This window comes from Citrus sinensis, chromosome 2 (assembly GCF_022201045.2).
Source record: "Citrus sinensis cultivar Valencia sweet orange chromosome 2, DVS_A1.0, whole genome shotgun sequence".
NCBI lineage: Eukaryota > Viridiplantae > Streptophyta > Magnoliopsida > Sapindales > Rutaceae > Citrus > Citrus sinensis.
Window position 1 is genome coordinate 1,817,475 of NC_068557.1, and position 51,316 is coordinate 1,868,790.

At 38.3% G+C, this 51,316-nt stretch overlaps 2 protein-coding genes across 19 annotated transcripts; both read right to left on the minus strand.

Annotated features, from left to right (window-relative positions):
* Window positions 1-6,524: 6,524 nt before the first annotated feature.
* LOC102616669 (uncharacterized) lies at window positions 6,525-26,155 on the minus strand. 18 transcript variants are annotated; one of them, XM_052434495.1, is made up of 7 exons: window positions 25,825-26,155; window positions 24,714-25,724; window positions 23,927-24,016; window positions 23,413-23,475; window positions 22,866-23,248; window positions 22,520-22,668; window positions 9,543-22,235 (listed from the first exon to the last, which is right to left on the minus strand). In XM_052434495.1, the coding sequence occupies exon 7, from the start codon at window positions 19,133-19,135 to the stop codon at window positions 18,113-18,115; it is 1,023 nt and encodes a 340-aa protein (XP_052290455.1). In that variant the 5' UTR covers window positions 19,136-22,235; window positions 22,520-22,668; window positions 22,866-23,248; window positions 23,413-23,475; window positions 23,927-24,016; window positions 24,714-25,724; window positions 25,825-26,155; the 3' UTR covers window positions 9,543-18,112. The 18 variants fall into 18 exon arrangements, 14 of the variants coding, with proteins under 14 accessions (XP_052290455.1, XP_052290454.1, XP_052290443.1 ...); XM_052434494.1 differs by having other exon boundaries at window positions 23,927-24,013; window positions 25,825-26,154; XM_052434483.1 differs by having other exon boundaries at window positions 23,413-23,847; window positions 25,825-26,154.
* A 15,604-nt stretch (window positions 26,156-41,759) lies between these two features.
* On the minus strand, window positions 41,760-43,323 carry LOC127900038 (uncharacterized). The gene is made up of 4 exons (XM_052434410.1): window positions 42,357-43,323; window positions 42,176-42,271; window positions 41,949-42,077; window positions 41,760-41,834 (listed from the first exon to the last, which is right to left on the minus strand). The coding sequence occupies exons 1-4, from the start codon at window positions 42,810-42,812 to the stop codon at window positions 41,760-41,762; spliced, it is 756 nt and encodes a 251-aa protein (XP_052290370.1). The 5' UTR covers window positions 42,813-43,323.
* Window positions 43,324-51,316: the final 7,993 nt, after the last annotated feature.

The following is a 51,316-nucleotide window of genomic DNA, read 5'->3' on the forward strand; positions in this document are numbered from 1 at the left end:
CTTACAGGAAATTTGCATCGCGGATGACGTGCTCGTGGACGAGCAGGATATTTCTGCTCCTGTTCCCCCGCGCACCAGGCTTTTACGGAACACACCGGTTCGCAGAACTCTGCCATCAGATATCTGCTCACCATGCCTGGTCTCGTCGACGTATTTCTCCCAAACACCGGTCCCCCAGTTTCTGGTGTTGGGTAATGTAGTGGACCAGCAGTAGAAACTCGTTAGTACTCGCTCGCGTGGGATTGGAAAAGGCTGCCAAGAATCACGTCGCATTTAATTGCGGACGAGGTGACGTGGCAGAAATCTCCCCCTCCATTTGAATTTCAAACCGACGGTTATGAGACCCTCGGGATTCAGCGCTGTTAAATGCTGGCAACCCAAGAGTCCGTCCTCATTAGGAAAACCAAATCCTCTCTGTTAATTATTAACAAATTAATAAAAATGTTTTTTGATTACTTTCTTGTGTTGTAATTATGAATTAATTTTCGTTTGAGAATCTGCTTGTCTTTGTCTAGACGAGCAGGTTCCGGCTTTGCTCATGGTTTTGCCACACGCCTTTGAAGATTCTTCAATGTCTGGGATTCGGCTCGCCTTCGCGCGGTCGAGTAGATCCTGGCACGCTTGGCATCTGTCTCGCCATAAAACAGGCTTTGAGACTTGGTGAGCCTCTGCATGCCTCAGGAATTTCTTCGAATGCTTTGGAGTCTGCTCGCCTTCTCGTGGTCGAGCAGATCCTGGCATGCTTGGCTTCTGTCTCGCCATAAGACAGGCTTTGAGACTTTGTCGAGCCTTTGCATGCCTTGGATTCTTCGAGGATTGGGATTCTGCTCGCCTTCTCGTGGCTGAGCAGATCCCGGCATGCTTGGCTTCTGTTTCGCCATAAGACAGGCTTTGAGACTTGGTGAGCCTTTGCATGCCTCAGGAATTTCTTCGAATGCTTTGGAGTCTGCTCGCCTTCTCGTGGTCGAGCAGATCCTGGCATGCTTGGCTTCTGTCTCGCCATAAGACAGGCTTTGAGACTTTGTCGAGCCTTTGCATGCCTTGGATTTTTCGAGGGTTGGGGTTCTGCTCGCCTTCTCGTGGCCGTGCAGAACCTCGCATGCTTGGCTTCTGTCTCGCCATAAGACAGGCTTTGAGACTTGGTGAGCCTTTGCATGCCTCAGGAATTTCTTCTAATGCTTTGGAGTCTGCTCGCCTTCTCGTGGTCGAGCAGATCCTGGCATGCTTGGCTTCTGTCTCGCCATAAGACAGGCTTTGAGACTTTGTCGAGCCTTTGCATGCCTTGTGTTCTTCGAGGATTGGGATTCTGCTCGCCTTCTCGTGGCCGAGCAGATCCTGGCATGCTTGGCTTCTGTCTCGCCATAAGACAGGCTTTGAGACTTTGATGAGCCTTTGCATGCCTTTGATTCTTCAAGGATTGGGATGCTGCTCGCCTTCTCGTGGCCGAGCAGATCCTGGCATGCTTGGCTTCTGTCTCGCCATAAGACAGGCTTTGAGACTTTGACGAGCCTTTGCATGCCTTTGATTCTTCAAGGATTGGGATGCTGCTCGCCTTCTCGTGGCCGAGCAGATCCTGGCATGCTTGGCTTCTGTCTCGCCATAAGACAGGCTTTGAGACTTTATCGAGCCTTTGCATGCCTTGATTCTTCGAGGATTGGGATGCTGCTCGCCTTCTCGTGGCCGAGCAGATCCTGGCATGCTTGGCTTCTGTCTCGCCATAAGACAGGCTTTGAGACTTTGATGAGCCTTTGCATGCCTTTGATTCTTCAAGGATTGGGATGCTGCTCGCCTTCTCGTGGCCGAGCAGATCCTGGCATGCTTGGCTTCTGTCTCGCCATAAGACAGGCTTTGAGACTTTGACGAGCCTTTGCATGCCTTTGATTCTTCAAGGATTGGGATGCTGCTCGCCTTCTCGTGGCCGAGCAGATCCTAGCATGCTTGGCTTCTGTCTCGCCATAAGACAGGCTTTGAGACTTTGTCGAGCCTTTGCATGCCTTTGATTCTTCAAGGATTGGGATGCTGCTCGTCTTCTCGTGGCCGAGCAAATCCTGGCATGCTTGGCTTCTGTCTCGCCATAAGACAGGCTTTGAGACTTTGACGAGCCTTTGCATGCCTTTGATTCTTCAAGGATTGGGATGCTGCTCGCCTTCTCGTGGCCGAGCAGATCCTGGCATGCTTGGCTTCTGTCTCGCCATAAGACAGGCTTTGAGACTTTGTCGAGCCTTTGCATGCCTTGATTCTTCGAGGATTGGGATGCTGCTCGCCTTCTCGTGGCCGAGCAGATCCTGGCATGCTTGGCTTCTGTCTCGCCATAAGACAGGCTTTGAGACTTTGATGAGCCTTTGCATGCCTTTGATTCTTCAAGGATTGGGATGCTGCTCGCCTTCTCGTGGCCGAGCAGATCCTGGCATGCTTGGCTTCTGTCTCGCCATAAGACAGGCTTTGAGACTTTGACGAGCCTTTGCATGCCTTTGATTCTTCAAGGATTGGGATGCTGCTCGCCTTCTCGTGGCCGAGCAGATCCTGGCATGCTTGGCTTCTGTCTCGCCATAAGACAGGCTTTGAGACTTTTTCGAGCCTTTGCATGCCTTTGATTCTTCAAGGATTGGGATGCTGCTCGTCTTCTCGTGGCCGAGCAGATCCTGGCATGCTTGGCTTCTGTCTCGCCATAAGACAGGCTTTGAGACTTTGACGAGCCTTTGCATGCCTTTGATTCTTCAAGGATTGGGATGCTGCTCGCCTTCTCGTGGCCGAGCAGATCCTGGCATGCTTGGCTTCTGTCTCGCCATAAGACAGGCTTTGAGACTTTGTCGAGCCTTTGCATGCCTTGATTCTTCGAGGATTGGGATGCTGCTCGCCTTCTCGTGGCCGAGCAGATCCTGGCATGCTTGGCTTCTGTCTCGCCATAAGACAGGCTTTGAGACTTTGATGAGCCTTTGCATGCCTTTGATTCTTCAATGATTGGGATGCTGCTCGCCTTCTCGTGGCCGAGCAGATCCTGGCATGCTTGGCTTCTGTCTCGCCATAAGACAGGCTTTGAGATTTTGACGAGCCTTTGCATGCCTTGGGTTCTTCGAGGATTGGGATTCTGCTCGCCTTCTCGTGGCCGAGCAGATCCTGGCATGCTTGGCTTCTGTCTCGCCATAAAACAGGCTTTGAGACTTTGATGAGCCTTTGCATGCCTCAGGAATTTCTTCGAAGATTGGGATTCTGCTCGCCTTCTCGTGGCCGAGCAGATCCTGGCATGCTTGGCTTCTGTCTCGCCATAAGACAGGCTTTGAGACTTTGTCGAGCCTTTGCATGCCTTGATTCTTCGAGGATTGGGATGCTGCTCGCCTTCTCGTGGCCGAGCAGATCCTGGCATGCTTGGCTTCTGTCTCGCCATAAGACAGGCTTTGAGACTTTGATGAGCCTTTGCATGCCTTTGATTCTTCAATGATTGGGATGCTGCTCGCCTTCTCGTGGCCGAGCAGATCCTGGCATGCTTGGCTTCTGTCTCGCCATAAGACAGGCTTTGAGATTTTGACGAGCCTTTGCATGCCTTGGGTTCTTCGAGGATTGGGATTCTGCTCGCCTTCTCGTGGCCGAGCAGATCCTGGCATGCTTGGCTTCTGTCTCGCCATAAAACAGGCTTTGAGACTTTGATGAGCCTTTGCATGCCTCAGGAATTTCTTCGAAGATTGGGATTCTGCTCGCCTTCTCGTGGCCGAGCAGATCCTGGCATGCTTGGCTTCTGTCTCGCCATAAGACAGGCTTTGAGACTTTGGTGAGCCTTTGCATGCCTTATTAGTAAACCTTGATTGGCTTCTCAACGCTAGCCTAGCTCTCTTTTCTTAAATTATTCTCATATTGAGCACAATCAATTTAATGAATATCAGATATCCTTATCTCACATAGCAGAATTCAGAGAAATAATTAAATTTTCATATAAAAAACTGCTTGTAAATCAAAATATAACTTCTGACCTGTTCCGATTCCTACAAATGTGTGCCTTCGATGTGCTCTTATTTGAGGTGTTTTCTTGAAATCCTTAAATATGGATTTGCTCTGCAAATTGATCAACTGGGATTGTGCTCTAGGTTTAGATCTTGGCTCCTGGGCAGCATTCTCTCAAGCACATATGTAGTATATGTAGTGTAATCAGCAATAAACTCACTTTTGAACTTTCATATCCCTTGAGACGATTTAACGAACAGCTCCTGATTGAATTTTAACAATTCTGCCTCAACTTGTAATGAACCGAGTTTCATACCAGAATTGTCTAAATACTTTCCTTTATATCTTTACAGGTAAGCATTCCATCCAGCCTTGATTGGTTTTCGTGTTTGAGCCAGCTGTTCAATCGGTGCATGATAATATTCTGCCTTTGGCTTGGCCAGATGAAAAATCGGTAGAGACAAGAAGATTTTGTACCGAGTCCCCATAGACGGCGCCAAAATGATGATGCAGGGATCTGAGATCTGACCAACTTATCCAGATTTTGGCATCAACAATATATTCAATTTTTGTGGGTTAAAAAGAAAAAATCTTAGCGACCGTGAACAAATACAGTGAATAACGAAGATTATGAGAGAAAAAACCATAATTTTTTTATTTAATTTAATTATATAGTCTTGTCTATTATAGTAACTTTCTATTTAGACATTTTAGTAACTAAAATAAATTTATCAAATATTAAGCTTAATGAGTACTTTAATAGATTTAAATAGTCTCATTCATATTAAAACTGATTTTAAATTAAAAAAAAAATTAAAAGCTAAGTAGGGGCTATGGCATTGCCTCTCTCTCTGTATATAAAGATAATGCTATACACTTATTTAATTTAGATACTTAATCGGAATATTCACGAATGTGTCACCTTCCAAGGAAAGTAACATTAGCCGTGGTGAAATGATGAGGTCCAAATCTAAGTGCCGTCATGTCCTCAACCTCCTCAAATTACGCGATACATGCTATTTCACGACATGAAGAAAAGAATCTTTTCAGTATATCACACCTACACTTGTTTAATTTAAAGCTAAATTAATTAGCTATGAAGTTCAAAGAACAATTTGATTTTCTCTTTCTTTTGCAGGAGTGGAGGTCGACTCAGCAGCTGTCAAGTGCACCGCTGTTACGGCATTTATGTGGTGATGAGTTTTGTTGGAAGACAAAAAAGATCACACCATAGCTTACGAATCCAAGGGGAAACATCATTTTTAGCAGGTTCTAGGATCTAAAAATAAGGCAATTTTTCCTTTTATATACAAAATCTATATTTCTAAATGATCTATCAAACAACTGTATTTATGTAATCATTAAACTTTAATTATTAATCTAACATAATATTTTTGTGTCATGATATCTCATAAGGTTTAAATTTATGATATTTACTCGTGAGGGATGTCCAAAAATTATTGAGTTTCACTTGAAAATACTGAATTACTAGTCGGTTTATGTTCTAGAATGTGTTACGGTACCATCGCTTTAACATAGCTGGAACCTTGTATCTTGAACAAAATATAAAACAATCGGCGCTAAGTCATTGATTCGTCTTTGAAACGTTGCTACTCTTAGTAAGCAAAGCTTATAATTTGAGACCAACGTTGTAAAGCGCGCTAAACAAATCAATTCAAGACCGCAATTAAAGTTTTTAGTAAACATTAACTGGTATATTTTAAAATTATATTAATATAATTTTTCACTTATAAAATAATAAATCTATTATATCTTTAATAATTTTATTAAAATTATTATTTAAAATTTATATTTATTATATATTATTAATTTTTATTTTATAATAACAATTTTTTTCCACGACAGTTATAATTTAAAAGATACAACACTTCAGTCTTAAACATACCTTCGGTTAGCGGGGTGGCTTTTGGTATAAGCGAACAAGACAGTTGCCTAAGACCTCATATTTAAAAAGGCCTTATTTTTTTAGTATTTCCTTAATAATTCTCTAATTAATAAAAAAAATTTAATACATATTTTAAGAAATCAAAAAGTTTATTAGATATATCTCTATTCTTAATTATCCTACAATTAAGAATTATTTTTTTATAAAAAAATTATATTTGGGAACCTTAATTTTAAAGAAATATAATTAATAATATTCTTTAACCATTAGTTCATTCATTTTCAATTATTCAATGTTAGAATCTTTAACTTTTAATATTTCTTTTTAATTTCTATTAAAAACCTTATAATCTCAAGAATTAGTAAATAAATAAAAAATTCTTATTCTATTCTCTACAAAGAAAATTATTATATTCATTGGTTCATTTTAAATAATTAATTTTTTAAAATATAAAGTCTATTTTTATTTTTGAACATCAATTCATCATTTTAAATTTTTATATTCTATCATTCTAAATATTATGTTTGAAAATAATAATATTTTTATTTTTTTTGTTTTTTTAACAATTTTAATGAAATAAAAAAATCTATCTTGACTATTTTTTAGGTTTTATTTTAAAATTTTTTTATTATTGTTGAAATTCAAGAATTAAAGATCGAATAAATTTTAATCTTTTTTATATATCTTTAAGTATTAAAATTACAAAATAAATAGAGGCCTCATAAAAAAATTTCACGTAAACCCCTCGATATCTAAATCCGGCCCTGTCGCTAAGCCACGTGTGTATATAGCTAGCCGACCTCTCACAGCTGCCACCTGTCAGGATTACTCAACAAAACAATTTCTCTGTCAACTCAGTTTCTCTCTAGCTTTCCTTCAAACCAAACAAAGAAAAACGAACAGTGTAACCTTAGTTATCTCAAAATGGCCTCAACAAACAAAATTGTTTTGATCTCTGTTATCTCATTTTGGCTCATTTTTTCGTTTCAGCTAGCCGGCTGTTCTCGACCCGGTACGTATTTTCTTCTTTTGTTTTTTGGTTAATTCTTTTTCTTTCAATTTATTTTTATTTTTTTCTTACTGGATTCATTTACTTACGCTCTCTATTCAGATTTCGGTGTCGGAGGGGACATAAGCATTGGTGCACAAGCACAGGTAACCCAACGCAACGGCACCGTTTGCTTTTATTGTTTTTGTTTGTAACGTATTGCGAACGAGTAACGAATCCCGAATGAATCGGCAGCGGCGCATGTTGTTAAGCTAAATTATTATAATCTCTCTTCTTCATTTTTATTTTCACATTATTTATCCATTTCTTCATTCTTTTCTTCTTCATTTATGAACTTTTACCCATCACTATTTTATCCTAAACTCTTAAACTTCTTATTTTTTTTATTTTTAGTGGCTGTTTTCTCCCTTAATATTTCATGTGTCTAGAGCAATACTCTTAAATAATTTAAATAAACAACCAATAATAAAATTACATATTTATAACAAATAAAAATTCAAGAAACTGCTACAGCTCTTGCATGGGTTTCTTGATTTTCTTGTATAGAAGAAAGTTTACTAACTGGGAAGAAAATTCATTATCCAATTGAAAGAAATTGAAAGTGATGAAATTAGATGGTGCAAATCTAGAGGAATTCGACCAGCAATAAGCTTTTATCCAAATGTATTAAAAATTCATTAAAACTTTGTTCCATTAATAGAGATGTAAATGAGGAAAAATATATTCTTTTTTTTTGGGGGGGGGGGGGGGGGGGGGCTCCTTAGCAACTGTGAACACAGTACAGTGAATAACGAAGATTATGAGAGGAAAACCGTAATTTTTTTTATTAGTGTTGTCTATTATAATAACTATCTGTGTGGACATTGGACTTAATGAGTATTTCGGTGGTTCAAATAATCTCATTCATATTAAAATTGGTTTAAAATTTTGCAAAAGGTAAGTAGGGGCTATGGCACTCTTTCTCTCTATATATGATATACACACACACACAAATAATATTGCATGCTTATTTAGTTTTGGATAGCTAATTGGGATACTCACAGATATGTCACCACTAATTTAGTATCATGTGCATGGTATTAATTGATACATAGGATGCCACATTAATAAATATCTCCATTTAGTATCTAAATTCGAAAGAAAGTAAGGATAACATTAGCCATGGTGAAATGATAAGCTCCAAATCTAAGTGCCGCATACATTGCTTCAACCTGCTCAAATTACGCGACACATGCTTTTTCAAGGAGTAATGATACAGCCACAAACTCTTATACAAATTTATTTTGTACAAACTGATGTGCCATGATAAGATTGGTTGAATTAAATATCACTTGGCCCACATGATTTGTTTTTATTAATTTATATTTTCATTCAACCAATGAATTAATGCCACGTCAGTTTGTACAAAATAAATTTGTACAAGAGTTTGTAGCTGTATCATTACTCTTTTTCAAGACATGAAATAAAGAATCTCGCACAGTACATCCCACCTACACCTACCCTTGTTTAAATTAAAAATAAATTAATTAGCTATAGAGTTCAAAGAGCAATTTGATTCTCTCTTTCTTTTGCACGAGTGCGGGTCGACTCGACGAGCTGTCACGAGTACCACCGTAGCTTACGAATCCAAGGGGAAACATCATTATTAGCACGGTTCTAGCCTTCTAGGATTTAAAAATAAGGCAATTTTTCCTTTTTTTTTTTCTTTTTTTTTTTGTTTAAACCATTCGATTTCCGGCGACCGCATTGGGCCCCAACTAATTCAGATTCGGGGTGTAGTCACAGTTAAGGCTCTTTACCCCTCCCAAATGGTGTGTTTAGTGAGGATCGAACCCGAGAGCTCTTCCCACTTACCCAGCCTGCGCCGCCAACTGAGCCACAACCGTTTGGTCAATTTTTCCTTATTTTGATATCAAAGGAAAGATTATTTTAAATTTTTATAAAGAGTTTGAATTTAGGAAGGATTGTACTAGGCTCCATAAATATTTTTATGAAAATTTAAATTCTTACACTCATTATTTTAAGTGTAAGAATTCTTCTACTGGTCATTAGTATCTCCTTTGAGTATCTAAATTCAAAAGAAAGAAAGGATGACATCAGCCAGGGTGAAGTGATAAGCTCCAAATCAGGCGCCGTCTGATCTTCATCTTCAAGAGGATTCTGATCCATTTCAAGACATGAAGTAAAGAATCTCGCGCAGTATATCCCACCCACCCTTGTTTAAATTAAAAATAAATTAATTAGCTATAGAGTTCAAAGAGCAATTTGAGTCTCTCTTTCTTTTGCACGAATGCGGGTCGACTCGACGAGCTGTTAATACAGTCTGTAACGTAGCCTTGTCCTTTTATTAAAATTAGTAAAGAAAAGAGGTGTAGATATTTAGAGTATCGTCTCTTTGATCCCTGTGAAATCCAGTTGCCGTCTCTCAAACACTCAACGAAACAATTTCTCTCAGCTCTCTTGCCTCCAATGGCCCTAACAAACAAAATTGTTTTGATGTCTGTATTTTGGCTCATTATTTCGCTACAGCTAGCCGGCTGTACTCGACCCAGTATGTATTTTCTTGTTTTGTTTTTGGTTAATTCTTTTTCTTTCAATTTATTTTTATGTTTTTCTTACTGGATTAATTTACGCTTCTCTTTTCTCTAATCAGGTTGTGGTGTCGGAGGGGACTCACAGGTAAGGCAGCCGTTTCCTTTTTTTTTTTTTTTGGGTTAAAATATCAGTCTATCTTGGTGTATAATGAATATCGCCGTACGGTGGTTCTAACGGTGCAAATGGCGACGGTAACGATTGGAAATCGTTGTCTCGTATGGCTGTAAAGGTCGTCACGAGACTTTAACCATCTGACGATACTCCTCGAAGGCCATGCTCCTCGATCGAACTTCAAAATTATAATAAAATATTAATACATTAACCAAATAATATATGTATACCTGTTCAAACTTTGATTTAATCTATAGCTCGTCCTAGAGTTAAGTTATCCTAGAATCTTCAAGACACTTTCCCTTGTTCCTTTGACTGTAATAATAAGCTTCTGTTAGTTCTCCTGCCAATCTTTCTTCATTGAGGCGTTTCATCAACCAGTATGATATTTCTAACTTCTCTAAGAAAAATATGATTGATTTGTGTCCCCGTATATGAAATTCAATTTCACTCCAGTCTTTTCAAAGCAAAACATCACCCTAGGGATATTAGGATCTGGGTTATGAATTGTATGGTTTGTTTGTGGCCTCTGGGGTGCGTGAGTTTGGGTTGTTTGGAAACTAGAAAGAAAGGTGGATTTTTTCTGAAGTTTGAGTTCGTTTATAGAGAGAGATGTGCAGAGTTTGATTTCAATTGGAAGGGTTCGGATAGGGGGTGGGGTGTTGAATTTGGAGTTGTTTGAATGTAGTCTATTTTGAGTTTGATTACAGAGAGAGACGTGCAGAGTTGTTTGTTGTCTTGGCTGAATTGGAAACCCAAAATGTATTTGCATTTCAATGGTTTGTGGGTGGGTGAGTTATTTTTTAGGTGCTTATAGTTTCCTATACATCTCTCATTTTCTTTCTTTCTTTATTTATCTTTCTGTGTTTTGGAATTTACAGGACTTTGAGAAAGGAAGCAACTCAGGAGGAGCAGCTGTTGTGGGTGGTAGACCAGTGGCATCGGGCCCTAACCGGTTCCACCATCACTTTGCCATTCGCGCCGCTAGTCCTCCTCCTGCCCCTGAATCTGAACCTTGAGTTGAGCACTCTGTCTTGCCTAGCTGGGCCATCTGTCATATATCTGTTAGTATTTGTCTTGAACGTGTTTATGTATTTGCATTTCAATGGCTTTGTCATTCCCACTCCTCCTCCCCCTGCCTCTGAGTCCGAACCTTGAGCACTCTGCCTTGCTTTGACACTTGGCTCTAGCTAAGTTATCTATCATCTCTCTATTAGTATTTGTCTTGTTCATTTGTTATGCTTTTACAATTTCATGTTAAGTGTTGAGTGCATGAAGAACACCAGGTCGGCCATGCAACTAGTTCCATCCAAGAACGGATTGCTTCATCTCTTATATACGAGCAGAGCATGTGGGCAAGCATGAGCCGATCAGAGGAGAGAACAACCAGGGAAACATACCGACCAGAAATATATGCCGAGCCAATACTCATCCCCAGGAAAGCGGGAACACGATCCCACAAAACCGCGGTAGTTGCGTTTCTCCCAGAACGGTTGAAGGACACGCGAGATCCACGTTTGCCCACAATCTAACAGTTAGAGTCCCATGAGGGGCTACCACCACCCGAAAAAGGAGGAATCAGGGGCAAACGGAAAACGTGGGACAAAGGGCGGCTATAAAAGAGAAAGACATCGAAGAAGATAGGGAGAGAAAAAAGGGAGAGAGGGGAAACGCTGCCAAATTGCAACCAGGCCATTTCCTTACAAATTTCCTGAAATCATATTACACTGTTTTCCCGTAAACACCTTGTGCTAACTTAGGCATCGGAGGGTTTACGCCGGCAAAACCACCGGCGTCTCTGATCCGTTTTTGGTGAACGCAGGTCTAGCGAGGGAAAAGAAGGTGATTCCAGCCTGAGTGGTTCGAGCAACAGTCAATAACGTAAACGTTGGTGAAAGAATCTGGTCGGTCTAAGGACGAGCAGATTTCAGCATCAACATTTTGGCGCCGTCTGTGGGGAGCTGGATAAAAAGCTACCACCGAATTAGGAAGTACCGGAGAAACAGCGAACGGTTAAACATGGATGTGACGAGGAAGGACGCTCTGAGGGAGGATAACGAAGCTGGGGAGACAATCACTCTTCGGGAAATTGCAAATGAAGCCCGAGAGAGGATGACGCAAGATAGACTGGAGCGGATGGAGAAACAAATGGAGACTCTTGCGGCCGTATTGTTTGAGCTGAGGGACGAGCGGAGAAGAGATTGCGAAACCCCCGTGGGAAGAGATGGAGTTGGAGCAGAACCCAGCCTCCGGGGGCGTAGAGTCGGGGAAATCCCCCCGTACGGAGACCAACCTAACGGGGTGCATCCCCACCGAAGTACTGGTCGGGTCCCAGGGGAACACGTTGATGAAGGGAGAGACCAACCTCGCCCCGGACGGACACTGGAAATAAATGGCCGAGGGGCCAGTGTTGATGAAGGAGAGCTCAGACAGCGATTGCAGAACGCCGAGCAGGAGCGAGACCAGATAGCTGCACGTGATCCTGATCGTGCTGTAGAATTGGAGGGGGAGGTGCGCAGATTGGCGCAGGTGATAGAGGAGATGCAGGGCAAGAGAAAGCCCCCGAGCTGGAGGATAATGCTAGATGAAGAATCTCCGTTGTCAACGGAGATCATGAGTACCATAATCCCAAAGGATTTCCGCTTCCCCGACCTCAAATACTCCGGGCGAAGTGACCCGTTGGTACACATTGAGCGTTTCAACGACATGACGGGTGTGCAGGGGCTGACACCAGCTCAGAGATGTAGGGTGCTCCCGTTGACCCTAGAGGGACGAGCCCGAGAATGGTACCGCAAGCTGCCCCGAGGAGGAATAAAGGGGTATGAGCAGATATGCCAGGAGTTGGCCGAGCAGTTTCGGGGGGCAGTGGCCCCAGAGGATGACATGATGGAATTGATGGGGATGAGACAGGAGGAGCACGAGTCCCTGCGAGATTTTATAAAGCGATACCACCGAGTCGTACTTGATTTGGGAGCTTTCAATCACCCGCAGGCGTTGAAGGGTTTAAAGGAGGGTGTGAGGATAGGCCGGCTATGGTATAACCTGAGAAGCCCCCTGGTGCAGAATTATTCAGCAGGATATGAGCAGGCAAAGAGAGATATCGAAATAGAGGAAGAAAAATCGGCAAAGATAAAGAGTGAACAGCTGGAGGAGCTAAGACGAAAGGAAAGGAGAACTCCCAATGGGAGCAGGTCGGGAAAGCGAGCTGGGGAACCCTCAGAAAGGGGCGGAACATCAGCTAGATCCCGCCCTTACCCCATAGCTACAAGATCACAACAGTTCCAGCACAATCGGGCTCAGCCTCCACGTCTCCCATTCCCAGATCGGCAGCGAGAATTCCGGCAGATAGCTGCCGACCCCTATCATAACACTCCCAGAGCATCACATGCAACCAATCCCAGGGCCAGACGACCAGATCAGTTAGCAACTATGCCAGCCCGAGATGACGTTCATGATAGCCGAGCCGTTCAGCTGGTAGACCAGAGCTTGACATATAGACAACACACTCCACTAAAGATCTCCATGGAGGAATTGTATGAGAGGATTGAGGGACGAGGCCTGCTATACCCCCCGGCCCCAATAACAAAACCAACTCACCGACGGGATAAGAGCAGATTCTGCAAGTTCCACGACACTCACGGTCACACTATCAACCAATGCCGTGACCTGAAGACTCAGGTGGAGGATTTAGTGAGGAACCGATACTTGGACGAGTATGTAGATGGAATATCCCCTGCCACGGAATCACAGTACACACGGGATGAAGGAGTTGAGAGGAGTTTAGAACGTGAGCAGCCGACCGTCCGTGTGATAGCAGGAGGGCCAACATTGGCCGGAGATTCGAACAGGGCGCGGAAGAACTATGGGAGATACGCCCTGACTAGCAAAGAAGTGCTTTTCAATTTGCCAGCAGCCAAGAGGGCAAAAGTACGGCAAGTTCCTATTATGTGGACAGAGAATGACGAAGAGGGCATTTTGTACCCTCACGAGGATGCACTGGTAATTAAAGCGTTGGTGGCCAGTACAGAATTACGGCGAATACTGGTAGATACGGGCAGCTCAGTAGACATTCTGTTTAAGTCGGCCTTAGATGATATGGGGATTTCAGACTTAAAGCTGGAGCGAACGAATACATCCTTGAAGGGATTTGGAGGGGGACGGTTAACTCCCATGGGGGTCATTGAACTCCCGATTACTGTGGGGACAAAGCCATTTGAAAGAACGATGATGCTGGACTTTGTAGTGGTAGAGGAAAGAAGTCCTTATCAGATGATATTGGGGAGACCATTCATGAGGATAAGCCAATGCGTAATATCCACGCATTATCTGGCGCTGAAGTACCGAATAAATGGAGTTGTGGGTGTAGTGAAGGGCGACCAGAGAATGGCCAGGAGCTGTTATGCTACAGCGGCCAAGGAAACGCTGCAGGTGACCTCTCTGGATAATCGAGGGGATTCAAAAAATGGCCGCCAGGAACCTGTTGAGAAGCTGAAGGAAGTTGTTGTAAGCAGGAGCGACCCTAGCAAAGTGGTTAAGGTCGGATCAGAATTAGGCGAAGCAATAAAAGGCGAGCTGGTGAAGTGTCTACAGTCCCATGCGGACATATTTGCCTGGTCTCATGAGGATATGCCAGGTATTGACCGCGGGATAGCTTGTCACAAGCTGGCGGTCAAAAGAGGGGCAAGGCCGGTGAGGCAGAAAAGGAGGTGCTTCAACCACGAAAGGTACGAGGCCATAAATGCCGAGGTGGAAAAGCTACTGAAAGCAGGATTTATAAGGGAAGCTAAGTACCCGGAGTGGATTTCCAATGTGGTACTGGTAAAGAAGGCCAATGGGAAGTGGAGAATGTGTGTAGACTTCACGGACCTCAATAAGGCATGCCCGAAGGACAGCTTCCCCCTGCCGAAAATAGATCAGCTGGTGGACTCAACCGCGGGTCATAGTCTGCTCAGTTTCATGGATGCCTTCTCCGGATACAACCAGATACCCATGAACGAGCAGGATGAGGAAAGCACCACCTTTATAACTAACATGGGTTTATTTTGTTACAGGGTGATGCCCTTTGGCCTGAAAAATGCAGGAGCTACCTATCAAAGGTTGGTGAACAAGGTCTTCAAACCATTGATCGGTCGCACTATGGAAGTATATGTGGACGATATGATCACCAAGTCAAGAGAACCGAGGGATCATGTGAAGCACTTGGAAGAGACTTTCGAATTGCTGAGGAGGTACAAAATGAAGCTGAACCCGGAGAAATGTGCATTTGGGGTCAGCTCGGGCAAATTCTTGGGATACCTGGTGAGCCATCGAGGTATTGAGGCCAACCCGGAGAAGATACGGGCGGTGATAGAAATGAGGTCCCCACGAACAGTTAAGGAGGTGCAGAGCCTTACGGGGAAGCTGGCAGCATTGAACCGATTCATTTCACGAGCCACTGATAAGTGCCACCCTTTCTTCCAAATCATAAAGAAAGGAAAGAAGATGGAATGGACACCAGAATGCGAGGAGGCATTTGGACAGTTGAAGGAATACCTAGCCCGCGTCCCGTTACTATCAACTCCGAGAGAGGGTGACCAGCTGCTTTTGTACTTAGCAATCTCCAAGCGGGCTACCAGCTCGGTCTTAGTGAGGGAGGAAGAAGGGAAGCAACACCCGGTATACTACACGAGCAAGGCCCTGGTGGACGCAGAAACCCGATATCCACCAATGGAGAAGTGGGCGTTGGCTCTGATAACAGCAGCACGTAAACTCCGACCATACTTCCAAGCCCACCAGATCGTTGTAATGACCGACCAGCCACTTCGGCAAGTACTCCAAAAACCAGATGCGTCTGGTCGGTTAGTAAAATGGTCCGTGGAGCTGAGCGAATTTGACCTGTCCTATAGGCCCCGAGGAGCAACCAAGGCCCAAGCCCTGGTAGATTTTATGGTGGATTGTGTTGAACCGGGGGAAGAGGTCCAAGAGGAACAACCGGAGGAGCAAGAGGATTCAAAGGGGACATGGCTGGTAATGGTTGACGGGTCATGTAGTGAGCAAGGGTCCGGAGCAGGAGTGGTAATACGGAGCCCAGAGGGAACCGAGATAACATATGCGGTGAAGTTCGAATTTCAACTCACAAACAACCAAGCTGAGTATGAAGCCTTTATCACCGGGCTCGGACTTGCACACGCTCTCAGAGCAGAAAGAGTTGAAATTCGAGCAGATTCCCAATTGGTGTGTAATCAGCTCAATGATCAGTTTCAAGCGAGGGGAGAAAAGATGGGCCTTTATTTGAAGAAGGCGAAGCAGATGGTTAGGCTTTTCCAAGCAGTGGAGGTAAAGCAGATATCCCGGAATGAAAATTTCCGAGCAGATATGCTGGCTAGGATGGCAGCCATTGCAGACCCAAAATTACCGAAATCGGTTCCATTAGAGGTAAGGACCTCACCAAGTATTGAGGAAGAAGCAGAGGTGATGAGAGTAAGTATTGGAGAGTCCTGGATGGACCCGATTCGCGCATATGTCCGCGATGGAGTTTTACCAGAGGACAAAAGGCAAGCAAGGAAATTAAAATGCCGAGCAGCAAGGTATACGCTACTGGATGGAGTGCTGTACCGCCGAGGGTTCACCTTGCCCCTTTTGAGATGTTTGGATGATGAGGAGGCGGATTATGTGCTGAGAGAGATTCATGAGGGAATATGCGGCAATCACTCGGGAGCAAGAACTTTAGCCTTCAAGGCACTCCGGCAAGGATACTTCTGGCCAACCATACACCAGGACGCCAAAAGGATGGCAAAGAATTGTAAAACATGCCAAAGCTTCTCCGAGGTTCCTGCACAACCCCCGGAAAAGCTGACGGCGATGACATCCCCATGGCCTTTCGCCCAATGGGGAATCGATTTGATTGGTCCATTGCCTAAGGGACGAGGAGCGGCGACATATGCAATTGTGGCAATAGATTACTTCACCAAATGGGTGGAAGTAGGAGTCCTCAGCCAAATCACAGAGAGGAAGACAACAGATTTCATTTGGAAAAATATCATCTGCAGATATGGGATCCCCTACGCCATCATCACAGACAATGGGAGGCAATTTGACAACGGCAACTTCAGGGAATTTTGCCGAAACCTGGGGGTGGACCTGAAGTTTTGCACCCCCGCACACCCCCAGGCAAACGGACAAGTGGAAGCGGCCAACAAGGTGATAAAGAAGCTCCTAAAGACTAGATTGGGAGAGAAGAAGGGAGCTTGGGTCGACGAGCTAGCAGGAGTACTGTGGGCCTACAGGACAACTCACAAAACCGCCACAGGAGAAACACCGTTCGCTTTAGCCTTTGGTCATGAGGCGGTAATCCCAGCAGAGATTGGAGTGGGAACACATCGGACGGAATATTTCATTGAGGAGCAAAATGACGAGCAGATTTGCTTAAGTCTGGACCTGCTGGAGGAGAGAAGGGAAGGAGCAGCACAGAAAGTGGCCCAGTGCCAGCAAAGGGTCATGCGTTATTACAACAAGAACGTACGCGTAAGGCAGTTCCGAGCAGGAGATTGGGTACTTAGGAGGGTGAACCAGAACACCAGGAATCCTAACCATGGCGCTCTTGGCCCAAAGTGGGAAGGTCCGTACAGGGTGATACGAGCCACTGGACCGGGAGCTTATAAGTTAGCGTACCAGGATGGACGAGACGTGAAAAGGTCGTGGAACGCCGAACACTTGAAGAAATATTTCCAGTAAGCAGAGTCCTCTACTGAATTCCCATTTTGATAAGTTATTTCTGTTAACCGCATGACGGCTTGATGCGCATGTAAATATTCAGTAGTTTTGTAATACACTCAAATTTGAAATAAAGATGAATTCAGCACGAAATCCCTTTGCTAACAAGCTCAACAAGAATTTTACTAAGGCCAGCGAGTGCCTATTTCTGTTCGGTCAGTGAAGACCAGCAGCTAATTTTCCTAAGGCCAGCAAGTGCCTATTTCTGTTCGGTCAGTGAAGACCAGCAGCTAATTTTCCTAAGGCCAGCGAGTGCCTATTTCTGTTCGGTCAGCGAAGACCAGCAGCTAATTTTCCTAAGGCCAGCGAGTGCCTATTTCTGTTCGGTCAGTGAAGACCAGCAGCTAATTTTACTAAGGCCAGCGAGTGCCTACTTCTGTTCGGTCAGTGAAGACCAGCAGCTAATTTTACTAAGGCCAGCGAGTGCCTATTTCTGTTCGGTCAGTGAAGACCAGCAGCTAATTTTACTAAGGCAAGCGAGTGCCTACTTCTGCTCGGTCAACGAAGACCAGCAGCTAAAGCTTCGAAAATTCCACTAAGGCAACAAAGTGCCTGTTTCTGCTCGGTCAACGAAAGACCAGCAGCTAATTCTACGAGAGGTTTACTAAGGCAAGTAAATACCTACACCTACTCGGTCCACTAAGAAACCAGCAGGCAAGATCAGATAAGTCGTGCAATTATTTTGCAGAAGCAGTCTATGAGTAGACATTAAACAAGGGAGCCAATAAAGAACATCTAAAAATTTATTAATGTTCAGTTGGTTACAAAACTAATGAAAATCTAAAGTCTATACAAAAATAGACCTAAGGATTAGGAGGGACAGCGGCTTCAGCAGGTGAAGGATCTGTTGTCCCGGGAGGTGGGAGGTCAGCAATCTCGGGAGGAGGGGGCACGGACCCCTGTCCCACTTCAAAGACACGCAGCCCAGCTTCTCCCTCCTGCACCCCATCCGAAGGAGCATCCACCTGTTCCTGCTCACCTTGCTCCTTATCTGCTTGGTCGACCCCCGCCATATACCGCTGCACTCCGGCCTCCAGCTTGCTCATGTCCAGCTCGGGATATTCATCCTTAAGCACAGACATGATACACTTATAGGAGAAGGCAACCCCAGAATCATACTCGGCATCCAGCCGGTCGTCCACATCAGCGGATTTGCCTTTCTCCTCAGCCAGCTGCTCACCCAAGGATTTAATTTCCTCCTCAAGGGTGGCCCTCAGAGTATCCCTTTCAACTTGAGTAGCCTGAAGATCAGATCTCAGGTCACCCAACTCGCCCTCAAGCTGGGAGGAAGTGGACTCAGCAACTGCAACTTTCTCCTCTAGCTCCATATTCAGCTTGTTCAGCTCAGCCAGCTTCTCCTTGGAGCGATCAGCAGAGTCAGCCTTCTTCTTCAACTCCTGATTGTCGGCTTGAAGCTTCTTCTCATGACGCGCGGACCCGGTCTTGTAGCACGAGACCATTGTGGCCAGCCTGAAGGAAACTCTCTGAACAGAAGCAGCCAACTCGGAGAGGCTCATGCTCTCGATGTCCTTCACCATCTTGGGCCCAACCGATCTTTTATAGTCTTTCTGATATGGACTCAGGTAATCACCTTGATCCCGAGACGGGAGAGGAGAAGATCGGTCCCCAGACTGCAAGCTGACCTCAGGGCCCTTGTCGGAGGTTTTATCCCCACCACTCTTACGAGGTGGAGGAGGAGGCAGAGCAGGAATAGGCGCCTTAGAAGGACCAACGCTAGGTTTCTTCGGAGGAGGAGGAGGGTTGCTAGAGCTGCTCGGAGCCCGACCACGCTTCCTGCTCATCGCGCTGAGGATCTTGTTATCCATTCCAGCGGCTAAATCCACTAGGCCCGAACCGACCAGGTTTGTTGGAGACAGGAGGTCTTGGCAGGTAGAAGCGTTCACCAGAGCAGTTTCCACCTGAAGCAAGGGTCGATCTTCAAGCCCCCCGATCAGACCCCACGACTCTGAAATAGCACAAAAGGTTAAAGAACCCAATAAGTAGCAATTTAATTAAGAATATAGGCAAAAATGAGCGACCTGGGGTGACAAAATGGGTGGGAAGATAAAGATCCCCACCAAGCGACCGAACTGCTGGGCACCATTTCCCTCCAGCAAAGAAGAATTTGTTCTTCCAATTTTTGCAAGAAGATGGAAACCCAGTGATCGGTTTCCTCTTTGCAGAACTGGACATAAAGTAGTACCAGCCCGCCTCCTTCGGGCTACTCCGCAGCTGATACAAATGTTTCACTTCAACAAGGGAAGGCTCCTCCAACCCGCACCTCTCCCACAACACAAACATTGCCGAGAGAACCCTCCACCCATTTGGGTGTAGCTGACCTGGGGCCAGGTGCATACCGCTCAGTATCTTAGCAAAATAAGGTTGGAGGGGCAGCCGAGCTCCTAGTTTGAAACTCTCCAAGTGCATCGTCACATACCCTTTCGGAGGCCGACTGGGGACATCCCCTTTTCCATGAACTACAAGAAGAATCTCGTTGGGGATGTTGTAGAGATTCCTAAGTTTAAATAAATCGGTGGGGGTAGTGGCGCAAGCCAGGAAATCAATAGGGTAGGAATCAGCCTCCACCCTATGACCTAGGTGCCTTTTCTGAGCAGGTCGGCTCGGTCCGGAGCTGCTTCCCTCACCATCACCTACTCCTTCAGGGAACCCAACCCCACCAGAACTGTGATTCTCACCAGAGCCCGACGCAGGTCCACCTCTATTCCCTACAAGCTCTAATTCGGGGGAAGGAGAGATAACCAAAGGGCGTGGGTATTCAAGGGTACTCCTACCATGGGAATGACCTACACTACTGGAGGGTCCTAAGTTATCAGTGGGTATTGGCACATCGAAGCCTGAGTCCCCTGACTCTTCATCACCCTCATCAACAATCAACTTCCTCTTCCGATTTGACATACCGGAATCCCAGAAAGGAAACAGAGAAAACTCGAGTATATGGACACAAAGAAGGCAACACAGAACCCAATCAACAACAACCAGAGGAGAAGTTAAAAGGACTATACCTGGAATAGACTGACACTGATAGCGCCGCCGTGACACAGAAAACACCCGGCGAATGGATACTCCGGACGCTGGAAGTGTGAGCAAAGTACAGAGAGAATTTGGTTGACGGCGGAGAAACGAATAACAAAATGATGAAGACCCCAGTTTAGGGATTTAAAACGAAAAGGGGAAAAGGGAAGCATTTAAGTGATGGGATATGCCAGCTCACCCCCCCCATATATCGAGGACGGATAGCCCGTCGTTTCAAATTTCAAATACGAAGAGTCTGGAGATGCCGCGTCACCAACCGTTACAAGGGGCCAGGTTAGATGTAAGCCCAGATATGCTATGTACAGGTCACTTAGGCCCATGCTCAGATCGGGGCCTCCTCAGTAGAAAAATAATACATCAGGTCAGGCCCGTCTCAGTAAAAAGAGGGTCAGATGAGAAGTTCCCTGGGCTGGTGTGATTTGACCATCAGTTTCTACTCTTAACTCATTTCACTCGCCAGACCAGAAACTGGGGGACTGATGTTGAGTGCATGAAGAACACCAGGTCGGCCATGCAACTAGTTCCATCCCAGAACGGATTGCTTCATCTCTTATATACGAGCAGAGCATGTGGGCAAGCATGAGCCGATCAGAGGAGAGAACAACCAGGGAAACATACCGACCAGAAATATATGCCGAGCCAATACTCATCCCCAGGAAAGCGGGAACACGATCCCACAAAACCGCGGTAGTTGCGTTTCTCCCAGAACGGTTGAAGGACACGCGAGATCCACGTTTGCCCACAATCTAACAGTTAGAGTCCCATGAGGGGCTACCACCACCCGAAAAAGGAGGAATCAGGGGCAAACGGAAAACGTGGGACAAAGGGCGGCTATAAAAGAGAAAGACATCGAAGAAGATAGGGAGAGAAAAAAGGGAGAGAGGGGAAACGCTGCCAAATTGCAACCAGGCCATTTCCTTACAAATTTCCTGAAATCATATTACACTGTTTTCCCGTAAACACCTTGTGCTAACTTAGGCATCGGAGGGTTTACGCCGGCAAAACCACCGGCGTCTCTGATCCGTTTTTGGTGAACGCAGGTCTAGCGAGGGAAAAGAAGGTGATTCCAGCCTGAGTGGTTCGAGCAACAGTCAATAACGTAAACGTTGGTGAAAGAATCTGGTCGGTCTAAGGACGAGCAGATTTCAGCATCAACATTAAGTTTTACTTTTGTTTCTTGAGACTCGGAGAAATTTGATTTCTAAATTAAAAAGTTGGTCTCAATTAGTATTACTTCTAGTATTTTGACTGTTTTCTGCATAAACAAGGTTTGTTCTGGGATGTTTATGTAGAAAACAACACCTGAAACTACATTCTGCAGATTTTCTCTCTGTTTTCTTCATATACAGCCTAGGACAGCAACTTCTTCTTCCTGGCTGTTATGTAGAAAGCAGCTCCTGAGCAACTTCATTCAGCTGTCCTTGGGCTGTGTTCCGAAACAGCCCAGAAAAGCAACCGTTTGGATGGGGATGTGACACCTCACCCACTAAAACACTAACCCTTTTCATCTATATTATGAGTTAAACTAACCCTTTTCATCTATATTATGATTTAAACTCGGGTGACCGTGGGTGCAAAGCACTTTCATGGCCGGCTGAGTTATGTCCGAGTTGAGTTTTATGCTTGATGACTGAGACTTAAATCAACATCAAGCTTGAAACGTTAATATTATGAAACAATTTTATTACCCGCAATTGAAAACTATGAGGATGAAATTCCAAAACAATAAATCACATCCCCACCACAAAGAAGCAATACCAGAATATATATAGTCACAAGTGAGTACCTGATCATAATTCAACATTTTCGAACGGCTGAGACCAATGGCAGCAATAGTTCCATTTGGAGATCACTTCTGAGTAGTTATTGGGGCTGAAAGAAGCTCAAGATACAAAAAGCTAGTATGACAATCTTTTCCTCTTTGCAAATTATGTATGAATTCTTATTTAGAGGTAATCTTTGACTGATAAATTAAATCCAAGCATCATTGAAGTAATAGCCCTAACTAACATATTTGTTCATTCTAGACACAATTTAAGTCTTAATTAGAAAAATTGCAGCAGCCAATTACAACACCACAAATAAAGCTCATAAATAAAATTATATTGAAATAGGAAGCAATGAAGATTTAGAAAGAAGATTTGGTAGTACTAAACCTGCAAAAGAAAAGATTCTGGCACTGAGCATGGACTTAAGCCGCTGTTTATGAAAATGGATATATCGTATTTCAGCACTTTGCATATTAAAGATGAAACCTGATTTTCCAGTAAAAATGAATCACCATTTTCTTGCAGCGATGTAAAATCTGCAGGTTTTGAAGAGACAAATTAGAAGCGTGGCCAAAAAAAAAAAAAAAAAAGCAATTCTGAGAGAATTTGATGAGGGTCATTTAAAATGTTGTTCTTAGCTTATCATCTACAGAAGCTATGACTCTGATCTGCCTTCTTGTTTGGGAAAAATAAGTTCTTTTAATTAGTTTTTCTTTTTAAGTGGAATTATAACCTTCATTAATTCGAAACTTGAAGAAGTGTAATTTTTTTTTTACTGTTCTGAAGCTTTGCATGTCTCAACTTCTATGTCTGTCTCCCTTCATATTAATGAACGAATTGAACACTGATTCTGCCCTTGCTACAATCCTCAAAGGATCTTCTTTTCATTTCTCAAGATGAGATCCATTCCGAACACGCGAAATTGAGTAATGCACAGCAGCAACGCAAACTCAGATTTTGAAAGTGAAACTATTGCATCTTGAATGACATTCCAAAAGTCTGATACTTATTCTCTATATGCTAAGTCTGCAAATGTTGATAAACAAGCCATAATCTTGGATTATGCAAGGTAAAGCTTTATCATAATTCCTCACGTAATCAAATACAGTTAATCTCCTGCCATGGTAAATATTGTATAGCATTATAATAGACAGAAAACTTCACGTTTATTGGCTAGCAGACAGATATATTATTCTGTACATATGAAATTTATCAACCTCAAAGGGTATCATGGGACAGATGAAATATAAATTATTCATGACATATGAAATTTTTTGTACCTCAGTCAACGCCAGAACTTCATCCAAGAATTCTTCCTTATCCACCTTTGCCAATGCAATTCCCTGCGTCGAAATTATTTCTTGCTCTAATAATTTCTCCGTGCATAATTATCAAAACTCATGGCATGCACTTATTATCAAATACTAAATTTATCGGAACCGAATGTGATTCATTTATCAAAATGTCTGAATATTTTGATCAAATACTAAATCTTTTAGAATTTAGATCGCAGATAGATGAATCAATGACCAACATAAATGTGGGATCTGGATTCCACAACAATCTACGGATACCAGTTGAATGTTTAGGGACATGAAAAACATAGCAAACAGCGTATCCCACAACCTTATTCATATTATACAAATATGAAGGCCTTGTGACTGTTATTGAAGAGCCCTCATTCTGATACGTGAACCACTTTGGAATTTCACTTCCTGGAACAACAATGCTCAATTTATCGTCTGGATCTGACACTGCCTGCAACAGAAAAATAAAAAACGAACAAGTCCATACCGTTGCTTAATTGTCAGGCATAATCTTGGCATAGCTGGAAGATACGGAGTGAGAGACTGACTGATAGGCCAAGAAGATCTCAGCGAACTGCTAAGAAGAATCCCAAGTTTTTAGCTTGTGTTAGACCAAGTCTAAACCAGTAAATAGCAGCAGTAAAAGCTTTTTATTTTATTTTCTGATGTTTTGTATTTCTGCTCATTCAAAGTTGTTACAACTTATTTCCTTGAATTTTGGCTAGTTAGTTTCCTGAGTTGAAGTTGATCTGTTAAGCTTAACTCTATTTATTGGAACGTTAGCAATGAATAAAGCAGACAATAATTTTCTTGCAAACAATTGTGTGGTTTATCTTTCACCCAAAGGAAGTGAGTATTTGTTAGTTTATTTTCTGCTGCTGTGATTGGGACCTATCATTGACCTCAAGGTACTCTCGTAGCATTGAAATTGCCAAACCATTCTTTCCGAGCAATTTCAAGCTGTCCACACAATCAATTATTGTGCGGCTGGACTTGCGTAGTTTTAATGCACCTAATAATGTCACCAACGAAGCACAACCATTCACTCTCACTTCAGTTACGTTGGGTGGAAGTTGTGGCTGAGATTGAAGCCTTTTACAATCTTCCAACTCTAGATTTTCAAGATTAAAAAGACAGTTAATGCTTGCTGGCAGCCTAACAAAATTGTTTTTACTCAGATACTTTTTTAATGAATGTAAGTTGCCAATATCACTCAGGATTGCTCCTTCCCCCAGACCAGTCACTGAGATCTAATTTTATTAAAGAGTCCAAACCTGACAGAGAAGGCAACATCAAAGCCCCCAGATCTGAACTCCTTAGCATCAAATTGATGGGGAAGAGCAGATAACATGATGCAGATGATGGTGGTCCATTGCACCCACGGAAAGATAATGCTTTAAGATTCTTCAGTTTCGAGCAACCAGAGAGTTCCAGAGTTCTTAGACTTTTTAAACTGCTTATAGTAGCCGGCAGACTCGAGAGATTTTTACAGCCTTTCAAAGTCAACTGAACAAGTCCGGATAGATGTTCAATTGATAGTGGCACTTCTTCTTCCCTCCATATTCTACTGCGTTTCCCAGGTTCTTCGGGGAATTGTCTCGTAACAATCAGTTGTCCCAATTCCTGTAACAAATCATGCATCTGCAGTTTGTTGCGACCATCAACAGTTAATCGAGACTTTTCAATAAGAACTTCTATCCCAATGACTGGCGAAAAACCACATCCCTCTAGAATTTTTGCCACGTAATCTCTATCCCTGCATTTAAAAAAACATGCAACATCGAAAAATATTTTCTGCTCTGAATCTCGTAGTCCTTCAAAACTTATTTGAAAACTTATTTGAAGTATACTCATAATCCTATTTGAAGGATCTTTCTTTAAGTCTTTCTAGGGCACTTCTCCATAGATCCACAGATCTACCAATTAGAAAAGATCCCAAAACTTTTAGAGCTAATGAAAGACCATCAGCATACTTCAGAACACGTTCAGACAGCTCCACATAGTCCCCCACAGGCCGATGGCTTTTAAAAGCTTTCACACTAAAGAATTGAAGAGCTTCATCGTTATTTAGTACATCAAGGTCAAGAATATGCTCTTCATCCACTTCATGTGCCACCAACAACTGTCTATCTCTCGTTGTTATTAGAATCCCGGCTGCCGCCGCCGCCATTATCGGTGCGACTTTTAGGGTGGTGAAAAGTGTTAGGATCCGATCGGACCGGTCTTCCACCATGAACGGCGGTCCAGTTGCCGCTGCCGCTGCTTCTATTATCCGAGCCAGATTCCTATCAAGAAGAAAAATAAATAAAAAATCGCCGATCATATATAACTAAAGCTCCAAGTGTTGTGTTTTCAAAACGAGTAATGAGTTAATTAGTTAGTTACCTGTGTGATGTTCCGAACAAAACCAGAAGAAGAGCTGGCTAGAGTAGTGAAAATAAGACCTCAAGCTAGAACAAAGGTTACGGTGTTGATTGAGAGGTGTGCGTGAGAGTTATGGGAGTATTTGAATTTTTGAGGGTAAGATTTCTATTCAAACATTGTATTTTAATAAACGTTATCGTTAATTTTTTTAGGCCAATTCAGTTAATCGGAAAGATAAAACAATGTAGAGGTATCCGCGGGGAACGCAGCTTTTATAAGGAAGAAACAAAGCATAAATAATAAATAATATAAAATAACGGTCACGACGTGGAACGCTACTGACAGGTGATGCAAAAGAGGAGTGCTAGCTATAGTCGCTCACGTAAGCGACTGTTGCACTCGCTGCTTCTTGGATGACATGTGTCTTAGAGCGTAAATAAATGTGTCAGTTTCTTAAATTAGAAAAGCACTCTTATTTTATTTTTTACACCCTCCGCTTGAGCTACAAAAATTACAACGCTACCAGTGCCTTCTCATCAATCTCATCAATCACAATTACGCTGGTTGATGAGTGATGACCACAACAGCTCATCAACTTTGGTAGTTGATCGGTTCGTTGATTGAATTATGCTTTCATTTTTTGCAGGTTATTTTTTTTTATTAATTATTACACTTATTAGTTTTTACAAAAAAAAAATTGATCTAAATTATCTCAAATTATGAGCAAAGCCCCAATCCATATTCTTTTTGCCATTATTTTCATTAAAGCATTTACAATTTAAAATTTTTAAAATAAGATAAAATTATTATATGTCTAAAAATTTATTTAATATTACAGAGGTGGATAAATTTTACCGGACGAAAATACATTTCTACAATTATTTTGTAATTCTCTTTAGAACACTATTAATAGAGAGATTGTATTTAATTCAAAAGAGATTTACTTTTTATTTAATATATAGAAATAAAGAAAACGCAAGTAAGAAAAAAATTTTGAGGAACTAATGATAACGACAATCACATCATTTTTTAATTTTAATCTAAAACTCTCCTTATCATTTAGTCTCTTAAAATTTTCTTCTTTTACTTGCTATTTCTATATTTTTATATATGAAAAAAAAAGAGTAAGGTAACGTTTATTTTTTTATCTGAAATCTAAATGGATCTGAATTTTTCTAAAGTTTAAAAGGGTTCGATTACAAAAATATGAATGGCATGTTTATTTTTACAATAAAAAAATCTTAAATTTAGTTATTTGACATTTATGTCCTTGTAAATTAAAAAAAAAGAGGATTAGATTTTATAGTTTAGGAAATAAATTATTTTACAGAGATTTTTAAAATATAATATTTACTTGTCATTCAGACATTTTTTCATTCAGATAAAAATTACAAAAGTTTACTTTTTCTATTCATATGTAAATATCTTAAAATCGGACATAAATTCCAAAAAATAAACAAACATATTTTGGAAAAGGTCTGAAATTAATAAAATTTCAGACTTTAAATATTTAACAAACAACCTCTAAGTCTCTTTTGAATTAAATACAGTCTCATAAAATCTATTCCTATTTAATCATTATTAGGACCTTTGTAATATTAAATAAATTTTTAGACATATCATAATCTTATAATAATTTTATCTTATTTTAAAAAATTTAAATTGTTAAATGCTTTAACTATAATAATGGTTAAAAAAAGAATGAGGGTTGGGGCTTTGGTCAAAATTTTAGATAATTAATAACTTTCTTTTATGAAAACTAATCAGTGTAAAATTAATAAATTAAAAAATTAAAAAACAAAAACTGCAAAAGATGGAAGGATAAGTTGATCGATGAACCAAAGTTGATGTCTTGATGAGTTGTTGCGGTCGCAAGCGTAACTATGAATGCTAAGAAGTGGAGGTTAGCGTTGTAACTTCCGTAGCTCAAGTGGACGGTGTAAAAAAATAAAATATGAGTACTTTTCTAATTTAATAAACTGACACATTTATTCACGCTCTAAGAGCAACGAGTGCAACAGTCGCTGACATAAGCGACTGCTGCTAGCACTCCTCTCTAAAAGAAAGAAAGACTAATGAACACATGTCCAGCTGACATGTTTTATTGAATAGTCCATTAAGCATCCATTTGCCTTTCGCCGTTGACTGCGGGGTACTGGTCCCAAATCAATTCCTTCACAAAGTGATTCAACGATATTTTAACAATTCAGAAAAGACAAAAACAGTTGTAAGATACGTTAACTTAGGCGGATCTCTATTATTGACAGGGACGGAGGGTATGTTAAGTAAAGCCGTCAATCACCTTTAAATTTAGAATTAAAATTTAAATTTAGTCGGTTATAGGGATGCTAATGGGGTGGAGTGAGAGTGGGGAGGCCTTCGCCATTCCCCACTCTTTTATTAATTTTTACTTCTATTTTCTATTTTATTTTTTAATAAATTTAGTGGGGTGGGGATAGAGAATTTCTATGTGGGGAATGCTTTCCGCATCCCCACCACATTCTTCATTTATCTATTTTATATTAGGTATAAATATATGATTTTAGTAGGTTAAAAATTAGATTTAAAATAAAATCATCATCATATTATAAAGTATTTAAATTCTTTTAAAAAAATTAAAAGTTTGAAACAATATCTTAAAATAATATCAAAAGTGAAAAATGTTTAAAGAGCGTAGCACTTTAAAAGAGAAAAGAAAATATAAAAATGTTTCATAGTTGAAAAATATTATAGGGTTTTCTTTTATTCATATCATGTTTATATTGCATAAAAATTAAAAAATATTAATTGACATTATAATTCATAAAATAAAAATTATTAAATAAGAATTAAAAACATATTTTTATATAATGGGGATTGGGGTGGGGAGTACAAAACCAAACCCCACCCCATTAAGAATTTGGAGATTATTTCCCCCCACTCTCCACCTCATTCCCAAAAAATTATTTAAAATTTTTCCAATTTGGGATGGCGCTCCGTGGGGCCCCAAACCGGTGGAGGATTTTGCCATCCCTAGTCGGTTAGTCCAGTAAGCATGCCAAATATAACATTAATATTTTGTCTCAAAAATTAAAATTTTAAATTCATCCCCTATAATATTTAAGAGTAATGATACAGCCACAAACTCTTGTACAAACTTATTTTGTACAAACTGATGTGGCATGATAAGATTGGTTGAATTAAATATCACTTGGCCCACATGATTTATTTTTATTAATTTATATTTTCATTCAACCAATGAATTAATGCCACGTCAGTTTGTACAAAATAAGTTTGTACAAGAGTTTGTGGCTGTATCATTACTCAATATTTAAATTCACAAAATATCTTCCATTTAAATAAAACATAATAATTACTAAATGAATTGTAATTATAATTATAATAATTATTTTTTTATAATTATAACTTTTGAATAGATTATTATAATTATTTTTAATAATAATTATCAATAAGATTTACTAAATATATATTATTGCTTTTAAACCTCATATCACTTTTAAATAGAGATGGCAAAATCCTCAACACGTTTAGGGTCTCATCCCGAATGGAGAAAATTTTTAATAATTTTTAAGGAATGACGGAAAAATAATTTCCAAATTCTTAATGGGTTAAGGTTTAGTTTTGTACTCCCCACTCCATCCCCATTACATATAAATATCTTTTTAATTCTTATTTAATAATTTTTGTTTTATCAACTATAATTTTAATTAATAATTTTTTTATTTTTATGTAAGATAAACATGATATGACTTTAAAAAAAAAAAACCCTATAAACATGATATGACTTTTAAAAAAAAAAACCCTATAATATGATTTTTTTTTTCAACTCTAAAACATTGTTATGTTTTCCTTTCTCTTTTATGGTGTTGTTCTCTTTAAATATTTTTTAGTTTTGATATCAATTTAAGATATTGTTTCAAACTTTTATAGAATTTTTTAAAATAATTTATAATATGGTGATGATTTTATTTTAAGTCTCTAATTTTTAATTTACTAAAATTATGTATCTATACCTATTATAAAATAGGTAAATGGGGAATAGAGTGAGGAATTGGGTAGGCCTAGAAAGCCCAGGCCCAAGCCCACATCATTCAAACGAAGCCTAGGCCCTTCAAAAGCCCGCCCAACTTGGACGGGCCGAACTCGGGCCAGCCTAGACGGGCCTAGGCTGGGCTCGGGCCGGGCCTAGACGGGCCTGGGCTTTTAAAATTAATTATAAAATATTTTTTAAATTAAAAAATATTTAAATTAAAGATAATAATTTAATATATAAATAGAATAATGGTCAAATACATGAAATATTAGTAATACAACCTAATAAAATAACAAATACTAATATAAAAAATTAAACTAATTTAATATTTTGAATTTTTTCTTTTTTATTTAAATTAAATTTATTTTTTATTCATAAATTTAAAAAGCCCGGGCTAAGTCCGGGCTTTTTTGCTAAGCCCTTGTCCAAGCCCAACATATGTGGGCTTTATAATTTTTGGGCTTATATCCAGACCCATCTGTGCGGCCCGGGCTTTAGGCCCGCAGGCCTGGGCTGGGCTTGGCCGGGCCTGGACAAGCCCGAGCTTTTTTGCCACCCCTAGGTAGGCCTACCCACCCCACCCCACCCTATTGTTATCCCTATTTTTAAAAATAAATTTTACCAAACATTTAACAAATTTTCTTTGTAATTAATTGATAATTTGGGCTTAATGTATTTAATAGGGTGGGGTCTTTAGTGTGTCGAGACTTAAGAATAATTTATATTTTTATAATAAGTTAAAATAGAAATACTAAAAGATAACAGTAAAGTTATCTATATAAATAGTTATGGTCATCAAATTACATGTAATATTCTGTTTTGACATCCTATTACTAGAGAGAGTGAAGAAAGAAAATTAAAGTATTATCTAGGAAAATATATTGATCTGAAAGGTAAATTACACAATTCTAGAAAGTAATTACTTTCATGAATCTAGAAAGCAATTACTTGTTTTGGATTCAAATATATTTCGATTATTAATTATTAGTGATACAACATAAATATTCTTAAGTGATAGTTTTCAAATTTTAATATCCACATAGTGCATCATTTCTCAAATTTTATATTTTCTTTGAGTAGTGCTATGGTCAATTGCCCAAACAGACAACTGATTACAGATAGCAAAAATTCCTATAGGGACGGAGACCCTTAGGGATTTTTCCTATTTGAGGAAGGATGAAGATAATTTTATATTCAATTTCTTATTCAGAGAAGGGACATGGACCCTTTTTTTTAAAACTAATTTCTTATTCATGGAAGGGACATGGATGAAGTGGAATTCACATCGCCTACCCATTTCCCTATTTTCTCGTATTAGTTTTTAATTTTGATTTTATTTTTTAGAATTATTAATAAATGGATAATAAATTAAATTATAAAATGTTAAATATAAGTATAAATAACATATATGAAAACTTTTATATAAATCTACTATAAAAATTTCGAGCGTAGTTAACTAGTTGTAATCCTGAATTACTATTCTACCAAACTTTAGTCCAAAGGCCTTGCCCTAAAACTATTTTAGATTATGATTCATATCGCTTGTATTATTTTTATTATTTTAAATTTGAAACCTGATGCTATCTCTCAATTTGCCACATTTCTCGAGGAAGAACATGATGAATATGAGTTGCAAAAGTAAATGCCTTTATTAAAAATATTAATTTCAGTATATGTATTAATTTCATTTATTTTATTATTGATATAAAAATAATTTTTTTTATTATATGATTATAAAGGTTGACGAAAATAATTATTCTGATGATTTGTATTTTGTAGAATAATTTTTATAATAAATTAATGTATTCTAAAATATATTGTCAAACTTTATTTTTATTTAAATTTTTATTTTAATATGATTAAATTAAAATTAAAAATTAAAAATATATTAATTATTTAGAGATTAAGAATCTCCTCATATTATTTTGAGCTAGGATAGAGATGTCCTTAAATAATTCTGACGGGGAGACGAGAAAAAGATAGGGATATATGTGGAATATCATGAATGGATGCCGGATGGGATTCCATTGCCATTACTCTTTCTTTCTTTAAATCGTATTAAATAACTTTTGTGTGGTTGTCAATAAAATATTTAGTTATATTGTTTACCCACCACTTTCAGTGAAATTACAGTCAAAATGCCACTCTGCTTCTTCATTTTTTTTTCTTTTTACTTAATTCCCATTAAAAATGAGAAGCTTCTCTCTCTCTTTTCCAAGTAAAAGATTTTGAATAATCATACGTAGCAAATGTACACCTACACTTCAACAGTACAAAGAAACAATTTCAATTTACTAACTTCATTGTATATAAAAAACTCAACTTTTACAATGTAAATAGAAAAATAAATATACAAATTTTTGCTACAGAAAATGACCAATATATATTAACAAAAACAAAAGACGCCAAATTTACATAGAAAAGTTGACAGAAGCAATTTCAATTTTAAATAATAATAGGAAATTATATTCATTTACCTTAAATTTATCTTGTTATTAAAAAAATACTATAAAATTTTGAATCTATTTTATTTTTCATTATAAATTTATAATTTATATCAACCATCTACAAAAAAAGATATAATTACTCTCATAAAATAATTACTACTATATTATATATTTTATTTTATTTTATCATTTCAATAAAGACAATTATGTCTTTTTGGTGGGTGGTTGATATGAATTACAAACTTAAGATGAAAAATTAAATAAATTTAAAATTTTTTAGTTTTTTTATAATAAGATGAATTTAAAGTGAATGACAAATAATTTTTCTAATAATAAAACAAAAACTCAATGTAATTTAAAATACATTATAAAAGCATTTTTAATAAAGGAAAGATAAAAGGTATTTACTAAAAAGGCTTGTAGCTTCTCCAAACAATTTCTTGTTGGCGGCTGTTGAGATGATAATTTCAAAATAAAATTTTCATCCAAAAATGCCCCGCAACTTTTGTGCTCTTGAGGTGAAGTAGGTGGAATCTAGCATATGGTCTTTTTGGAGAACCTAAGGAGTAAGGACAATTAATTGAAAAATAAAAAATAAAGAAGTAAGGTGGTACTTTGAATTAATGAAGGTAGTTTTGTTTTAAAGGTAGAGCTGAAGTGCCTGTTTGGTATTGCTTATTTAAGAGTTATAAGTGTTTATTTAATCGTATAAGTACTTTTTAAAATTTTTTATGGTGTTTGGTTATTTTTTTAGTAGAGTTTTTTTAGCTTAAATAAGCTAATTTACCTCTACTAGCAAAAGCCTAAAATTTGAGCTTTTGGGAATAAAGGTTAGAGAGCTTTTCTAAAAATATATAATATAAAAAATATTACACAGTTTAATAGTTCAAAAGTATTTTTTTTATTGACAACCAAACACCCAATGACTTTTTGTCCAAAAGCTCTATTGGTATAAACTCTACTGTTATAAGCTCTATTTAATAAGCTGTACCAAACGGAGCCGAAGTCTCTTAAAAGATTAAAATTTAAACGGTGTTATATAATATTTGATATAAATTAATTTTATAATTATAAATATAATAAATAATAGTCTCATAAAAAAAAGTGGTATTTTTTATAGTAAAAAAGGTGGTATTTGAATGTTATTATCTCTGAAAATGGTGGGTAAACAGTAAACTAAATTCTTTACTGATAACGAGGCATGAGTTATTTCATGTGATTTAAAGAAAGAAAGACTAATGAACACATGTCCAACTCACAAAGCGCGAGTGAGTCAGTCGACGTCGATTGAGGAGATAATGGTCCTAAATCAACGAGGCTCATTTTCTTTCGCCGCTGATTGAGGAGATAATGGTCGGCCCCACAAATCAATTTCTTTACAAAAAAATCGAGCTTTAGAATCTTTCCAATAGCTCCATTTTCTCTTGTCGGCCACTGTCTCTACATTATAAAATGAATTTCCAAACGCCATCGAATGACGAGTTTCCAGGTCGCTAATTGTGTTTTCCTCCAGTATTCAAAGATATTAAAAATTGAGAAAATGGACAGGTACCTTCTAGGCTTCTACAATTTTATAAAATATTAATTTTTCTGGAAGAAACGTTAGCCTTAGCCGGCAGCCACTTGTGCGTATAAGCAACTGATGCTAGTTTGTTCCTTTTACTCGGTCAATATGAATTATTTAAATTATAGGTTATTTTATATGAGATATCATTTCATTAAATAAAATAAAAAAATATTTAAATAAAAATTAATTAATAATTTTTAAGTAAATTATGAATAAAAATAAATAAATTACTTAAAAATAATTTTTAAATTATAAATAAAAATAGTGTAATAAATTATAAAAGATATCATAAGTGGACTAATATTTGTCTTTTTATTATCTAATCCTAATTAAACCCACATAAAAATTGAAATTACTAATCCCATAAATTTAAAATTAAAATTAAAATTTAGTCTATTAACCTAATATAAGTAAGCATGCTAAATATAAAATTAATATTTTATCCCAAAATTAATCCAACTCAACACTTAACCCTACCTCCCAAGTCCCAAAAGTAGCCTAAGTTCAAAATAAATTAAGAAATGGACAAACCTCGGAACAGCTGGCAGCAGTCACCACCGCTGGCTTCATGTCGTCGTTGTCGTCACGTGCCGTAATTCACATCAAATTCTCTTAAAAGCAAGTGATATTATACTTCCAAATTTGACCATGCAACATGTGCAAGGATGCTTAAGGATCCAACTATATTGCAACTGTTGCAACATACAATACTATTTGTCTTTATTTAAAGATATTGTTGGATGTAAAGTGATTGAATCTAACTGTTTGAATTAGATAAGCTTTAAATGAGGTCTTGACTGGCAACCGCTGAAGTCGGTTATGTATTTATGTAATAGGGAGTGTCGGTTTCATGAAATGCATCCAAAAGAGAACAGCTCTGTTTTATGTGTGAAAAAAAAAATTAGGGTTTAACGCATCACGGTTGAGAATTAATCTAGAGGCTCGTAAATAGAAAGAAGACGATCGTAAACTCTTAGGAGGAAAAGATTTCATTGATTCACTTGTGTTGCAAATTGGGCTCTAAGCCGTATGAATTCAATGGTGATTTTGTTACTCTATCGAGTGTAACCGTGTAACTGATTTCATTTGAGAATCAATTTGGAGACAGCGAAATCAGAAGAAGACGATTGCAATTTGTTTGTGGGGGGGGGGGGGAGATTTTGATGATTCACCTTTGTTGTAACCCAGGCTGTAAGCAGTACGAATTCGAAGGCAATTTTGTTACTGTAGCTGGTGTAAGTGATTTCATTTTTGGGAATTAATATGGAGACACCAAAATCGAAAGAAGACGATCACAATTTCTTGGGGGGAAAAAATATCGATGGTTCGTATAAGAACGTGGCTGGCATGGGTATGAATCCGACTGCGGATTTGGTACTGTAGCGGACAACTGCAACCCAGACTAAGCGATTGTGAGAGTTTACGAATTATCCATGTCTGAAACCAGAGTGAATACCGTGTCTGTTTGCTCTATTGTTGTGCCGTTAGAAAGTAATGCAGCAAGTAATTCCTGAAAAAAAATGGTTAATTTCCTTTGAAAGAGTATGGCAGTGGTAAATAGGTTAGAGGGCAGCAATTTGTTAAAATCAGGTGAGATTCGTAGTAAGGAGTCATTGTTTAATTTTATAGCAAGAAGAACTATATTCAAAGAGCGAGGGAGAGGGAATTAACTTCTTGGAGAAGAGAATGAAGAAGGATCCGTCATTAACGTGTGAACAAACTATGCTGGTAGATATTGCTTTCTTATTGTAAGGGTTAAATGTGACCATATCGGCAATTTAAAAGGACTTTCTTGTACTTGGGTTTTTGTATTCTCTGCCAGTAACCAATTATGTACGGACAATATTGGGGTTATGAATTGTTAACTTCTGTTAATGACCTGCACCTGGTAGATGAAAAAAAGACTTGCTTGCTTATCAAAGGAAGCATGTTGCTGGGCTTTGCGGACGCGGCCCCTTAAAATGATTTATAAACTCACCAAAACAAGGTATATCTTGATGAAAACAAATATATTTGCTTTTACATTTTAGGGAAATTTGTAACCTACCCCCAAATAAATTGACATTTTGCACCGCGTCCCTAAATAATTTGACTTGTTGCACTGCGTGCCAAATTCCGTTATTTTCTCAGTTAAGTTTAACGGTGGAGGGGTAAAATTGGAAGTTCATTCCTTAAATTAATTTTAATAGGAATTCTCTTTATTGCATTTGAAATAAAAATCTTTAAAAAATTAAAGGAAAAATAATAGTGGTGACAATATGCATGTAACAAGAATTTTTTTTATTGCAATTAAAATAAAAATCTTAAAAAAATTAAAGGAAAAATAATAGTGGTGACAAATGTACATGTAACAATAAATTTTTTTATTGCAATTGAAATAAAAATCTTTAAAAAATTAAAGGAAAAATAATAGTGGTGACAATGTACATGTAACAAGAAATTTTTTTATTACAATTGAAATAAAAACCTTAAAAAATTAAATGAGCTAAAAAATTTCTTTTTTTTTTTCATACAGAGGGGCATTTTTGTCATTTAATCAAAAGTTAGACGGAGCTGTTAGAAATAACTGAAAAATTAACGGAATTGGGGGCGCGGTGCAACACGTCATTTTTTTTGGGTGCGCGGTGCAAAATGTCAATTTATTTGGGGGTAGGTTACAAATTTCCCTACATTTTATTATGAATTACCAATTTTTTTTTTTTTTGGTGAAGTACTACTCTGTTTTGACAGAATTCCCCCACTTTTCATATGTATTTCTTATGTGACATGCATGGGAATCAATGAACGGATGCATTTCTGTGCACGTGACTTGGTTGATACAATGTTCAAGTGTATGATATGATGCACATGTTATCATGATTTGCTGATTAAACATTTCTAATAGTGATTCACTCTCGTACTGAGTACAGACATTTGACACAGTTTTGTAATTTCAGATTTATGATGAATTGGTTAATGATTATTTTTCATTATCATGGTTTGATGATTGCACACTTTCGAAGATGATTTTGGCTTCCTCATGCTACTATGTTTCCTTAATTTTTATCCTTGTAGATACTTAGAATCAAGTGCTTATGTGCAACACATACTGAAATGCACACAAACTGAAGAATTCCCAGTTGGTTACTAGATCATGAAGAATCATAAACGCTATTTTTTTTTTTCAATAGTCATGACCTCATAGATGCATATTCTACTAGATCAATGGTTAATATCATTCAGTTGGTGCAAATTTGATGCAGAAGATCTTCCACCATGACCTATTGAAAAGAATATATTCTGTATTCTTTTCAATGCAGAATATTTGCCAATGGAATATTTGCATCATGCAGTTGGATTGGATATTGGCTTTTTAATTTTCTGGCTTCCAACTTCATATTATGTAGTTGCCTTAACACATGGTATCCTGGGAAGTTTTGAATTACATTGTACTCTGAGATGAAAATATTCCATTTGTCTTAATAGCGACTAGAGGGATAACTTTACTCCATTCAAGAATCGAATAATACAAATTCTCATAATGCAATAGAATCATGTTATATGTTATAATTATATGTTATATTACAGAAGTTATAATAATAATTACTATTCTTTTTCTCTTTTTGATTATCTATTTGTTGCGGTTAGCAAGATTCAGAATTTGGCATCCCTAACCCTTAAACTAAAGCAATACATTTTTTTTAATTTGCTTTTATACTTGAACTCACCTTCAGAATAAAACTTAACTTTTTTTTTTTTAATTTTGGGAATTGCGTGCTGCGTCAGCTCCAAGGCCACAACAACAGCTCAAACGAACGCCATATTCATACTATTTTCACATAATGAGATGTGCTATTTCGTTATCTTCCAGCACCACCAAAATTGTTTCCAGTTGGTTGCCACATCCACGTCTTTGCTTTCACGATCGGAATCTCTGTTTGGTTTAATTAACATAGTTCCTCACTTAACACACAACCAAATTGAAACTTCGCAATTGCAATATCTGAGGGATGTAAAAGATATTGATGATCGGAATTTCCAAGGGAAATTTACGAAAATAATCATTAATATTTTATTATTTTCACAATTAACCGTCTCAATTTTTTTCTATCAACATTAGCCAAACACAAGCCTTTCTTCCCAAATTACCCTTCTTTACAGAACAAAACCAACATTGTTTCTCCCATATCGCCAAACCAAATGCAGCTTTTCATTCTTGAATCATCAGCCAACGGCAACCGCAAAAGACAATGGTAGAAGTGATATCCGATCATAATCTATCCGAATCCAACACAAATCGACATCACTCAGTGGTATGAATTATTTTCTGAACTTACTAAACTCAGTCGCGTGAATCTGAATCTGGCGACAGGCTGCCTGTCGCAGCAAACCTTGGTGCGACAGGCACCCTTGGAGATTTATTAAAACTGTATTATTTTAATAGGACTCAAATAATTTTTTTTTTTATAATTTCAGGCTTAATGGATTCAGTTGTACTTGAATTGTGTTACGATGGTTGGTGGGAGACATTAGAGAATGGCTGTATGGAGTACGTGAATGGTAAAAATCGAGCTTTTTTAGTTGGAAAAAATTACCTGTTTGATCAGTTATTGGCAAGAGTATACGAGGTGTTAAAAATAAACCCTAATGACTATAGTATCACAATGAAGACAACTTTGAGGTCTAGTAACACATTATAACGTATATGTACAATGCCCATGGATATATGTGATGATGAAATGGTGAGGGTTGTGTTGCATATGGCATCTGACGTAGCTAATTTTGGATGCATTCCTATATTCGTGACCACATCACCTCGAGTTCCGAGCGAAGGTATTGAGCCACATGTCGATACAGAAACTTCGTTTAGAGCAAATATGTCTGGCCCCGATAATGATGAAGAGGTGTTGCCAAGGACAATATCGCTGCAGCAATATTACTCTCCAATCCATGACAATTATGACAACATTGATGATAATGGCGTTACGTTACAGGATGTTGGAGCAACGGTATTTCCAATAACAACGTCGTTGAAGCAACGATATTCTCCGTATCACAACAATGATTTTCGGGACAATGATGATTTTCATAATGAGATAGAGGGGGATAATGTTTGTGCAGAACCTTCTAATAATACGAGGCGGGTCACTCGTTTCAATAATGATGGTGATGATGGAGGAGCCGGTCCTTCGAATGTTCCGTCGTTTCAGCATGAGGATGAGTGTGAAGACAATACTCCTATGAATAACAGAGGCAATAGACCTATTCCTTCTATGGTTCGATCGAGAAGGAGAATTGACCCTCTTACAAGTCTTGCTCCAACTTTACCTTCGAACATGGTTGCTCCAAGCTTTGTTGGCAGTTGTGACTCAGATGATATCAGCGTGGGTAAGCTATTTGTTGAGAAGAATGAGCTTATATTACAACTACGCAAGGTGGCCTTTAGAGATAAGTTTGATTTCAAGATTGTACGGTCTACTACGACACGTTTCGAGGCTCACTGTTGTTCAGAATCATGTAAATGGCGTATTCGAGCAACTAGAAGTTCGAACGAGCAAAATGTTCCTTGGGTGGTGAAGAGAATTGATAATGTACACACTTGTCATAATGAGGTATTGGTTGATGGACGTCATCAAGTAAGGAGCCGGGTTGTCGGTCATATTATCGCAGAAAAATATACTCAAGATAAGAGGATTTATACTCCCAATGACATAAGAGCAGATATGCAACAGGAATACGGTGTTCAGTTAACATACCAGCAGGCATATAGGGCGAGAGAAGTTGGTCTTGAAATAGTTCGCGGCAACCCTGCAGAGTCATACAACTTGCTCCCTAAATACTCTCACGTACTAACTACAGCGAATGAGGGTACGGTCACTCACCTCGAGCAGGATGGAGATGGTAATTTCTTGTACTATTTTGTAGCACTCGGATCTTCCATCAAGGGGTTTATGCATTACATTCGGCCTGTCATTGTTGTAGATGGTACTCATCTGAAGGGATTATATCGTGGAAGCATGTTCGTGGCAACATGTCTTGATGGTAACAATCAATTGTATCCGTTAGCCATTGGGATCATGGATTCAGAAAATAATGATGCTTGGGAAAGGTTTATGATGAAGTTACATGAAGTGATTGGTGATAGACCTGAGTTGGTAATTATCTCTGATCGATGCACTGCCATAAGGAGAGCCGTTCTTAAAGTATTTCACAATGCAACTCATGACGTTTGTTTTTACCACGTCAAAGGTAACATTAAGTCACAATTTAGAATGTGCAAAGCTCTTTGGGATGAATTTGAGCCTGCCTTTATTAATGCAGCAAAAGCATATGGCCACGAGGAATTTAAGAGACAACTTGAAGGGTTGTGGATGATCCACTCGGGTGCGGCTGATTACCTAGAAAATAATGTCGGTACGTGTAATTGGGCAAGGTCTCAGTTTCAAGGTAGGAGGTACAACATTCTTACCACCAACATCGCGGAGAGTGTTAATGCTTTCATGAGGGAACCTCAAAAATTTCCTGTTACTCATCTTGTTGATCACTTCAGGAAAACATTGCAGCAATGGTTTTATGATAGAAAAATTGTGGCTGAATCAATGACTACTCGGCTAACAACATGGGCGGATGAAATAGTCACTGAGAGGAGAACTATAGCTGAAAGAATGATAGTTCGGCCGGTGTCTCCGCATCGCTTTCAAGTTATAAGCGGTGGGCTTAAGGAAGGGTTGGTTGACTTGCAAAAGAGAACTTGCTCCTGCAGAGTGTTTCAGCTTGATCAGCTTGTGTGTGCTCATGCAATTGCGGCGTGTCTAACACACTGGGTGGATTTTATTAACCTTTGCTCGGACTTTTACACTACAGAATCGTTGGCGATGGCTTATGCACAACCAGTGGAGCCAGTTGGTGATGTGGCTAATTGGGAAGTTCCAGATGAAATCCAGGAGATGCAGGTATACCCACTAGTTGAGGCACCACCACCTGGCCGTCGTAAAGAGCTCAGAATACCCTCGACTGGCGAGGACGTTGACCGGCGGACTGTAAGATGCGGTCGGTGTCATGAACTTGGCCATAATCGTAAGCGATGTAAGAATCCTATTGCGTCGACTCGAAGTTAATTGTATTTTGTGTGTTATTCGTTGGTTAAAACTATTATTGTTTTTGTGTTACGTTGGTTAAAACTGTTATTGTTTTTTTGTGTACTGTACACTTATATTCATAAAACTTTATTTTATTTTAAAGTTCAAAATGTGAGGCATTAAAATTATATAAACTTAAGTGCGGAAATAAAAAAAAATGTAAATTTGAACATTGAAATTACTACATAGGTCTACAATATAATATCGTCATTAAATATATCAACCGCAATCTTCTTTCTAAAGTACTCAACATGACTAGCGTTAAACTCCAACCTAAGCCCGAACATTAAGAATGCGTTTGGGATTGAGGTTGGGCAGCTGTAGCTTAAAAGTTACAGCATTAAAGTGTTTGGTAAACACTAGCTGCTGTAGCTTTTAAGCTATGTTGATATGATTTTTCACTTGTATAATATAAAATTTATTATATCTTTACTATTTTTATCAAAATTATTATTTAAAATTTATATTTACTATATATTATTAACTTTTGTTTCATAATTACAGCTTTTTTTTCACAGCAGCTGTAGCTTAAAAGCTACAGCACCTCAATCCCAAACGCACCCTAAATACATCGTAACCATCAATACAAAAACACCGCAATCGCCAGTTCCGGGCTCTTGTTGTGGCGCGCTCTTAACTGCGATAACTTTCCACGGGTCTTCACTCCGCAACTCAGGTCGGATATTGTAGAAGCCAACATATTCCAACCATCGAGGGAATATAACTTCAAGTGGCTTGAATTTCAACTTGTACCTTTTGTCGTTGCGAAATGTGAGTAATGAGTCATAAATTCAGACTTTATTTTTCCGAAAGTCAACTCGTGCTAGTACCCAATGCGCGCCGTCCAAGTTAATAGGGATGAGTAACTGCATATAAAAATTAAAAAACATGTTCGTTATATATGAAATTGAAATACAACAAAGAAAAAATAACTCGAATATTTTCATTATAGAGCATGTGAAATGTAATAAAATACATACCATATCGACATCCGTCATTGATTTTGACATTGTGTGCTGTCGCCCACAAAGATAACTATTCAAGCAGTCGTCGAATACCATTGAATCGACTGCACAATTCCCGTTATTCCATAACTGATTCAAGAACACCTAGTACATAGATAACCAAGAAATGCATAAATTAATAAAACTTAAAGGCAATAATTAAACAAATTAAATAGTATTTATAAATTTTGTCAGCACGTTACCCAAAAAAATGTGTCAGTATGTGTGACACGTTGGAGTAAGGCATTTGGATACTGCCGTTGTTTCTCGCTAATCAAGCGGAGATACTCGTGAATATGCTGTAGAGAAACAAAAATATTATGATTTAAAAAAAAATTATACACAAATCCACAACAGTATACACCACGAGGAAAATATAAATACCTCATCGCCTAGCCATCCCATCGAAGCTGTCCCCAAAATAATTTGAAAGAATGACCGCGGGTGCTGGACTCTCCGGCGGACTCTACTATCACCAGTGAACCATCGATCAAACTCAGCAAACAAACTAGAGTCCTCCAATCCTCTCAGTGGATTTACATCCACACTTGTACTCATGTCAATCGCATGCTCCATGATTTGGGGTCGAGGTAACCTCCGGACGTTCTGTCCTCGCTTGACCGGAGGAATCAGGTAAGGACTGTTATAAACATACGACGGTATGTACGCGCGGCCGAACTTACTAACGCCCGGAGGCACCTCTGTGAACACCTGCACGCTCTCCCCACTAACATCCCCGTAGAAACTATACAATGACATGGGCGTAGATAAATTTTCATTGCCCACGTCAGTATACACTCCATAGTCATCCGGGGCCTGTACATTCGCCAAGAAGAACATATTAAATAATTATCCAATTAAAAGTTAAACGAACATAATTATTTAATTTAAATTAGCTTACCGCATACGAGCGTGCAGTGGGAGAATCCTTATTTGGAAGTTTAGAAAATGTGTCGATGAAGCCAACAACGGTTTCTTTAAAATCTTTTAATTCTGACTTTATTTCATACAAGTTACGATCAATCTTATCCAGCCGTCGTCATACGTAATCATTAAACTGCTTTGTCCTCGACTATTACAAAAGAAAAAAATAAAACTTTAGAATAACAATAAAAAAATAATAATTTATAAAGGAAAAATATCGTATATTATTTATAACCTCAGAATCTCGTGCGTCATCAGAGTTGTCTGTTTGCTGCGGGTGGTCATCAACAGCCACCTCATCCTCAAAAGTGTCATGACCCACCTCATCCTCAAAAGTGTCATGACGCTGCTCTGGTATTGGGTTTGGTATGTCGTCATGATCGTCATGCTCGTCCGATTGTCTTGTAACCGACGGCATCGCGTTGATTGAGGGTTGGTGCTGTATAAAGTATCATTTAAAATTACTAAATGAAAAGTCAAAAATTTCGATAAAAAAATTTTTAGTACTTACAGTATACCGACCTTATAAACCCAGTCTGGAATGCTTGGCAAGTAATCCTTCACAGAGAGCCAATATTTTCTGCTACTCTCCTTTGAATTTGGCTCAAGAGTTTGTAAAACGTTTGTCTGCCATAAATTCAATTGAAAAATTTAACTAAGTATACCTAACTTAAATTTAGTAAAGTTAAAAAAATAAGTAATACATATTACTTACAAGACGAGATTCGTCGTTGAAGAACGAATAAACCTCCGCAAAGTTGATTCTCAAAGACGCCATGGGCTTCCATTGCAGAATGCGGGAAATCTTACTCTTCGTTTTGACGACCCATGTTGATGGCAACCCTCCGATTGCTTCGTAAATCCAAGCCTACAACAACCAAAGTGAAAAATCAAATAAAACAACTATCAAATATTTAATACTATAAAACTTATTAATAAACAAAAAAAAGCACCTGCACCCCAGACGTAAATCCGTAAAGATTGTATTTCTCAATATTATGATATGGATTTTTCAACCGAGTCTTCTTAAATTTCTCGTCTTCTTTGAACAGTGCATTGTCAAGACTCTCGTAAATCATTTCCCACGACAATAGACCCCATGGACGCTTTTGGAAGTACTGTATATCATCAACTTGGTCAAGCCAATCGAAATTAATTTGACAGTGATTTTTTCTTGCATTTAGTACTATGTCCGCAAAATAAAACAGCGCAATCTTTAATGCGTCCATATCGTCTATTTCCTCGAAATTCAACTCCTTAAATACTGCATCAAATTGCTTCACATTAATCTTACGATGCACACCACGAAAATATGTATTCCGTAGCCTCTGCTCCATTTCATCATTTTTTTCATTGGTATTAACACGAAATGAAAGTCCAGTAACCAAGCACCATTCGACAATTGACAAGCGAATCAAATGCTTACCAATTTGAAACCATAACTGATCATCACGACTATCTTCTTCATGGGCCACTTGCCGCAGTAAAAGATTGTGCAAAATTACCCCACTAAATGGAAAACTTTGACACTCCAAGAAATGCCTAAATATATCCTTTTTGAACATACTCAACTGCCGCTTTGTTAATTTTTCCTCGATGGCTTTTACGACCGAAGATAACATACACATGCTCGAAATTCGACCAGGAAAGTGATCAGCATAACGAAAATACATCTTGCCTACTTCAATATCTGGTGATTCTGATTTCGCCATGTATCTGTAATATTTATAAAATTATTACATTATATTTACAGAAATAAAAAATTAACTCGTTAAAAAAAAAACTCTAATTTTTTTGTGCGACAGGTGCGACAGCAGGCCGCGCATGGGCGCGCGCTGCTGCCCAGCGATGGGCGCCGGCGCGCGCCCTGCCCCCCTCCCTCCCCACCCCCAAAATTAAGTGCAATCACTCCAAAATCGAAAACAATACTCCCAAACACCACCAACCACCACAAACATCATCACCACCACTATTAATCTCAAGCTATAACTATTATTATTCTAAAATCTCATTTTAAATTAATGAAAATAAGAAAAATGACTAACCTAGGTTTTGTTGAAGGTTGTAGATCAGATGCCGGTGAGAGATGGAGCCGCCGCCGACGAGGGTTGATGTCGCCGCCGATGATGGGAGTTGGATCGGTTTGGGAGAGATGAGTGAAAAAGGGAGTGTTGGGAAAGAGATGAGGGAGGGGTATTTTGGTCTCAAATGTTGTTTTATGGCTAATGTTGATAGAAATATTTTTGGGGGGTTAAGATGAAAAAAAGCAAAATTTTTTTTGTTATTACTGTAAATTTCCCAATTTCCAAGGGGTGGAAAATATTTAGATGCCCACAATTTCTACAATGTAGAATAATTTCCGATGATTGCTCCAAAACAGTCAATAGCAATGTGATTGTGGACCCTTATTTTAATATATTGTTTTGTACATATTCTTTTACCAACCGGCTCTTCCATTTACCCATTTTTTTAATTTCGACCGTCAAATTCGTTCACTTTTAATCGAGCGGTATCTCCAAATGAAGACAAATAGTGTTGTATGTTGCAACAGTTGCAACATAGGTGAGTCCGATGCTTAATATAAGATTTTATATACATAAAAAATCTAATCCAAATTTAAAATTTTATTAAAATTTTAAAAAAATTTAAGTGATAATCCATATATATATATATTCTAGAAATGAGTAATAATTCTCGTCTTTTAATTTAATGGAGAAAATGGAAAGAAATTTGGAGGACTAAAGAGAACAATGAATACTAAAATTTCAGAAAAATGACAATTTTGTTACTACTTTTTAACGAGGTTAACAATTTTTTTGCCATCAGAATAAATAATTATCACATACAACATGCCGATTTGTAACAAAACCATCTCATATGACACCTAAATATCTCATCCTCAGTAAATTCTTTCAAAATATTTTTTTAACTTTTTTCCCCTTTTTTAAGGTGGGTGTGTACTGTGTGGGGTTTAGGTGGAATTTAATATTCGTTCAGTGCATCATTTTCTCACATTTTTTCTTTACAAACAATCGAGCTTTAGAATCTTTCCAAGTTTCCATTAGCTCCACTTTCTTTTGTCGGTCACCGTCTCTTCATTATAAAATTAAGGGTAATTTTTAGGGACCTCTTCCGAAGTTTAGCTTATTAACACTTAGATAGAAAGTATGACCGTAATTTCAAAGACCTCTTCTGCCGTTTGTATTTCCATCCAATAACTGTTAGTGGATCGACAAAATGACCAAACTACCTTGAGTCAAAAAAGACGCGCTTGTGGCAATGGCAACTCGTAGCATGCTCATTGTTGTGCAAATTTTATTGAACTCGCAAGCGCACGAATTTATTTAGAATAGACTAATGGTGACGAGTGTCGATCCCACGAGGAGGTGGATTTTAATTATGTGTAGAATTAATTTTGTAAATGGGTGGTTGGATTTGTGGTGAATGTGACTTAGATTATCCTAAAATTGGAATTTAAATGGCGAGAATAAATTGAAGAGAAATATATTAAAATGACGTACTTGGGTATCTGGATCCGTATCAACATGCACCATGGGCTAAATATTCCTTATTAATACCAATTAAATCTTGAGGGGGAAATCCAAACCTCATGAACCACGCTCTAATCAATATGGTGTTAAGGGCTTATCGTGCCAAATAATAATAACCTTGTACTAGGGAGCTGGTGAAACCAGGGCGGTACTAGACAAGATTATTATTATTTGTCAACGAAAAGTCAAAACATCCACAAAAACTAGAGGGGTAGAGAAAATAAATTTACCAAATAATGCCCATGACACATGTTGAGACTTCACCTTCAACCCAAGCTTGAAAGAAAATTAGCCACTCATAATTGAACTAGGGGCAAAATGAAAAATTATTAAAATACGTAGAAAATACAAGATGGAGAAGGAATTACAGAAAATAGAGTCCAAAAATGGATTCAGAGATGCCAAATTAGGGGGGAGAGGTCCCCTTTTTATAGATACATTGAGTAAATCATGGTCATCGGATTAAAAACAGTTTGGACACTCAGGATTGCGCCATGTCATCAGTCAACAGTACGCGATTTGACCACGCGGTTTGAACAGTGACATGGTTTGAACAATAACGCGGTTTGGTTGAAAATAATCCCATGTGTTGCATGTATCGTATGCGCGTTTTTTGGTCCACTAATATGCTGCCACGTCACCATCAACAGTACATAAGAATTTTAGTCCAACAGGATCATGACACCTCATCAGTCAATACCACGTCATCAATCTGTCTATGTGAACAGTGTCGTGAACAGTAACATAGATAGTATCGTACATGTAAATAGTACCGTACATGTGAACAGTGCTATTTTTCCTTTTATGCTCCTCCTAAGGTTTTCGACCGTCCTGAGTTCAAAAGTGATGTCAGTTTTGCCGTTTGATCTCTCGTTTATTATGAAATGACTATGATGCTCCTAAAATACATAAAATACTTAATTAAAATCAAACATATATAATTAAATTACAAGAAACTTAAATACATAAAAGTAAGGGTTGTTAGTAAGACTTGAAATGCAAAATGATGATTTTCTCCTTTATAAATATGCATTTTCTAACACTCAACACTCATGAAATGACAAAAATAACTTATTTTTTCATTTTTCAAGCATATTCTACCTTTTCCTCTCTAATCATTCCTGCCAATCATTGAATATGTTGAAGATAAATCGTATTATTTATTAAATATGTGAGGTTAACAGAGAACAGCCAACACCCAAAGGACTTGTGGTTGTGGGGGGATTTTTTTCAAATAAAATAAGCAATTGAAATTGAACTTACATTATGGGCAAAACAATAGAGTTGAATCTACATTAACACATAAATAAGTATTTGCATTTGACAATGATCAAGAGCTTCATACTGTTGTTTCTCTGCAAAATTTACTTTCATTAAATCATAGCGAAGCCTGTATTTCATTTTTAATCATTTTCATAATAGAATGAAATGCTAAGCAATTACTAGAAAAGAACAATAATCAATAGTGTTTAAATGACAAAGAAAATCCAAACTTTATGAAATTGGGAAATTTACCAAATTAGCCATAATGCTTTAGGAAATTACAAAACTAACTACAAAAGTTTTTTTATATCAAAACTAGCCAAACAACAAACTTTTGGACCACAATACCCCTGTCAATCTCACCCAAAGCTCACCAAAACCTATAACTCACCCACACTTCTCACCAAACGGAAGCACCATAGAGAGCCAAATCGGAGACCATCATTGGCGGCAATCTCACCGGAATCCCATTCAACAACACCAATTCCACCAAAATCACGTCTGATAGCAATCAAGATCTTCAAGATCAACAGTTGAAGTTCAAAAACCATAGGTTAGCAATTTCAAACACATGCTTTATATTGTTCTTGTATTGTGTTGTGGTTGTGTGTTGTTGTGATGGTGTTGGTGGTTGGTGATGGTGGTGGTGTATTGTTGGACTGTGTTGGCGACAATATGTTGTAATGGGTGCTGACCAATTCGTGAAAATTCAAAATTTTTGTTCTCATCGCACCAAATTTTGTGCGACATGTTCCAGTCGCACCAAATTTTGTGCGACAAGTTCCCGTCACACCAAAGCTGTGGCACAAAAAATCATATTACACAATCTGAAATTTTATACGACAGGTTCCCGTCGCACCAAATTTTGTGCGACAGCTTATCTGTTACACAAAAAATCATATTACACAAAATTTAGGCTATTTTCTGGAAGTCATAATTTAGGCTAAATATATCCATTTTTGTGTATAATATATTATTTCGAAGTTTGCAAAAAAATAAATCAAACCCATAATGTGTAACCACATTTGTTTTTTTTTTTATATATTTTGTAGGTTTAATGGATTCAGTTATGCTTTAATTGTGTTACGACGGTTGGTGGGAGACGTTGGTGGATGGACGTATGGACTACGTGAATGGCAATAATATAGCTTTTCTAATTCGGAAAGATTCTACATTTGATCAGTTTCTGGCAAGAGTTTATGATGTGTTACAGATAAATCGTAATGAATACAATATCACCATGAAGACAACTTTGAGGTCTAGTAATACAATGTATCGTACATGTTCACTGCCTATGGATATATTTAACGATGAAATAGTCAAGGTTGTGTTATATATGGCCTATGATGTGGTAAATTACGGATGCATTCCTATATTTGTGACCACATCTCCTCGAGTTGATTACGAAGATGTTGAGCCATCTGTAGAAACTGAAACTTCTTTTAGAGTAAGTGTGCATGTCCCTGATAGTGAAGAAGATGTATTACCACAGACACTGTCTTTACAATAACGTTACACTCCACTCCACGGCTATAATGACACTATTAATGACAATGACATTACCCTAGCGGATGTTGAAGAAGAGGTATTACCACTAACAACGTCATTAGAGCAACGTTACTCTCTATTCTACAATAACGAATTTCGCAGTAATGATGATCCTATTGATGACATCGGCAACACAACAGTAAATAATGTTTGTATGGAACCATATAATAATGCAAGTTAATTGTTATGTTTAAGATCTTAAAAAAAATAGAAACTATCTTGAATTGTGTAGCTATTCTAACTATATTGACGTCTGTGAAACGTTTCGACATGATTTCTTCTCATCCATCAATATAACTATTAAAGTTGTAGCTATATTGTAGTGAATTAAGGTTACAGTCACCATCATTCCATAATTGCTTCAAAAAGACCTAGTAGATATATTCAAAGAAAAATAACAGAAGAGTATCAACATCAATATGTTATTACAAGATAAGAAATAATATTGATAATTATAAGTTATGTAAGCTCATTACCCAAAAAAATGTATCTATATGCGTGACACGCTAAGACATGGCATTTAGATAATGTCTCTGTTTTTCACTTATCAATCGCAAGTACTCATGGATGTGCTGTAGCATAATAGGAACATGTTGGTTTAAAATAGAAATAGTAAAGGAAACGTTTAAGAAAAAACACTTAAAAATGTGTGCCGCAACAAGAGCCTAGTAGTGGCGATTGCGGCGTTTTTATGTTGATAATCATGATAAATTTAATGTTCGGGCTCAGACTCAATTTTACTAGTGGCCACGAGCAGTACTTTAGGAAGAAAATTGTCGAGGACATATTTAATGGTGATATCGGCCTTTAGGATATTGTGGCGCCGATATGTAATGATGATATTAGATTTTAGACGATTGTATTTATACTTATTATTGGTGCCCATAGAACTTTTCTTTTTTTACATATAATTGAAATTAAAAACGTTGTTATATATAATTGTGCAATAAATAAAAAATAAGTTTTCAAAATACATAAGAATTTAAAACAATACAATTAGCCTCGACTTGACACAATGAGATTCTTACACCTCTTTCGGTTATGACCCGCTTCGTTGCACTGGCCATATCGTACAGTTTTCCTGTCAACATCCTCACCAACAGATAGCTGTCGCACAAAATTTGAGGCGACGGGAACTTGTCGCACAAAATTTGGTGCGACGGGAACATGTCGCACAAAATTTAGTGCAACGGGTACCTGTTGCACAAAAATTTCGAATTTTCACGAATTGATCAGCACCTATTGCAACATATTGCCGCCAACACAGTCCGACAATACACCACCACCACCACCAACACCATTACAACAACACACAACCACAACACAACATAAGAACAATATAAAGCATGTGTTTGAAATTGCTAACCTAGGGTTTTTGAACTTCAACTGTTGATCTTGAAGATCTTGATTGCTATTAGATGTGATTTCGGTAGAATTGGTGTTGTTGAACGGGATTCCGGTGAGATTGTTGCCGATGATGGTCTCTGATTTGACTCTCTATAGTGCTGGCATTTGGTGAGAAGTTTGGGTGAGTTACAGGTATTGGTGAGTTTTGGGTGAGATTGACAGGGGAATTGTGGTCCAAAAGTTTGTTGTTTGGCTAGTTTTGATATAAAAAACTTGCGTGGTTAGTTTTGTAATTACCTAAAGTTTTATGGCTAATTTGGTAAATTTCCCTATGAAATTTAGATTAAACATGCGTTACGGACAAAGAGTTACAATATCTAGATATTCACAACTAGTGAACACTGATCAAGTTACAAGTTGATACACAAGGTGAAAGCTTACATAAAAGTGGGTTTGATCGCAAGTTGTATTTGCGATCAAACCCACCTAAATCTTAAATTGTAATCATAAATAAGATCCCAAAAATTAATTTCACTTAAAAAAATTTCAATTTTTTATTTTAATTTTATTATAAACATTTGGAATAGTATTTGTAATTACAAAGCTAAAACCCATTTTTGTTTAACATATAAATCACAGAACACAACTAAATTCTAATATGCAATGGTTTGTTTAGCTAGTAAGAATCAAAGTTGATACATGCAGCAGCTT

What these genes read in the sequence shown, in the direction of transcription:
- LOC102616669 (XM_052434495.1), bottom strand. Translation starts at nt 19,135, where the DNA reads ATGGATAACAAGATCCTCAGCGCGATGAGCAGGAAGCGTGGTCGGGCT.
- LOC127900038 (XM_052434410.1), bottom strand. Translation starts at nt 42,812, where the DNA reads ATGTTCTTCTTGGCGAATGTACAGGCCCCGGATGACTATGGAGTGTAT. An exon ending in TGGGATGGCTAGGCGATGAG is followed by an intron (nt 42,272 to 42,356) that starts GTATTTATATTT and finishes GTTTCTCTACAG; the next exon opens with CATATTCACGAGTATCTCCG. An exon ending in ATACTGACACATTTTTTTGG is followed by an intron (nt 42,078 to 42,175) that starts GTAACGTGCTGA and finishes TCTATGTACTAG; the next exon opens with GTGTTCTTGAATCAGTTATG.